Source organism: Haematobia irritans, chromosome 2, assembly GCF_050003625.1.
Source record: "Haematobia irritans isolate KBUSLIRL chromosome 2, ASM5000362v1, whole genome shotgun sequence".
Taxonomy (NCBI): domain Eukaryota; kingdom Metazoa; phylum Arthropoda; class Insecta; order Diptera; family Muscidae; genus Haematobia; species Haematobia irritans.
Window position 1 is genome coordinate 97,669,990 of NC_134398.1, and position 72,089 is coordinate 97,742,078.

Here is a 72,089-nt window from a genome sequence, read left to right on the forward strand (position 1 = left end):
TTTTCATTAAATAAAACCATTAAATTAGTTTCCAAAAAATCCAATTAAAGAAATAATAATATGAATACAACAACTAAATATTCTGGTTAAAAGAAAGTTAAAGAAAACTTACCAATTCACTATTAAATTATAAGCAGAAGAGTAATAAACATTTTTCCAAATTGTGTAGGGGTTATTCTGAAATTAAACATTTGTTTTTTACATTAAAAATATTAAATTGGTTTCAAAAACAATTGATTAAAAAAACACTAAAATAAAGTATTTAAACCCTGTAATATTGATGATAAAATGGTCACAAAAACCTAAATATTCTAGTTTTAAAAAGCCAATTTTTAAAAGAAAACTTACCAATTCTCTATTAAATATACGCTGAAATATAAAAATTTGTCCGAACCCATCTGGGATAGCTTTGAAATTAATTTTTTTACAAGAAAAACATTAAACTGGTTTCCAAAAAAAAAAAATAATTAACTAATTAATTTTGGCTTTCTTTTAATTAATTAAAAATTAATTAAAAGAAAGCCAAATTTTTAAAAGAATACTTACCAATTTACGATTAAACGATAAGCTGAGGTGTAACAAACATTTTTTCAAATTCATCTGAGATTACTCTGAAATTGAATATTTATTTTTTACATGGAATAATATTACATTAGATTTTTGTAAAACAATTTTAATATACATTCCATTTCAGCATTTTTGTTTTAATATTGAACATTCTTAATGACTTTTCTAAGCTTCCGATCACCATCATACATCTCATTACTAAAGTATTAATAACTCACTTAAAAGATTTAATAAGCAAACGCTAAAATATCTCAAAAAAACCAAAATATTCCATAACTTTATATTCCTTTGCTGCATACCTGCTAAAAAGATACAACAGCCCACGCCAACGCCAAATATACAACTGAAGCATGCCAAACAAAACCAAGCAAAATCCAAACATTCCTATAACAACAAAAACACATGTGACTTTATTGAAAACAACACCTCATCCAGACAAATAAACCATCCGCGAATAACAAGCACACAGACAAACCACTGAAAGAACAAAAATAAAATCAATCCCACGCTCAGATATACACAACATACCCAGCACTCACTACCATTTCTCATTATTGCATTGCTCTCAATGCATGCTCTCACTCTCAAACAAAAAATTGTCATTCAACCGTCGAACTGAATGGACGTGTAATAATTACTTATTACTCTCACCGTAATAATTACTTATTACGAATTTCAAGTGTGGCGGGAAGTTAAGCCAGCATGCAGCGAAATTCAAAGTCATCCACTGGGTTGCTAACTTCACGGCTCAGTGGACGGGTATCGACTGAAGTTATAAATTTGGACAATGACCAAGAGTTAGGCCCAATTAGTCGACCTGCAGACGGGTCGACGGGTTGCGATAATTTGACAAGTCGAACCTTACGTAAGGTAACGACATCAAAAGGAGGTAATCCTTCAAAAAAGAAATTTAAGGAACGCAGAAATGCCTTGTTTATTCTAAAGAAATTAGGATCAGTCGACCCAAGCACGTTGTCGACTAAGCAAAGCAATTCCTTAAAACGGGAGGATTCGGAAATGGACAAGCCTCTTTCTGAATCAGAAATAAGCAGATCTTCTTGCGAAGACGAGGGAGATACCAAAGATGCAGACATGGATAGACACCGTATGCGTGAGGAGGTTTCTACTGCCTCAAACCTCCCCAAAGTTGAACCTATGCTTATTGCGAGAGTCACCGAGATCTCTGAAGAGGACATTCTTTATGACGCGATTGAAACGGCTGATGAGAAGGTTGTTGGAAATCTCGATGGTCCTACGGATCCTCCAGATAAATCTTCACCATTGTAAGGCTGCTTGTGCTGCCTTAAAAGTTCTCCTGATGAAAGGAGAAATAGATATAGTTCTTACTCAAGAACCGTATGTTTATAGAAACAAAATATGTGAATTTAGTACTCCGGGGTTCGAACTATTGCAGTATACTGGTAATGGTGTAAATCTAGCCTGTATAATTGCTAAAAACGAGCTTGACTTGTTTCTGTTTCCTTCAATGTGCAATGCAGGTTATTTACAAGCCGCATGAAAAAAAACTAAACTACCAAGGCGACTAATTACAATTGCTCGCAACGTCTACATATGTTATCATGTGTTACGGCGTTGTGATAGTTAATACCACAATAATACCGGAAGTAAATGATTTGATACAAAGTGGTACCAAAATTAAAAGATAACGTGAATCAATTTATTAATACCAAACGGTAATGGCCACATACCGCATTTTTTCTACCAGTGTAGAGATATACTACAATATATAACCAATTCGCATATAAATTCCGACAGTACACTAGAAAAATCAAACAAACTAACAATAAATAATTATGCAAGTCAACATTACAATGGTTTTAATAGAAAGACCTCACCAAAATAATAAGATTGAGACTTGGTCAAATTAATTACGCATGGTCAACTATTGAAAATCACTGATCTACCTTCATGTAATTGCCCACTCATCGATGTTACGAGCCTTCAACACATATTGTATCAATGACACTAGAGCAGCCAGGAATATATTTTTTGATGGAAAAGATCTAATGTTGTTCCTTTCTAACCCATCTAATGATAATAAACGAATCATTATTAATTTCCTCAAAAGTACAAATTTGTAGAGGTATATTTAAAGCAATTTGTATTATTACTAGGGATTTTCTATGTCATGTCCAGTTACAAGCTATTCAATAATATTTCCAGCTAAATACACTTTTGAAATAATATTTCTATAGAAAAGACAATACGTTTAATAATTTATCTTTTTCATTCTCAATAGGGTGATTTTTGAGTGTTAATTACTTTTAACGAGCACTCAATTACACCCAGAGAGAGAAAGCGTAGTAACACAAAATTTTGAAATTTTAACTTTTCATTAAAAAACGATACATACTGTACAATTCTCCCTTTTTTCATTAAAAAATTCCGTTATGCTTCTTTTCTTTTCTTCAGAGTTAATACTTTTTTACTACATTAAATAAAATAAAAAAAAATTAGCGTGACTACCCTTTTATTTAATAGGTGCGATGTGTATTATCTATAAGAACTGCATTTTTTTCATTTTTTTTTAAATTTAGTTTGTAAGAAAAGAATTAAAAATATGTTCTCATTTTTTTTAAATTTAATTAAATTTACTTTGTTTTATTTATGTTTATTAAAAGACTGAATTATACATGTTTTGTTGTGTTTTTATTATTTATTTAAATAGTTTAATAAATGGTTTTATTCCTCATATTTGGGGATTTACGAAATCCATTTTTTTTAAATCCAGCCAACATTTTTCAAAATTCCAGATAATAGGCCATTTGATCTATTTATTATCTACCTAATTATTATCTAATTAAAACTCTCATTACTCGATAATCTTGTAGGTAATCCTATTTAAAAAATTAATAGTCACTTATTAATTGGCATCACTCCGGCTTATATTTACATACGCATATCCTGGGTGGAAAGTACTTCTCCCCAGGCATAGGATAGGTTAGGTGGCAGCCCTAACCTATAATATTCTGGTTCTCTCCTGTTACGATTAAATCTTCGTGGCGTTGTTGTTTCTTCAGTGTTTGAAGTTATCTGCGGCGTAACAGTGTTGTCTTCCACGGACATGTTTTCAAGTTCAGAATTGTTTTCAAGTTCAGAAATTGTTCCATCGTATCTTCCGATTCGAAAACATCGGAATTGCTTTCGTTTTCCAATCTGCTGCGGATTTAGACTAAGGTCTACGTTCACTTTTCCGTCGATAGTTTTTTTCGGATAGTTTTTTTTTTGCTCTGTACCATGCGCTCTGCTTGGCCATTCGTAGCTGGATGGAATGGAGCAGAACGAATATGATGAATCAAGTTATTCTCAATAAAGTTTTTAAACTCTTCGGACGTAAAGGCTGCCCCATTGTCCCATATCAATTCATCAGGAATTCCATGGGTAGCGAATAATTGTCTTAAACATTGGACGATGTCCAACTAACTACTATTACTTCTAACCATTTAGAATAGGAGTCGACCACTAAGAAAAATGTTTTGCTTTGGAAAGGTCTAGCAAAGTCAATATGCAGACGTGACCACGCACGTTTGCTGACTCCCAGTGATGTGTTGTTACTTTAGCTTGTTCGTTGCTGTTGACATGATATACAGCTTTTAACTATACGTTCAATTGCTTCATCAATATTGGGCCAGAACACATAACTACGTGCGATGGCCTTCATCTTAACTATTCCGGGATGTGGTGCATGTAAAGCGCTCAATATTGATTGTTGGAATACACTTGGAATCACTGCACGATTTCCCCACACAATTACTCCCTCATTAGTAGATAACTCATTGCGGCGACAAAAATATGGATAAAGTTCATTGGATTTTTGTATTTTGCTGCGGGCTGATAATTGATTTAGCTGATAATTCCATCAATATAACCTCTGCATCACACGACAAAACTAATGGTGGTTCGTGGCTGTAATGAATTAGTATATCATCCGAAGTTATAATCTGTTTTAATGTGTTGAAGGCACACGCGTGACTTCTATTCCAAGTAAAATGTACATTTTTGTCTAGCAGTCGGTGTAGAGGCTCATCAATAGTCGGTTTGTGTTGTAAAAAAGCATGATACAAATTTAAAAGTCCTAAGAATGATTGTAGCTGCTTTTTATCATTAGGAACAGGGGCATTTTTAATTGCCTTTACTTTTTCTGCAGATGAAACCTAAAAATTCCACGGATGACACACCAAAATGACATTTACTTTTCTCAAGCGAAGTCCAGCCTTGTCCAAACGAGAAAATACTTCCTCCAATCTGTGACCCAACTCGTTTTTAGATTTTCCCAGTACGACGATATCGTCGAAGTATGGGAGAACGCCTTCAAGATTTTGCACAATGTTTTCTATACAGCTTTGATAATAACCAGGAGCTGAAGCTATGCCAAACTATTTACTTTAAATGCACCTTTATGGGTTATTAGAGTTTGCAGTAACGCGGACTGATCATCGTCGACAAGATAAGCCTGTGCTAAGTCGATTTTCGCAAAAATTGAACCACCTTCAATTGACGCCAATAGTGTTGAGGCGGCTGGAATTTGAATCGAATGTGGTTTAATAGCCTTATTTAATGTGGATTTGTAGTCTCCACATATTCGGATTGATCCATCTTTCTTTACTACGGGCACGATTGGAGTAACCCATTCGGAATATTGGACTGGCTCCAATATACCCTGAGTACATAAACGATTTAATTCCAATGCTTTGATCGCAAACGGAATTTGACGTGGAGGCAGCCGCACAGTTGAAACTGATGAATCTACGTTTAAAGATTCTGGTAGTCCTGTATAACATCCAAGTTCTGATGAAAACAGGTGATTATATTTATTTACAATTGTTCTGATACAATCACCACTTCCAACGGAATATACTCCAGTTAATTGTATACCCAAAGCATCAAACCAATTACCTCCTATGAGGTTAGTGTCTCTCACATTTGCGATAATAAGTGGTAAGTTGTCAATTTCACGACTATGGTAGCACACATGGACATCCATGACACCCTTTACTGGAATATGATTATTCTGATAGTCGTTTTAGTCCTCGCATTTTGACAGAAACGGTTTTCTGTTTGGCCAGACATCATTAAATGTTGATTCTGACATATTTGTCACTGGCGAACCAGAGTCTACCTCAATCTTGCATATATGACCGTTAATAATCATGGATGCCTTCTTTTTCCCCTCCCCAAGTGGGATAATGCGGTTCACTGATTCTGCGGGTGAAGCTTCGAAACGTTTAAATTTCCCAGAAGACCTTGACGATGGTTAAACATTAGCTGCGCGACGTACCCGCTGTATATGGCCCTTCCGACCACACTTATAACAGACTGCTTCTCGGAATGGACATTGTCTTCGCGCATGTTTGCTACCACATCCACCACAAACGGTGCTGTCGATACTATTTGAGTGATTGGATCGAGCTAGTTTGACATCATAAATAAATTCTGACTGATTTCTCATTGACATAGCACTGATGGCGGCTGCTTCGCTTGATAATGCACGATCTTTTGAAGAGTTAATTCATTTTCTGCTAACATACTTTTTTGTAAAGCCTCATCCCTCATGACGCAAACAAATCGGTCGCTTGACATGCTAAAGCAGCGCCAAAGTTACAGTCAATGGCAATATAACGCAATGCGGCCATGTAGATGCTGACCGATTCATCTGGTTGCTGATCTCGCTTGTGAAAATGGTAAAACGCAGCAATTTCCGATGTGGGAGGAGATAAATATGACGTGAGAATGTTGTTAATTTCTGCTAAACTCAAAGCACTGACCTGTTTCGGAGATGCCAATGATGTTAAAAGATCGTACATAGCCGATACAGCTAGTGTTAGAAATGCTGCGTTTTTTCTCTCTTCATCCTTAACATCATTGGCAAGCAGACATAAGTTAAATCTTTCTATATAAGTCGTCCATTTAGTTGGCTGCACCAAATCAAATAGTTCTAGATTTCCAACTCCAGCCATTGTTATACGTGACTCGCGTTCACCCGAGGTTATTGATTGATTTGTGTTGACAATTGTCTCCTTTTGTTTAACACTCACCCGCCGATTTGTACTTCTTTTCTTATTATGCTTTCATCTGCCATCAACATACAAAAAAATCCAACGGTTTCTATGTACGATTTTTTTATGTATTTGCCAATGCTCGATGCAACGTTCTCCTACATGACGTCTATGTTTTTCTTTTCGTTAGCACTTATTTTCATTGCTCTGTTGTCTATTGCGTTTGATTGATTTTGCATCCCATTCTCGTCGCCAGTATTAAATATGCAAACGCAATGTTATGAATTCAGTATTCTTTATTGTTTTTGTGTTACAAATTATGAGAGAAGGTTTTTGCCATCAAAGTAAACAGCACTCAATGTGACGATGTTATCCCTTTGACATCTGGTATTCGACTGGCTGCAACATTGAAAAACTAACTAACACGAGTCAATATTTATGCAGCAGACTACGAGGGCGGTTCGGAAACTTCTTAGCCTATCAATGAAAGAGAATAGTTAGTTTTTTTTAAAAATATTTTTATTTTTCAATATAATCTCCTGAAACTTCAATACACTTAGTCTAACGCTTTTCTAGCAATTCTATCCCTTGATTAAAATAGTTTTCGTCAAGGTCTTCCAAATAGTGGTTTACAACTGTAGGTTAGGTTATGTTAGGTGGCAGCCCGATGTATCGGGCTCACTTAAACTATTCAGTCCATTGTGATACCACATTGGTGAACTTCTCTCTTATCACGGAGTGCTGCCCGATTCCATGTTAAGCTCAATGACAAGAACCTCCTTTTTATAGCCGAGTCCGGACGGCGTTCCACATTGCAGTGAAACCACTTAGAGAAGCTTTGAAACCCTCAGAAATGTCACCAGCATTACTGAGGTGGGATAATCCACCGCTGAAAAACTTTTTGGTGTTCGGTCGAAGCAGGAATCGAACCCACGACCTTGGCGGGCATGCTAACCATTGCACCACGGTGGATCCCACAACTGTAATTGCATCTTCATTTGAGGTAAAACGCTTGCCAGCAAAGATTTTTTCAGATTTGGCAACAAGTTAAAGTCACTGGGAGCTAAATCAGGAGAATAATGTGGGTGGTCAAGCAACTCGTACTTTAATTCATTGTGCGCTGGTGCGTTGTCTTGATGAAAAATTATTTTTTGTGTTGTAAGCCAGGATGTTTTTCTCGAATTTGTACATTTAATTGATCCAAAAGGTTGCAATAGTACTCTGAATTTATTGTTTTACCCTTTTGCAGATAGTCAATCAATAAAATACCTTTGAAGTCCCTAAAAACCGTTGCCATAACCTTACCAGCCGATTGAATTGTTTTTGCCTTCTTTGGGACACTTCCTCCAGATTCAGTCCATTGTTTGGATTGTTCTTTTGTCTCTGGAGTATGGTGGTGGATCCATGTCTCACCAACAGTTATGAAACGACGCTTAAAATCCATTTTATTTCGCTTAAAACGTCCAAACAAGCTTGAGAATTGTTCATTCTTATGTGTTTTTGAACGAGTGTTAACAAATGCGGCACCCATCTTGCAGAAAGCTTTTTCATCTGTAGCTCTTCAAAATTAAATTGACTCGATCATTTGAGATGCCCATGATATTAGCAATTTCACGCACTTTGACTACAATTTCTGTTGTTGTTGCTATTTTTGGACGTCCACTACGTGGTTCATATACAATGCTTGTACGACCACGGTTAAATTCAGCAACCCAATTTTTTACTGTTGCATATGAAGGAGCACTTTCACCTAACACATTCACCATATCATTATGAATTTCTTGTCCCGATAAACCTTTTTTATGTAAATATTTAATGACAGCACGCATTTCTAATTTTTCCATTGTAAAAAAATTGCGGATGCGTCTTTTTTGTTTCTATACAAAGGAGTTGCCAGATCGAAACAAAACACGTGTTCATAATAGAGATGGAAATTTCCAAAACACTTACGGCCTTATTCATAAAAAATCATTAACGTGCACTCTAAACCAGTGATAGCTATCACGCTCTTTTTATTATATAAGCCTTATATAAAAATGGGTATTCATTAATCATTTATAACACTATTATAGTTATCATGCGTTTTTACACGCTCACAAAAAATCGCTTCTGTAACATATACTCCCAAACATATTTTGCTTCAAGCATATACATTTTTGGCTATTGCCCAAACATTTATATGTTTGATCTCTTCCAATATATAATATGTTTGAAAGCATATTGGTCTAAACAATATATGTTTGGGTAGTCAATTTCCAAACATTTTGTATTTTTGCATCCAAATTCAATAATGTTGTCTTCCAAAAAACAATATGTTATTATGTGAACATATAATATGTTTGGAAGCATTTTGCACCCAAAAATATTATATGAATAAAAAAAATTCTCCCAAACAATATTGTGCTTAAAATTGTACTTATTTATTTATATATTTACAATCATAATGAATTATGAAAATAAACAGGTAATATAGGTGCTAACAACATAGGTTTTCGACCTGAATGCTCAAAATTTTGTTTCTGCCCAATTGTATATTCCCCGACATCTTTCTCACTTCCACGAGATTTTTTAGTTCTTAGCACCTTTTTCTGTAATACAAACATTGTAGAAGAAATTATTCAATTTTATGATTTTTTTTATTTTAATTTTACCTTTTGCCGGACGGGGATTCGAACAGCGGACCACACAGTTTGTAAGGATTAAAGAAGCAGCTGATCAATTGCCCAAGGAAAAATAAAATGTTAATTTTGTAATAACAAGCACCAACCACCAACTTAATTCAATATCGCTCCCTGTTAAATAGAGCTCCAAGCTACTAAACACATATATGTTTATAGGCTATTTCTAAATTAATATATGTTTGCATTCAAGCATATTATATTTACAAACATTTTATGTCCCAAACATAATATGTTCTAACATATTAACATATATGTCCCAAACATGTTATGCTAGTTTATGAACATTATATGCTTGCACTCAAAAATATTGTGTTTAAAAATTTGTGTTCCAAACATATAATGTTTATAGCCAAACATATGAAAAACAGTCTTTTTCAACCGTGTAGTGATCAGGTAGCAACACATGTCGTTACATCTGGTCATTTTCATCGTAGTAATGAAGATGGAATTATAACCGGTTGATCTTAATAAAAATAAAGTCTCAACATTTTAATGGTTTTGTGGCGAAACTTAATTTTCCAGGCTAAATTAATTTATACAGAATGCATTACTCACAATATACAACCATTTTATAATTAGTCAATATGTTAGTATCAATATTAGTATTAATCGAACCGGATTGTATTCGAATATAAAGTCTATTGTTATTAAAAACACATCACTAATCTAATGGAATTCATCTGTTTAATTTCTCGATCTAATTTTCGACGCATTTTTCATTAAAGTAACAAAAGGAAGTTTAAGATGACGTTAAATTTACATAATATTGGTAGGTATGAATTTTATACGTCTATTTCTGCAGTTCTCTTATTTGGATTAGTATTTTGAAAAATGGCATCAAAATATGGTTTTTATAAGAAAAGATTGCCCATTTTATACCCATTGGCATATAATGATATACAAAATAGCATAAAACAGCGATAAATTAATAGGTATTGCCCAAAAAAAGCATTTTGCAATTTTATACATCCTACAATAAATTTTTACAATTTACCAAAGACTTGTGAAAGGTTTGGTAAGCTATTAATCGTTTATGAATGCTATCTTTCACGAAATAGTTTATCAATCGTTTATAAACGTCAATTAACTTTTTATGAATACGGCTGTTAACTTTTTTCTGTTTATACCGCGCTTTTTGTGCTAGGCTAAGAAGATTCCGAACTGCCCTCGTACAAACATAACAATAAGATTACACACAGAAAGTGTCTCGTAAATTTAAGAAGATTTTTACAATAATTTATTACAAGAATTTTCCAGAATTTTAGTTCATTTTTCGTATCTTCAACGAAAATTAACTACTCGAAAGGGAATTTTACAAATTTAAGTAGCAATCGTTTAGTTCATGGCCTACAAAATACGACGGAAATTTCCTTAAAAAAATTTTTAATTGGTAGTTAAAAATTCGTTTGTCATGTTATAAAACTACTTGTGAAATGTAAAGTACTTTCTGAATAATAAGTGCAATTTACTATAAGATTTTTTTGTATGAGAAAATATTTTTTTTACGAAAAATGAACTTGAAAGTGGGGAGCAATTTCTTACTGCCAATTCCTATAGTTAATAATTGTTGGTAGAAAATTACCCAATGAAATATTTTTAGTTCACATGTAATTAAATTTATAGACATTTTCGTCAAAAATGGTACATAACATTTCATGAAAATTTTGCAAATTTTAAGTTAAACGTTTCATCGTTCATAAACTGGTGTGCCTTTACGAGTATTATTCTTAGAGTAAATTGTCAGCAGATGCGATGAACTAATGCATAGTACAGAGATCTTTATCGGCATAGTGGAATGCGATTAATGTAAAGATGATGTTACTTGAGTTTTGTTGTGTATACATGAGCGTGGGGTTGTATTTTTTTTTGTTCATTTAGTGGTTTGTGTGTGTGTGTTTGTTATTCGCGGATGGTAGGATGGTAGTTGTTGTAGGAATGTTTTGGCTTTGCTTGGTTTTGTTTGGCATGCTTCAGTTGTATAGTTGGCGTGGGCTGTTGCATATTTTAAGCAGGTATGCAACAAGGGAAAAGGGAATATAAAGGCATGGAATATTTTGGATTTTTGAGACATATATTGGTGTTTGTTTATTAAACCTTTTAAATGAAAGTTATTAATAATTCATCGGTAGTTTAGAAAAAAAGTTATTAAGAATATTTAGGAAAATATGTTGAAATTGAAAGTGTATTGCAATTTTTATTATTCTATGTAAAAAATTAATATTCAATTCCAGATGAATTTGGAAAAATGTTGTTATATCTCTGCGTATAGTTTAGTCATAAATTGATATTTTTTAAATATGGCTTTCTTTTAAAAAGAGTATTTTTTATGTATATTATTATTTGTTAATTAATATTTTTGGAAACCAGTTTAATGTTTTTCTTTGTTGTAAAAGCAATATTTAATTTCAGAGCAACTCCAGATGGGTTCGAACAAATTTAAAAAATAGAGAATTGGTAAGTTTTCTTTTAAAAATTGGCTTTCTTTCAACTAGATTATTTACGTTTTTATAACCTTTTTATCATCAAAATTACAGGTTTTAATATCTTATTTTAGTATTTCTTTAATCAAATTTTTTGGAAACCAATGTAATATTTTTAATGTAAAAAACAAATATTTAATTTCAGAAATTTGGAAAAAATTTTAGTACTCCTTTGCTTGTAATTTAATAGTGAATTGGTGGGGATTCTTTAACTTTTTTTTTAACCCTGGACAGTCATCCTTATTTTTTGTACATTAACGTCATCCTTCGTCATTTTGACTACGGCTCATTTCAAAACGCTATAATTTTCATCGTGAGCGAAAAAGTGAACCAAACTTGAATTTATTTTCTTATTCAATTTGGTTTTATTAGTATAAAACAAAAATTCATAAAACGGTCGAATTAGTATAACTTAAATTTACCATTTCCCAATAGACTAAAATGCATTTTAAATCGAAAATGAAATTACTTGTCGTCATTTTGACGAATGATGTATGCATATTATTATTTTTTTCATTAGATTTTTTAGAAACCTATTTAATAATTTTATTTAATGTAAAAAATAAATATTTAATTTCAGAGTAACCCAAATAAATTTGGACAACTTTTTATATTTCCCCTCAGCGTACAATTTAATAGAGAATTGGTAAGTTTTATATTAAAACTTTGGCTTTCTTTCAACTAGAATATTTATTTTATTATATCCTTCACATCGATAACAACACCGTTTTATGAGTATATATAGAATACTTCATTATTTCTCTAATTGTTTCAGGTACAAATTTTATGAGATACGTTTTCCAAAGAAAAGTTGAATTCCTTACACCATTTGATAAAATGCCCCCAAATATGGTATGTTACAAGCTAAAATTAAGAATTAAAAAATATATTTCATTACATGGTGTTAATTTTTAACAATTTTCATTATTGCTTCCATTTTTTTCCAGCAAGATATCTGAAAAATTACCTACGATGAATAAAAAAAGGATAAGTCAAAATGTCCAAACAGCGAGTTCAAATGAACTACTCTCTGTTCCACGTGGTAATAATTTTTACTCACAAAAAAACATTGTAATAAGAACTTTCATCATAAGTTTTTATAATAAAGTACTTTTGCTTAAAGAAAGATTAATTTTAATGTATGAAATTTTTATTATAGCAAAACGGTTTGTTGTTCCTTTAATTATTTAATTTATCTGTACTGTGGAATGATTGATTTAAAAATAGTTTAGTCGCCAACATTTTAAAGAGACTGTTAACCAATTTTTAGTATCGTGTTTCCTAAAAAATAAGCAAGTAAACCAAAATAATACTGACTTTTTAACTTGGTAGGGGTATATAATTCTTATGGTGTTGTAAGAACGAACTAAAATACTATGTTATAGATGAACTAAAATTTAAGAGAATTATAAACTAGACAAGTTGAAAAAATCTTAAGGGCTATATCATGGTCAAAATTATTACTGTTTAGTTCATTTTGCAATGGAAAAGGGTTCACTGTGTTTTCAGTGCACGCAATTTAATTTCACATGTAAAGCCTAGTACTAAGATCACGTTTTCGCACGAAAAACTGTTATACTCCATATAAACAACGTTAGCGCGGAATAAATGCGAAATCTTTTCAAACACACGTTTATACAAAACTGGATTTTTCACACGAAAAAATAGGCAGGTATATTATTTCCCATAAATAAGTTAACATCCCTGGGTCGGAGATATATGAAGATATTCGAACTCGAAACGAACTTAGTACTAAGCATCAAATAGAAATAAATGAAGGTTGTTTAAGTGAGTTGGATTCGTGAATTACGTTATAACATACCCAATAGCCCATTCACACTAGGCTCAAAATCTGCTAAAAGTGGATTTTAAATCCCTTTTTATAAGGCAAATGACAGTTTAAATCTAATTGCAGTTAGAATTTGGAGGTGTAATGTGAATGAGGTATAATAAAGCATTTACTTAAAACAGAATATGGTAATTTCATTAATTTAAAACACAATTATTATGAAATATTTGTGATAAAAATTTCTTAACGGAAAAATCTTCAGAATTACAGTTACATTACATATTCTTTTTGAGATTTTAACATAAGTAAATGCTCAATTATATGAATAATTATAACATACCTAACGGTACCAACATTTATTCTATTTTATTAAGTCAACAACTGCATAAATATTTGAGAATACCAATTCGAAAATTACAGAGAAGTATGTATTATTTTCATTATAACTCACAGCACTGTAATGCAACGTGTAATGACAGCTTTACTCCTGGTAATGCCAATTGTTATGAGATGTGATTACCTAGTTCTTGCTGGGTAGTAACATATAGTAATATGTACATTTTAAAAGATAAGATCTAGCACTGTTATTGTATTTATTAGATTAAGGCCTTTATGTTAGCTTAAAATTTGTAATTATAAGTTAACTAATAACAAATACTTGCCGATGGCAAGGTATATTAAAACTACTTGATATCGTCTTCTAAATTGTAGGTTAGTCCATATATATTAAACACAAAATCCGATTAAAACGTATATAATTCAGTTCTTCATCGGTATATAGGGGAGTCTATAAATAAATACGAACCGAACTGTTGCGTGGTAATTAGAGAGCCAGAAGTGAAATATGGGGCTATATACAATTATGAGCTGCTATGGACCAATTTTTGTTTGATATGGATCAATTTTGGCATGGTTATGAGTGACCATATCTTAACACCACGTACACACAAAAAATTATTACCGAAATTTTATCAATTAAACACTTAATTGAATTTGGAAACGGATTGAATTAATATGTTAATTGATTCAATTAATTATTTAATCAAATTCGAATAAAAGGCGATTAAAAATAATTGATATTTGTTACGTTTCCAATTAAAATAGTAATTTATTCAATTAATTTGTTAATCAATTCGGAAACAATTATCCATTACAAACGTGATTGAAAAATTTTCCATTACCAATCACCCTTGTGATTGATGTTTGGCGCAATAACAAATCATAGCAAAGGGTTGAAGTAAATAAAGTGTGCAACAACAAATGGCCAAGCGGTAAATGTCTGAAAAATATATGGCAGAACGTATTTGGAAATACCTGTGTTTGTGTTTTGTGGTATTGTAAAAATGGAAAACAATCTACGTTTATTGAAGGTAAGCAATTGTGAAATGTGAATACCGTTTTCCATTGGAGCCTATTAATAATAAAAGGACTAACTGCCCGTTCATAGAACCAAAATCGTCTCGAGACGAACGAAGATTCCACGAACAGGCAGTAAAATATTTTTTTATTCATTTCCTTTAGTGAGAATTTTTATACCCACCACCATAGAATGGTGACGGAGGTATAATAAGTTTGTCATTCCGTTTGTAACACATCGAGATATCGATTTCCGACTATATAAAGTATACATATATATTCTTGATCAGGAAGAAATTCTAAGACGATATAACCATGTCCGTCTGTCTGCCTGTCTGTTGTAATCACGCTACAGTCTTCAATAATGCAGCAATCGTGCTGAAATTTTGCACAAACTTTGTCTGCAGGCAGGTCAAGTTTGAAGATGGGCTATATCGGTCCAGGTTTTGATATAGTCCCCATATAAACCGACCTCCCGATTTGGGGTCTTGGACTTATAGAAAGCGTAGTTTTTATCCAATTTGCCTGAAATTAGAAATCTCGAGATATTTTAGTACCATAAAGAGGTGTGCCAAAAATGGTGAGTATCGGTCCATGTTTTGGAATAGCCCCCATATAGACTGATCTCCCGATTTTACTTCTTGGGCTTATATAAACCATAGTTTTTATCCAATTTGACTGGAATTAGAAATCTAGGGGTATTTTAGGACCATAAAGAGGTGTGCTGAAAATGGTGAGTATCGGTCCATGTTTTGGTATAGCCCCCATATAGACCGATCTCCCGATTTTACTTCTTGGGCTTATAGAAGCCGTAGTTTTTATCCAATTTGCCTGAAATTGGAAATCTAGGGGTATTTTCGGAACATACAGAGGTGTGCCAAAAATGTGAGTATCGGTCCATGTTTTGGTATGGTCCCCATATAAACCGACCTCCCGATTTGGGGTCTTGGGCTTCTAGAAGCCGTAGTTTTTATCCAATTTGCCTGAAATTGGAAATCTAGAGGTATTTTCGTGCCATAAAGAGGTGTGTCGAAAACGGTGAGTATCGGTCCATATTTTAGTATATCCCCCATATGAACGATCTCCCGATTTAACTCCTTGGGTTTCTAGAAACCGTACACGCAAAGAAAAAAAACGTTTGGAAAACGTGTAGCGAAAACGTTTTTCTTTTGTTAGAGTTTTTTGAATTGCTTCGAAAATTTTAAACTTTTATCACCAAAAAAATTCGTTTGTTACAAAATTTTTATTTTTTCAATAAAAAAAGTTATTTTTGAAATAACAACACAGTCCATTTCGTTTATATCAAACACTGTTCTTTTCTGACTTTAGGTCTTTAATAAGACACATTTTACAGTTCAAAATTTAATATAGTACAATGTAATGTTGAACATTTTTTCGGAATCTTCCGAATATATCTGGAATATATGTAAAAAAAAACAAAAGCAAAAAAAAAAACTTTGGCCGAAGCAGGGATCGAACCCACGACCCTTGGCATGAGAGTCGGACGTAGCTACCACTGCTCCACGGTGCCAAACTAAATGTTTTTTCCGGTAAATAAACTTTGTTTATTCGGTTCGTGGGCGCCGCAAGCTATGCTATATAAATATAACTTATATGGATATTTATCTATTGATGACCATAACAGGTACATAGCTCAGTGGTTAGTGTGTTGGCTTACAATGTGCATGGTCCGCGGTTCGATTCTCCGTCCAGGCGAAAGGTAAAAAAAATTTTAAAAATTTATAAAATCGTATAATTTCTTCTACATTGTTTGTATTACAGGAAAAGGTGTTAAGAACTAAAAATCCTCGTGGATGTGAGAAAGATGTGAGGGACAATGCAATTAGCAAGAAAATAATGTTTTTTTTTTTTTGAGCTAGTCTTTATGAAATTGTTTTTACATCCTGGAAAAGAATAAACGTTTATCACAAAAAGTATATACTTTTCTTCCAAATACACTTCCTTACAGCGAAAAGCAAATGAGAAACGAACTTTGTTTGTCTAAAATTTCGTTTGGGAGGAAAGAATTATTTTTTTGCGTGTTATTTTTCCGATTTGCCTGAAATTGTAAATATTCTGGCCGAACTTACTGCTGTATATACTTGTTTTTGTTTCTTATTGTAACAGCCCATTTCTGCTATCCGAATTCTAGTCTTCGTTCGCATACAAAACGAAAAACAGCTGAAAACGAAAATCGAAACGAAAGTCAATGCGAACGAAGACGTAACGTAAGCTCTAAAATTGGGTTTCTCTAACTCGATTCGTTCGCATTTTGACGAACTGAAATGTCAAAACCACTCACTTGGTAAAGACTAGAGGTCTGCATCGAATAACTTTTCACTATATGTATGCAATTCGCTGTCGAATATAGTACATACACTATCTTTCTCTCAGAGCGCAAGTACTGAAGTGAAGAGAACACTTGCTTGTCAAATACCACCAAGTACTTATCCGAAACAATATGTGTTCCGAAAAAAAGGAACAATAAAAATGTAAGTACTTGAGCAAAAGTACAACATGGATTCTCTTCACTTCACGTGGTACCAAAAGTATTTCTCAGCTATGTTCGAAGCAAAACTTTCCATTATTATTAATCATAGATATGTATGTATGTCACATATTTCATATATTTATGTATGTCACACACTTACCTTAACGTTTGCCGTTCTTTATATCAATCCGAAAACATATATTATGGAGAGTATTATGTTTTCTTGTATTTCTGAAATTGCACGTGGTACATGGAGTACTCTATGAAGTTTTGTTCTCGCAACATACGTGACGTGATCACTCCGAGTACACTTCAATAAGAGAGAAAGAGGAATATGTGTTTGTTGGTAGTGAAGACATCAGAGTAGCAACAAGAAGTTACTCGTGTCTTTTGGTGTTCATTAAAATGTGTACCAATTGTTTTGCGACTCTCTCAAATAGATGTACTCATTTAGCAAGTACACGTGTACTCTGCATTTACAAATGGAATTGTGCAGACCTCTAGTTAAGACCTTTCGTTTTGTGGAAAAAGGCATTTATAAATAGGAAAAACTTAATAATTGATAAATTGATTAAAGCTTTTATTTGTAAATATGTGATAAAAGTTAATTATATCGATCTAATTTTTCTTTATAACCGCCATGGAGACCGTTTAAGGGAAAGTCTAACACCAGCAAACATTTCGAATGAAGCACTCATTAAAAGGACAACTGAACTGTAATTATTGTAGAAATATGGAAATACAAATCCTTATCTCTCTACGCGGGCTAATTTGTTAAAAACAAATTATTGAGCTAAACCAAATATCAAAAGCGGGAAATGTTTGCCAAATGAACGGCGACGCCAGATTGAATTTTATGGAAAATCATTTTTAAAATGTATGGGCCTTTTTCAGGACATTGAAATAATTGAGATCTGGTAATGCTAGCATTTGACAGTAACGTAAGCCATGCGAACGAACGAAAGGAAGTTAGAGAAACCCAAATCTAGACGAAAGTGAGTGACTACCGTTCGTTCGCAATTGCTTTCGTTCGGTCATCAGAAATAGGCTGTAAGATTGTTGTTTAGTGCATAGCAATTTCGTGGTTTCGAGAGGAAACCGGATCGGATTTATGACCGCGGCAGTGGAATAAATTTAATATTTACAGCATATTTCTGCTATCCGAATTCTCGTCTTCGTTCGCATACAAAACGAAAAACAGCTGATTTTGGTTTCTCTAAGGGGTGTCTAAACGAAAGTCAATGCGAACGAAGACGTAACGTAAGCTCTAAATTTGGGTTTCTCTAACTCGATTCGTTCGCATTTTGTCGAACTGAAATGTAAAAACCACTCACTTGGTAAAGACCTTTCGTTGTGTGTAAATTGTTAGAATAAATGGACACAAAAAATAGCGAAGGTAAAATGTAAGTATAAAAACATATTTTTTAAGTAGATCAACGCTAAATACCAATTTTGTTAACTCATTTAGTGCAAAAAAATCATCGACCCAGCAGCTGCAATGTCTAATCGAGTTTATGGAAAGCAACCACAGCCTCGCAAGGGGTGCTCCAGTCTTTGGTGGCAGCAAAGAATCTGTTGAAGCGAAATGGGAATTTCTTACAGTCCAGCTGAACGCTTTGGGTCCTCCTATGAGAACGATAAGTGAACGATAACTTCTTTGTGAGGACATTTTTGGAAGGGCTTTTAAAGTTATGCCTTTGAACAACTCCCAATTGTTTGCTGGGAAAAAGTGGAAATACTTTTAGTAACTTTATTATAAGTTAATTGTCTAGTTATTTTGATGTCTGGTTTTTTATTAATTTTTATGAAATAAAACATTAATTGAACCTATAAGTACAGTCTTAAATTTTTTGCTAGGGGGCTATAACCACCCCCCCCCCCCCCCTAGGAAAATTGTTTAGCTACGCTAATGGTTGGCCCCATTGAAAATATGCGGACCGTCTCTTTCAGGCACCGGTGTCACCAATGTTTACATCTGCAAGCCTTTTCGCATATATTTCTCAAAATTATCTTAATAAAAAACAAAAATATTTTTTCGAATTAATTTGCTTATACAAAGTTTCTTAATCAACTAAAAGTAATACTTTAATAATTCGAATACAGAAATCAATGAATATTTGATGTGCTTTTTTGTAGCCATTTTATTCTTGTAGTGTGTTATTAAAGATAGGAAATGATTAGAACAAAAGGAGTATTGTACACTGGAAAAAAAGGTCCCGTTCTAAAGATTTTGCCTTTACACTAATGGTATTGGTTTTTCAAATTTAAGTTTTGCGTACTTGATTCTTGGAAACAAAGTTGTTTTTTTTTCGTCATGTGCTATAAGAGCCCCTTAAAGTCATGTTAATGACATCTTAAATTTCCAAATTAGGACTAGAAATTATGCTTTGTTCCAAGTAAAAAAGTCTTTTTTGCTTTGTAGTCAAGATGCAAAAAGTCAACAAATTTAAAGACGTTTTCATTAGTTTTGAGAAATTATTAAGAATTATTAAAGCCAAGTGGACCTTAGTCAAACAAAATTTTCCCAATTTGATTTGAAAAGTTGATCGAATTTTTGACAAGGAAAAAACTTTATATCAGAGAAATGCGTCTCCATGCTAAGTAAAATTTGGATTCGTATGTTACAATATTGAGCAATTTACGCGGTTATATTGCAGTCACTTCATTTTAAAGGTGTAGATTAGAAAAATGTCCATTGGACAATGATTGAATATTCGTTTTATCTTCGAATTCCTTCGTTGTCAAAATATCATTGAAAAAAAATAAGGAGTACATCGTAACGGCGACACATCCAATGGTAAATATATTGAGTATTCCTGACAATGATATTTGGGCCGCTATTGCCGTGTAATACTAGAAATATATAGAGGATATTTATGTTTAACATTGATGTAATATGGGGTACAGTCAGGAACTCACCTTGATCAAAATGAAAACTGTTAACCATGCCAAAAAATGGAGTAAGCTAAGTGTTATGCCACGGTTCTGAAACAAAGAGAAGTGAATTTTTATGTTCTGTATATTTAAAGCTTCAATAACAACATAATTTATTTTTATTTATTTATATATTTCTACACAGCAAGAAATTATTTTGCTTTTAACTGAAAAATAGAGATACTCTCGGGCTCCAATACATTTTAACTAAAAATTCTAATTAACGAGAACTACATTACCAAGATTTCAGTTAGTAAGATTCAAAGTTAAGAAAATATGGCCAAATGAAAATTTTGCGATGTGCTATTCCGAATTTCGGAACATTGGGGATTTCCCAATAATTATAGTGCAGATATCAGTAGTTCAAATAAGATCCATCTTAACTAGGGCTACAATAATTACATTATTTATAAAAAAGTAAGGAAATAAATCTTTAAAAATAGTAATAATTTAGAAAAGTAAAGATGTTTTAAAATTAATATGATATTGTTTAACTAAAGACAAGTGAATGAAAATTAATGCCGATATAATTGAAGTATTCGTTTTTTTTTAATAAAGGGGTAGCTGATGCTTTGTGTATTGTTCGGTAATGTATTCCAAAGACATATTGTACTGATAAACAAATGCCGTTCGGAAACATGACATCTGCCTTAAGGATATTATTTTTACAATAATTTTCTGCAAAAATATCAAAGCTCTTGAATTGAGTAGCGTTTGAAAACTAAATTCATAATGAGAATTCGTTAGATGTGTGACCCGGTGTCACCTATTTAGTCCATACACATAACGAATAATGCTAAATTAAGTCAAATTTTTTCTTACATGTATAGTACGAGTATTGCATTTTAAATAAAATTTACTACACCATGAGATTTATGTACTCCTACCAAGTTAAAAAATATATATTAGGTACACACAAAAAAATTTCACGAAAATTTTTCCAATTCAAATTTCAATTCAGTTTTAAAAAATATTCAATTAAAAATTTAATTGATTCATCAAATTGAATAATTGAAACAAAAATCAATCACAAAAATAATAGTATCACTTAATTTTTTAATTGGATCAATTAACTTTTTAATTGAACTTCAATTAATTGTTTAATTGATACTATCATTTCTGTGATTGAAGACATTTCAATTAAAAATTATTGGATCAATTAATTTCGTGATTGAATCAGAAAAAAATTTTTTTGTGTGTAGTTAAAATAACTATTTTTTGAAAATCCGATATGTATTAATGTTTTTACTGTTTCTTTAAAATTACCAGTAAACTATTTTCAAATACTTTGTTTCACGAAGTAAAGAAATTGCAGAAAGTGTGTAAAGATGTAGAACGTACATCTTTTCATAGAAAGGATGTCGAACGTTGCACTGATATTTTGCTAAATAAATATTTACATAATTTTTCGCAATTTTTCTAGACCGGATATTGCATTTTTTCAACAATATTTTTGCAATTTGTATCATTTTATTAATTTTTACTCTGTTTTTAACCTATTTGAAACCAAAAAAGTTAAAATTATTCATTAAAAATATAAAAAAGATTTTTACTATAATTTATTACAAGCATTTTCCAGTATTTTAGTTTGTTTTGGTGTATATATGTTTTGAACTAAAATTTTTAGCACATTGTTTTTAAGTGCAAGCATATAATGTTGATAAACTAGCATAATATGTTTGCCACATATATGTTAATATGTTAGAACATATTATGTTTGGGACATAAATTTTTTTTAAATATAATATGTGTGTTAGAAATTGCTCATAAACATATATGTGTTTAAAAAGAAAGACCGGGAGAGTATAAAGAAAAGCTAAAGATCAACACAACACAATGAGGCTAAAAGTCCAACATGAAGGAGTACTTAAAACGTAAATGTTCATGATTGCTTGTTGACTTTATTTTTTTGTTCTAAATAAGTATTTGCAGTATAACATTCGAATAAATTTCACCGAAGGAATTCTCTTCGTTAATTATACGAAAAATTCTTCATTAAATATTCTTCATTAAAACAACGAAATTTTCATTCATTTTGTAAATTTTACGAATATACGAAACGTCTACGAAATATTCTATATTACTTTTCTTCGTAAAAAGTTCGTACTTTTAACGAAACTTTCTTCAAATTTCACGAATTTTATGAAGAAGTTTTTAAGAATAGTATAGAAACATTCTGCGTTAAAATTACTTCATACAAAGTACACCGAAAAAAAGTTTACTATTTTTTATGAAAAATTAACTAACCCATAGTAAGGATGACTATGATTTGGCGCCAAAGATTGTTTTCATCTAGATAAGTTCATGATTTCTTATAAATTCATGTATTGCGTCGTATTTTAGTTCATTATTACTATGCTGTGGGAAGAATATACTTAAACTCATTCAAAATATTCCTGCTATCCGGAAAAATGAACATTTTTTTGGGAAAGCTGTATTAAGAAATTGTTTGAAATAAACTGTTTGTTAGTATAATTTTCAAAAAAGTAGAGAAATTGAGGAATCAAAGGTACATCAAGCCTGTATACAACTAAGAAATTTTTCGTACAAAGCAAGTCAATTTTCTATAACCACCAGTATTTTATTTCAAAAAATTATTATTATATTACACAAAACTATGTATATCATATACAATAAAGGAAATATTTTTATTCGTACGTTGGATGCAGTTACTTGTCGGTAGTTAGTAATTGCTTCTTCAAAAGACTAACATTCTATGTTATTAGGACTAAACTAAATAAGTTAAATTTCCCTGTTTTCTATCCATATGAAAGATATATGTGGCATATATTGCTATATTCATTGAATTGTTGTCCAATTTCATCGATTTTGGGTAACTTTTGTTGGGCGGATTTGTCTTATAAGCATCTGAAACTGCAAAGTTATACAAAATATAAGAAAATATTATCAAATTCTATCGTACTTATTGATTTTTAACTTACGGTTTTCAAGAGTATTTCCTAGGGCCAATAAGGAAGGATATCAGCTTAGTTAGCATAAACACTAAGAATATTCCAATATTACAAGGCATGTCTACCTGCAAGTGAAATTAATTATTTTTAATAAATTGAAATTTTGGTTTTATTAAAAACAGACAAAATACAGTTTATAGAAAAACTTACCACACCGAAAAATCCATCCAGTAGGTACATTATTGGAATCATATCCATCGACTAATGGGACATTTTTGAAATTATTCTCAGAATATATTTGAAATAAAAAATATTATAAAATTAGACATAATTTCCACTTGTCATTATAGCATTTAGTATTTAAGGTGGATATTAAGTTCGAGTTTAGTAGCTAAAATTGCAATTTTCATGAAAAGTTTTCTTTAATAATCCATTATAAAAAATAATCTTTATAAAAAACTTGCTTTGGGCTACTCTCCATCAAGTTATATTTAAATTTGACTTATAATTTTTTACTTTTCTTAGTGATTTATTTTTAATTTTAGCGGCTAAACTCGAACTTAGTACTTACCTGTAGCAATTGCTGTAACATAAAAAATATAGATTAAAAAAATGGTTGCAGCTCCAACCTGTGATTCAGATGTAGAATAAATATAGATCATCCTATTACCACTCGTGTTGTATATTTTTTATGTAAATCAATTAAAAATCCGCACTAATTTTAAACTATTAACAGAAATATACAGTTCTTTAATCTGTTATTTGTTTTTGAGTTATTTATTTTTTATCAATAAAAAGCGTTTTTGATTTCTCTAAAATCACATCATTCACTTCTCAGTTTCGAAATAAATGTATTTTCATTAATAAACATCAATACCGCACGTACAATTTTGCAAAATTAAAACCACGTGTGCAGTTCATAAATGCAACAACAGAACTGAATGCAGCAATAAACTCAAAGACACAAATAGTCATGAAGGATACATACCTGCCGTATAAAAACAACTCCACACACACACGATCCCCTTCTGATCTCGCATTGTCTTTAGAATCAAAACAACCAACAAGAGCATAAATGACGCAATAACGAACAATCATACGAGGTATACACAAAATGTCTCTAAAAACTCCCTCACATGATGCAATGATTTCAGTACTCTCTTCTCACTTCATTTTCCAGTAGCACGTTTGTTGATTATTTGGAATTCTATCATAAGTTAAGGTAAAATATATATAATTCCTATAGTTAATAATTGTTGGTAAAAAATTACCCAAATGAAATATTTTTAGTTCACATGTAATTAAATTTATAGACATTTTCGTCAAAAATGGTAGATAACATTTCATGAAAATTTTGCAAATTTTAAGTTAAACGTTTCATCGTTCATAAACTGGTGTGCCTTTACGAATATTATTCTTAGAGTAAATTGTCAGCAGATGCGATGAACTAATGCATAGTACAGAGATCTTTATCGGCATAGTGGAATGCGATTAATGCACAGAAAAAAAGTGTCTCGTAAATTTAAAAAGATTTTTACAATTATTTATTACAAGAATTTTCCAGAATTTTAGTTCATTTTTCGTATCTTCAACGAAAATTAACTACTCGAAAGGAAATTTTACAAATTCTAAGTAGCAATCGTTTAGTTCATGGCCTACAAAATACGATGGAAATTTCCTTAAAAAAATTCCTAACTGGTAGTTAAAAATTCGTTTGTCATGCTATAAAACTACACCCTCACAAAAAATCGCTTCTGTAACATATACTCCCAAACATATTTTGCTTCAAGCATATACATTTTTGGGTATTGCCCAAACATTTATATGTTTGATCTCTACCAATATATAATATGTTTGAAAGCATATTGGTCTAAACAATATATGTTTGGGTAGTCTAAGTTCCAAACATTTTGTATCTTTGTATCCAAATTCAAAAATGTTGTCTTCCAAAAAACAATATGTTATTATGTGACCATATAATATGTTTGGAAGCATTTTGCACCAAAAAATATTATATGCTTAAAAAAAATTCTCCCAAACAATATAGTGCTCAAAATTTTATTTATTTATTTATATATTTACAATCATAATGAATTATGAAAATAAACAGGTAATATAGGTGCTAACAACATAGGTTTTCGACATGAATGCTCAAAATTTTGTTTCTGCCCAATTGTATATTCCCCGACATCTTTCTCACTTCCACGAGATTTTTTAGTTCTTAGCACCTTTTTCTGTAATACAAACATTGTAGAAGAAATTATTCAATTTTATGATTTTTTTTATTTTAATTTTACCTTTTGCCGGACGGGGATTCGAACAGCGGACCACATAGTTTGTAAGGATCAAAGAAGTAGCTGATCAATTGCCCAAGGAAAAATAAAATGTTAATTTTGTAATAACAAGCAACAACCACCAACTTAATTCAATATCGCTCCCTGTTAAATAGCGCTCCAAGCTACCAAACACATATATGTTTATAGGCTATTTCTAAATTAATATATGTTTGCATCCAAGCATATTATATTTACAAAAATTTAATGTCCCAAACATAATATGTTCTAACATATTAACTTGTGTTTAAAAATTTGTGTTCCAAACATATAATGTTTATAGCCAAACATATGAAAAACTGTCTTTTTCATCCGTGTACTTGTGAAATGTAAAGTACTTTCTAAATAATAAGTGCAATTTACTATAAGATTTTTTTGTATGAGAAAATATTTTTTTTACGAAAAATGAACTTGAAAGTGGAGAGCAATTTCTTACTGTTACTGTTCCTATAGTTAATAATTGTTGGTAGAAAATTACCCAATGAAATATTTTCAGTTCACATGTAATTAAATTTATAGACATTTTCGTAAAAAATGGTAGATAACATTTCATGAAGTTTTTGCAAATTTTAAGTTAAACGTTTCATCGTTCATAAACTGGTGTGCCTTTACGAATATTATTCTTAGAGTAAATTGTCAGCAGATGCGATGAACTAATGCATAGTACAGAGATCTTTATCGGCATTGTGGAATGCGATTAATGTAAAGATGATGTTACTTGAGTTTTGTTGTGTATACATGAGCGTGGGGTTGTTTTTTTTGTTCATTTAGTGGTGTGTGTGTGTGTTTGTTATTCGCGGATGGTTTATTTGGCTGGATGAGGTGTTCCCTGCAAACAATTTGAAGTATTTCGGAAGAACTTTCATCTTCGCAAATAATAAATAAATATTTTTCATAAAGTTTTCAGGAACATGTGGGAGTTTATACCACAAGCGAATAACTTTTAATTATTCTTAGTACCTGAGAGACGAATTTTCGCGTAACATTTGCGTGAATATTTGATAGGCGCATGAAAAAGGCGATAAATCTACGAATTTATCAAACGTTGAGACATGCGAAGTTTGGAATATGTTTTGTGAGTGAAGTTTCATGAAACATGAAAGCGAATTTTAGAAGTTTACCAAAAGCGAATAACTTACGATTGCTCTTAACATCTGATTGGCAAATTTTTGCGTAACGTTCGCATTACTGTTTGATATGGACACAAAAAAGACTATAGATTTACGAAATTATCAAACGTAGGCGTAAGCCAATTATAGAAGAAGTTATGTGAGTGAGGTTTCATGAAAAATGAAAGCGAAGTTTAGAAGAAGATTTTCCCGGAATGAAAGATGAAATTTAAAGCTGTCATGATTTGTACATGCGAAGTTTGGAAGAACATATTTGGACATATTCGAAATACTCTACAATAAGTACACAAAAATATTCACCTGAATGCAAAAACGACGAATATTATGTGAAAAATAAAAACAATTATAAAAAGTGGGTACATGCGAAGTTTGGAAGTACTTTGGTAATTGTCTTGTCTTCTCATAACGGTAAACGAAATGTTGTAAAGTGGCTACAGGCGAAGTTTGGAAGAATTTTCGTCATAGTTTATTTTTTTTAATCACGGCAAACAAAAATTCATATCTTCATTTCAGTGCCGGTAGCGAAGTTGAGTAGATTTTTTTGTTTTCTCGTTGCAAAAAGTGAATTGAAATGAAACAATTATCTAGTTAGAGATTCGGTAAGTTTCTATCTTGCATTGTTTTTTTTATCGTATTTTATTATATTGTTATCATTATAAATATTTTTTAAGAAACGTATCCTAATTAGAATAGGAGGATCCGATATGTCTTGTTTTGTGCGCCAAGCCATAAAAAGAGTGCTAATAGACGAGTTAGTGATGCAGTTCACCTGGAGAGGAGAAGAAAAAAGGGTGCATCCAAATTTTTTGCTTCCTTTCTATAATTAGAGGTAAGTTTGGTTTCAGTGTATTTTATTTTTAAATTCTATTTTTTTTTGTTAGAAACAGAAATAGTACATCAAAAATTCAACCATTCGGAGGATGTCAAAACCAAACAAGTGGTTCAGCAACATTTTGCACATGCAAAAGATCGTGTGGAAAAACGGCAGAAAAAATTTAAGATACACATTATTTTTTAACTTTAGTTATTTTTTAAATTTAATTTTTAAGTTTGTTTACGTAATGAATTTTGTATACTAGTTTAACATAAAATTATTTAATACATTAAACTGTATGCATGTAATCTTATATTTACTTAATTATTTGAATAAAATATTTATGTATTGAATATCAAACAAAAAACGAAACAAACAAAATCGTTTTTAAACTTCAGGCATGCGAATCTTTTGAACTTCTTTTAATACGTTTTAATTGGGTATTTGAAGAATAGAATTCGAATTACAGACGAATGTTCAGGCAGATTTGTGGAAGAAACTTCCATATACATCTTTCAAACTTCCAGCAAGCGAATTAAGTTAGCTTATTTAAAAAGATTCGCTTCCCGCTGTAAGGATAAGAAGAATGCAAGATGAACGTTGATACGAACGATTGTACGCTTGGGCAGAATTCTCGGAGAATCTTTTATGAAAGTCCATACAGTTTATTTAAACTTCTTACAAGCGAATGATATATTATTATACGGGGGATTCGAATTCGAATGTATGATGAACGTTCACCGCGAACAAAACGTTGCTCGTGGCGAATTGAGGAAGATTCTTCAGTGAAAGAACATGTTTGCAGGGTTGTTTTCAATAAAGGCACATGTGTTTTAGTTGTTGTAGGAATGTTTTGGCTTTGCTTGGTTTTGTTTGGCATGCTTCAGTTGTATAGTTGGCGTTGGCGTGGGCTGTTGCATCTTTTAAGCAGGTATGCAACAAGGGAAATGGGAATATAAAGGCATGGAATATTTTGGATTTTTGAGACATATATTGGTGTTTGTTTATTAAACCTTTTAAATGAAAGTTATTAATAATTCATCGGTAGTTTAGAAAAACAGTTATTAAGAATATTTAGGAAAATATGTTGAAATTGAAAGTGTATTGAAACTTTTATTATTCTATGTAAAAAAATTAATATTCAATTCCAGATGAAACCAATTTAATGTTTTTCTTTGTTGTAAACGCAATATTTAATTTCAGAGCAACTTCAGATGGATTCGAACCAATTTAAAAAATAAAGAATTGGTAAGTTTTCTTTTAAAAATTGGCTTTATTTCAACTAGAATATTTACGTTTTTGTGACCTTTTTATCATCAAAATTATAGGTTTTTAATGCCTTATTTTAGTATTTCTTTAATCAAATTTTTTGGAAACCAATGTAATATTTGTAATGTAAGAACAAATATTTAATTTCAGAATAACCCCTTAAAAATTTGGACAAATTTTTAGTACTCCTTTGCCTGTAATTTAATAGTGAATTGGTAAGGATTCTTTAACTTTCTTTTAACCCTGGACAGTCAACCTTATTTTTTGTACATTAGGTTAGGTTAGGTTAGGTTAAAGAGGCAGCCCGATTAAGATTCAGGCTCACTTAGACTATTCAGTCCATTGTGATACCACATTAACTAAATCTATATATTCTTTATTCCCCGGGGTCTGCGTGCACCACGGCTCACTGTTGGGGATTAGAGTCTCAAACTTTTTGTCAAAAAGTGGACTCGCCAAAGTGTAATCCACTACGTTAGGCACATCTGGCATTATTTTGAGGACCGAACTGTGACCGTAACCTTTTTCCGACCACAGCTATAGCTCGCGCAACCGCACAGCCGTCGTTGCAGCTGACTGTTTGGCCAAAATGTCTAAAGGCAATAGATGCAGCATGACATTAAGGGAATTTGTTCCTGTCTTGCTGAATGCGCCTGAAATACACAAACACGCCATACGCTGAACTTTATCTAAACAAGTCGGTTTCTGAAGTGCCGACCACCAGACTACAACACCATATAGCATTATAGGTCTAACCACTGCCGTGTATAGCCAATGCACAATTTTTGGTTTTAGTCCCCACTTTTTTCCTATTGCCTTTTTGCACGAGTACAAAGCTACCGTGGCTTTTCTCGCCCTTTCTTCAATATTAAGCTTAAAGTTCAGCTTCCTGTCCAAAATAACGCCAAGGTATTTTGCACACTCACCAAAGGGAATTTCAATACCCCCTAAGGAAATAGGCCTAACCGTGGGAGTTTTGCGATCTTTGCAGTACATGACTAATTCTGTCTTTGCAGGATTTACCCCAAGACCATTGTCTTTCGCCCATTTCTCAGTCATCCGGAGGGCCTCTGAATAATATCTCTGATTGTGGATGGGAATTTTCCCCTGACTGCCAGAGCCACATCATCTGCGTATGCCACCACTTTTATCCTTTCTTTTTCTAGAGTAACCAGAAGGTTATTTATAGCAACATTCCAAAGAAGAGGTGATAGAACTCCTTCTTGGGGAGTGCCTCTGTTCACATACCTTTAAATGTTTGCTTGTCCTAGTGTGGCTGAAATACGTCTCTTCATTAACAGTTCGTCTAACAGCCTGAGTATACACGGATCAACATTCAGAGTTGTCAGTCCATTTAATATCGAGCTCGGATGGACATTATCGAACGCCCCTTCAATGTCTAGAAACGCCACGATTGTGTATTCTTTGACAGATAGTGAGCTTTCAATAAAGCTGACTAGTTCATGAAGTGCGGTCTCAGTAGACCTGCCCTTCGAGTATGCATGCTGTCGTTTCGAGAACAAACTTGAATCGATGCTAGTTCTAAGATAAATATCTATCATCCTCTCCAGAGTCTTAAGTAGGAATGAGGATAAGCTTGGTCGGAAATCCTTCGCCCTCGAGTGAGAGGCTTTTCCCGCTTTAGGTATGAAAAGGACTTTTGTTTCCCTCCACTTTCCTGGGATATATGATAAGTTGATACATCCTTTATATATCGCCGACAACCAGGGGATAATTTTGTCAGTTACTGCTTGTAACTCCGTCGGAGTAATTCCATCAGATCCGGGGGATTTGAATGGTCCAAAGCTATTTCGCGCCCATCTTATTCTAGTTTCCGATACAATTTCCTCGACAGGAAACGACCGCTGAGCAACTGTGGCACCGCCAGTACATGGTTCAACCGTCCGATTTCCAGGAAAATGTGTGTCCAATAGTACCTCCAGCGTCTCCTCACTGGACGTTGTCCAATTGCCCTCCGATGTTTTAATGAAACCTGGAGCGGAGTTGGTGGATGCTAGAACCTTCCGTAGTCTGGAAGCCTCGGACGTATTCTCAATACTGCTGCCGTAATCATTCCAAGAGTTATGCTGAGCATTTCTCAGTTCTCGCTTGTATCCTCTCAGATTCTTCTTGTAAGCGTCCCAGTCGTCAGGGGCTCTGGTGGACTTTGCCTTGTTAAAGAGCTTCCTGCAGGATTTCCTCATATTACTTAACTCCGTAGACCACCATGGTGGTCGATCATTCCCCCTTGGCTTCCCTCTAGGGCATGCAGCTTTCAGTGAGTTGTTGCACATTTCTCATATATGTCTCTGTTATTTCCGGTATCATCATATTGAACGATTCCCTATACCTATTCCAGTCAACTTTCCTAACATTTGGCGGAAATATGGTCTTGGTGATGTGAACATCAAATTTGAAACTGATGTAGCGATGATCTGAGAAGCTGTGTTCACTTAAAACCTGCCACTCAGATATCATTTCATTCAGTTCTTGCGAGGCCAAGGTGATGTCCAAAACCTCTTGCCTGTTTTTAGTGACAAAGGTTGGGGCATCTCCCTTGTTGCAAACTACCAGATTAGTACGCAAAATAAACTCTATTAGCGACTCTCCCCTTGCATTCGTATCACTACTTCCCCATATACAATGATGTGCATTCGCATCGCATCCCATAATGAGTTTCGTCTTTGTTTTCAGTGACTCCTCCACTAAGGTCTTAACGGCACATGGAGGCATCTCCCTGTCATGTCCCATATAGACCGAAGATTCCCAATATTTGCATTTGGCTATTTCTAAACTGGCAACGACAATGTCTGTATTGCACATTGAAGGAAACAGAAATAAGTTGAGCTCGTTTTAGCAATTATACAGGCTCGATTTACATCATTACCAGTATACTGCAATAGTTTGAACCCCGGAGTACTTAATTCACATATTTTGTTTCTATAAACATATGGTTCTTGAATAAGAACTATATCTATGTCCCCTTTCATCAGGAGAACTTTTAAGGCAGCACATGCAGCCTTACAATGATGAAGATTTATCTGGAGGATCCGTATCACCATCGAGATTTTCAACAACCGTCACATCAGCCGCTTCAATAGAGTCATCAAGAATGTCCTCTTCAGAGATCTCGGTGACTCTCGCAGTAACCATAGGTTCAACTTTGGTGAGTTCTGAGGTAATAGAAACCTCCTCTCGCATAGGGTGTCTATCCATCCATGTCTTCATCTTTGGTATCTCCCTCGACTTCGCAAGAGGATCCGCTTACTTCTGATTCAGACAGAGGCTTGTCCATTTCTGAATCCTTTAGCTGATCGTTTTTATACACCTTCATTTGAATATAATAAAAGCCATAACATACACGGCCCTGGGACTTTGCTAGATGTGGCAAAGACTGAGTGTTCAATATAAACACTGTATGCCGTCTTGGTCCATCCACTTCATCCAAACGGCCAACCTTCCAATCAGCTGTTGGAAGATCTGGATTGCATCGTTTCAGTCTATTTAAAATAGATTCAGGGTCAGAAGGGTTTGCAGGTATCCACGCATGTGCTCTAGGTCTAGCCGGTATGTCTTTCTTCTCGACTAACTCTAGAGCAGCTCCTTCCCAAACTTCACCAATTAGTATCAGAGCAGCTTTAAAACATTCTAAAGACCTCTGGCCCTCAAATGCGACTAGCTTAAATCGTCCTTGATACCAACCAGCCTCTTGGTGTCGAGGATCTGGACCGGGAAACTTTTTCCAGCACCTGTGAGTAGACGACAAACAAAGCATTCTCAATTTCCCCCAATTTTTGCTTTGGAACCATACCGTCCAATGCTCCTTTATTAATGATAGCCATCGCAAGGCTGTCTTTAGCAACTGAGGCAAACGATCTTTGATCCCTTTTGGAGGATGGCAGCTCATCCAGTGATCGTTCCCTTTTTCCAGCCTCAAGAATTCCTTAAGCCCATTTTAAGGAATCGTTTTGTTTAGCCGACAGCGTGCTTGGGTCGACTGATCCTAATTTCTTTAGGATAAACAAAGCATTTCTGCGTTCCTTGAATCTCTTTCGTGAGGGATTACCTCCTTTTGATGTCGTTACCTTAGAAAAAGTACGACTTGTCAAAGTGTCGCCACCTGTCGACCCGTCTACAGGTCGACTAATTGGGCCTAACTCTTGGTCATTGCCCAAATTTATAACTCCAGTCGATACCCGTCCACTGGGCCCTGAAGTTAGCAACCCAGTGGATGACTTTGAATTTCGCTGCATGGTGGCTTAACATCCCACCGCACTTGAAATTCTTAGTAGGTACCTATTACGATGAGTTTATCCGCTATTAAAAAAACACGTCCGTTCCGTTCGACGGTTGATCATATTCATTTGTACATTAACGTCATCCTTCGTCATTTTGACTACGGCTAATTTCAAGACGTTATAATTTTCATCGTGAGCGAAAAAATGAACCAAACTTGAATTTATTTTCTTATTCAATTAGATTTTAAGTAGTATAAAACAAAAATTCATAAAACGGTCGAATTAGTATAACTTAAATTTACCATTTCGCAATAGACTTAAATCGAAAATGAAATTACGTGTCGTCATTTTGATGAATGATGACTGTCTAGGGTTATCAAGAATATTTGGTTTTTTTATGCATATTATTATTTTTTTCATTAGATTTTTTAAAGCCTATTTAATAATTTTATTTAATGTAAAAAATAAATATTTAATTTCAGAGTAACCCAAATAAATTTTACAACTTTTTATATTTCCCCGCAGCGTACAATTTAATAGAGAATTGGTAAGTTTTATATTAAAACTTTGGCTTTCTTTCAACTAGAATATTTATTTTATTATATCCTTCACATCGATAACAACACAGTTTTATGAGTTTATATAGAATACTTCATTATATCTCTAATTGTTTCAGGTACAAATTTTATGAGATACGTTTTCCAAAGAAAAGTTGAATTCCTTACACCATTTGATAAAATGCCCCCAAATATGGTAAGTGAAAAAATTACCTACGATGAATAAAAAAAGGATAAGTCAAAATGTCCAAACAGTGAGTTCAAATTAACTACTCTTTGTTCCACGTGGTCATAATTTTTATTCACAAAAAACATGGTATTAAGAACTTTCATCATAAGTTTTTATAAAAAGAACTTTTGCTTAACCCTTTCGACCCTAAAGTTGCCTGTGGGCAACTTTTTGTGTTTTGAGACTCACTGTCAGCGTTGTTTTTGTTCATAAAACTGTAACGGTATCGAAAGCTACAAGTGTTTTCTTCAAGTTAAATGAAAAATCAGCTAATTTGGTTGTCAATTAGCAAAAAATTTTTCATTAATACGAACGTACCTCAAGAAAAAAATATTTGCGAATTTAAAAAGAGGTTTTTATACATGTGACTTTTTTCAAAAATTACAAGTAAAATGTTGAAAGTTTTTATTAAATCTATTGTAGTACATGTCAAATAAAATATTTCTGGAAGTCAAATCTTAGAATTGCAAAAAAACAACAGATGGGAAATTTTTAAAATTGAAAAGTTGCCTGTGGGCAACTTAGGGCAATTGTGGTAGTAAAATTACATATTTTTGAACATAAGACCTAGAGAAAAAAGGTTTGAAAAACAATGATTTTGAAAAAATTTCGAACTTCAATTGGGATACTGGGACATCCCAAATGCGGCGATGATGTGGAAAACATATCTGCAGTGCAGTGGGGAATTTGGAAGGAATCGTAAAAAGGGAGGAAGCCACTTCTTGGCAACATACTAGTGGACTAGCACGTATATTGACGCTTTATAATACTTTGGTTTTTTACACCGCCAGTTAAATTGACATGGATTAAAAAAAAACAAAACAAAACATTGTCGTGAGTCACGCGTGATTCACGCGAAGCCGTGAATGAAATTTAAACGAAATCTCGTGAATGAAATTTAAACGAAACCTCGTGAATGTGCGTGAACGGGATTAAAGAAAAATGTGTGGCGCGTGAGCGTGAGTAAAAATCAAATTGTGTTCGTTATTGTGAGTGAGTAAACTTTCTCCGAAATCACGCTCCCGATAAAAATTTACTTTCACGATGCAACCCACGCTCACGATCCAACTCACGCTCAAGATAAAATTCACGTTAACAAAAAAATTCATATTCACGATAAAATTCGCACTCACGGTAAAACAGACACAAAAAGTCACAATCACGAACAAATTCACGTTCACGATTAAATTCAAGCTCACCGATTTTAATCACCTTTACATATTTAATCACGCTTAAGATTTCAATAGCGTGAGACACGAGAAATTTCGTTAATTACCAGAATTTTATTGAGCCACGAAAATTGTCGTGTTCCGAAAATATTCGTGACTTACGAGATTTGTCGTGAATTACGAAAATTGTCGTGAATCGTGCGAAAGCGTGAGACATAAACATTGTTCATGTGTGAGCGTGGCGAGTATGACTTTTCTTTTCGTGACCGTGAATTCCTACCCACATGGCATGCGTGAGTACAAATATTTCTTCGCGAATGTGTTTGAGCGTGATTGAAATTCCACTCACGCGCCCATCTAAGTATATATTTACTGTAAAATAACAAAAAACTTAACAAAAATCCAATAAAACGTAATACGTCTATCATTACAAAACAAAATAGTCTGTAGTCACAATTGCCCAAAGTTGCCCACAGGCAACATTCTCTACCGCCTAAACGAATGGGCGTGGCGACCCGAAATTTTGGCTAGACGCTTCTTAAATGACTTCAACATGATTAAAAGTAAAAAAGCGATACCTATAAAAATTCGGGGTCGAAAGGGCTAAAGAAAGTTTAATTTTAATGTATGAAAATTTTCATAATAGTAAAACGGTTTGTTGTTCCTTTAATTATTTAATTTCTCTGTACTGTGGAATGATTGATTTAAAAATAGTTTAGTTGTCGACATTTTAAAGAGACTGTTAACCAATTTTTATTTTCGGGTTTCCCCCAAAATAAGCAAGTAAACCAAAATAATACTGACTTTTTAACTTGGTAGGGGTATATAAATCTTATGGTGTTGTAAAAATGAACTAAAATACAATGTTATAGATGAACTAAAATTTAAGAGAATTATAAACTAGACAAGTTGAAAAAAATCTTAAGGGCTAAATCATGGTCAATATTACTACAGTTTAGTTCATTATACCCTTCACCACTACTGTGGTACAGGGTATAATAAGTTTGTGCATTTGTATGTAACGCCAAGAAGGAAAAGTCTGAGACCCATCGTTTAGTATACCGATCGTCTTAGAATTAAATTCTGAGTCGATTTAGCGATGTCCGTCTGTCTGTCTGTCTGTCCGTCTGTCTGTCTGTCTGTTGATGTATTTTTGTGTGCAAAGTACAGCTCGCAGTTTTAGTCCGATTGTCCTAAAATTTGGTACAGGGTCGTGTTTCGGCTCAAAGACGATCCCTATTGATTTTGGAAAAAATCGGTTCAGATTTAGATATAGCTGCCATATATATTTTTCACCGATCTGGTCATAATTGGCGTGTATATCAACCGATCTTCCTCAAATTCCGTACATCCGAATATTTTATGAGTCTCGAAAAACTTGCAAAATATCAGCCAAATCGGTTCAGATTTAAATATAGCTCCCATATATAGCTTTCGGCCGATTTACACTCATTTGCCCACAGAGGCCAATTTTTTACTCCGATTTAGTTGAAATTTTGCACAGGGAGTAGAATTAGCATTGTAGCTATGCGTGTTAAATTTGGTTGAAATCGGTTCAGATTTAGATATAGCTCCCATATATAGCTTTCGCCCGATTTACACTCATATGACCACAGAGGCCAATTTTTTGCTCCGATTTAGTTGAAATTTTGCACAGGGAGTAGAATTAGCATTGTAGCTATGCGTGTTAAATTTGGTTGAAATCGGTTCAGATTTAGATATATCTCCCATATATATATTTCGCCCGATTTACACTCATATGACCGTAGAGGCCAATTTTTAACTCCGATTTAGTTGAAATTTTGCACAGGGAGTAGAATTAGCATTGTAGCTATGCGTGCCAAATTTGGTTGAAATCGGTTCAGATTTAGATATATCTCCCATATATAGCTTTCGCCCGATTTACACTCATATGACCGTAGAGGCCAATTTTTAACTCCGATTTAGTTGAAATTTTACACAGGGAGTAGAATTAACATTGTAGCTATGCGTGCCAAATTTGGTTGAAATCGGTTCAGATTTAGATATAGCTCCCATATATATGTTTTTCTGATTTCGACAAAAATGGTCAAAATACCAACATTTTCCTTGTAAAATCGCCACTGCTTAGTCGAAAAGTTGTAAAAATGACTCTAATTTTCCTAAACTTCTAATGCATATATATCGAGCGATAAATCATAAATAAACTTTTGCGAAGTTTTCTTAAAATTGCTCCAGATTTAAATGTTTCCCATATTTTTTTACTAACATTGTGTTCCACCCTAGTGCATTAGCCGACTTAAATTTTGAGCCTATAGATTTTGTAGAAGTCTATCAAATTCTGTCCAGATCGAGTGATATTTAAATGTATGTATTTGGGACAAACCTTTATATATAGCCCCAACACATTTGACGGATGTGATATGGTATCGAAAATTTAGATCTACAAAGTGGTGCAGGGTATAATATAGTCGGCCCCGCCCGACTTTAGACTTTCCTTACTGGTTTTGCAATAGAAAAGGGTTCACTGTCAGTGTAGTAAATTGTCCACATTTCGTAGCAAGATTTTTATATTGCCATGTATTTATACCCTTCACCACTACTGTGGTACAGGGTATAATAAGTTTGTGCATTTGTATGTAACGCCAAGAAGGAAAAGTCTGAGACCCATCGTTTAGTATACCGATCGTCTTAGAATTAAATTCTGAGTCGATTTAGCGATGTCCGTCTGTCTGTCTGTCTGTCTGTCTGTCTGTCTGTCCGTCTGTCTGTCTGTCTGTTGATGTATTTTTGTGTGCAAAGTACAGCTCGCAGTTTTAGTCCGATTGTCCTAAAATTTGGTACAGGGTCGTGTTTCGGCTCAAAGACGATCCCTATTGATTTTGGAAAAAATCGGTTCAGATTTAGATATAGCTGCCATATATATTTTTCACCGATCTGGTCATAATTGGCGTGTATATCAACCGATCTTCCTCAAATTCCGTACATCCGAATATTTTATGAGTCTCGAAAAACTTGCAAAATATCAGCCAAATCGGTTCAGATTTAAATATAGCTCCCATATATAGCTTTCGGCCGATTTACACTCATTTGCCCACAGAGGCCAATTTTTTACTCCGATTTAGTTGAAATTTTGCACAGGGAGTAGAATTAGCATTGTAGCTATGCGTGTTAAATTTGGTTGAAATCGGTTCAGATTTAGATATAGCTCCCATATATAGCTTTCGCCCGATTTACACTCATATGACCACAGAGGCCAATTTTTTGCTCCGATTTAGTTGAAATTTTGCACAGGGAGTAGAATTAGCATTGTAGCTATGCGTGTTAAATTTGGTTGAAATCGGTTCAGATTTAGATATATCTCCCATATATATATTTCGCCCGATTTACACTCATATGACCGTAGAGGCCAATTTTTAACTCCGATTTAGTTGAAATTTTGCACAGGGAGTAGAATTAGCATTGTAGCTATGCGTGCCAAATTTGGTTGAAATCGGTTCAGATTTAGATATATCTCCCATATATAGCTTTCGCCCGATTTACACTCATATGACCGTAGAGGCCAATTTTTAACTCCGATTTAGTTGAAATTTTACACAGGGAGTAGAATTAACATTGTAGCTATGCGTGCCAAATTTGGTTGAAATCGGTTCAGATTTAGATATAGCTCCCATATATATGTTTTTCTGATTTCGACAAAAATGGTCAAAATACCAACATTTTCCTTGTAAAATCGCCACAGCTTAGTCGAAAAGTTGTAAAAATGACTCTAATTTTCCTAAACTTCTAATGCATATATATCGAGCGATAAATCATAAATAAACTTTTGCGAAGTTTTCTTAAAATTGCTCCAGATTTAAATGTTTCCCATATTTTTTTACTAACATTGTGTTCCACCCTAGTGCATTAGCCGACTTAAATTTTGAGCCTATAGATTTTGTAGAAGTCTATCAAATTCTGTCCAGATCGAGTGATATTTAAATGTATGTATTTGGGACAAACCTTTATATATAGCCCCAACACATTTGACGGATGTGATATGGTATCGAAAATTTAGATCTACAAAGTGGTGCAGGGTATAATATAGTCGGCCCCGCCCGACTTTAGACTTTCCTTACTGGTTTTATAATAGAATCAACGATGCATTAACTACTGTGTTGGAAATTTATTTAAGGAAAAATCCTCGCCACTTCGTTGTTAGTGAACTAAAAAACATTTACTGAATTTTTATAAGTTTTCCTTTAGCTAAGTTAATTTTCGTTGTGGTTACGAAAAATGAACTATATTACAGTAAATTTGTTTAACTATGTGGAAGTTACAATGGTCTTTAAATTTACAAAACACTTTTTTCTGTGTGCGAAACATTTTCTTTGAAATTACGAAGAAGTTTCATTGAAGTTGTAAAATTTCCGTTCGCGAAATAAAATTGTGTTTGCTTGAGTGTATTCCTTTATTCAATTTTTTAATGAATGCTTATGCTATTTCTCAATTGGGTGAGCATGCTGTGAATAAAAGTAAAGCAACCAAAAAAAAAATGTCAACCAAAGTCATTCAAAAACTTAAGATGTAAAGTAGTGATGATATTTTTCTATACTATTACTATAAGCAAATGCACTTTGGACTATATTTTTTTTCTAAAAGTTCGAAAAAGTTCGATTTTTCACAAAAAGTACGAAAGTTTTTCATAAAAAGTAGATAATTGCTTCATTAAAAGTACGTAACAATTTCATAAAAAGTATGAACAAATTTCTTAAAAAGTACGAAACAATTTTATAAAAAGAACAAACTTGTTTCATAAAAAGTACGAAGGAGTTTCTTACAAACTAATAAAAATTGGAAAGAACTTTTCTTCGTAAAGAGACCGAAATATTTCGTACTTTTAATGAAAAGTTTCTTTGGTTGTAAAACAATGGCAAATATCGTACCTTTAACGAAATTTGTCTCTTGTTCTTTTTATTCTTTCGGTGTATAAACAATTTTTATATTTGTAATCTAACATTATAGCATTTTGCTGCAAGAAAAAAATGGATTGGAACCTTAAAAATACATATGCCAAAGTAGAAAAATTATATGTTTGAACAATACAAACAATAGAATTTGTGAAAATTTTGTTAATATTACGTTAAACGTTTCATCGTTCTTAAAATGATATTCCTCTACGAATATTTTTTAGAATAATTTGTCGACAGATGCGATTATCTGTTGCAAAGTACAGAGATCGTTCTTAGCAAAGTAGAATGTGATGGTGTGACTTGAATTCTGTTTGAGAGTGAGAGTAATGTAAAACTATAGTTTTACATTCTTGGGACTGGTCCCAAACCGGTCGTTTCACCTGTCCTTTATAGCCGGTACAGATCCTTTAACTGGTTAAGTGACCGGTGAAATTAACATGTGGTTGTCATAGGAAGGGTCAATTGACCCCCACATAGATACATACAAACCAATCCTTCAACCGGTTGTTTTCATCCCATCAATTAACCAGTTCAAATAGACATGTTAGAGAGACAGTTCGAAAAAAAAAAACAAATTTTTCCACCAATTTTACTTCTTATTTCTATCAATGTTGTTTTTTACTTTTATTTGTCTTGTTATCTAATTTTTACAATTTGAAAAACTTTTTCACTCCGACCAGGTTTTGAACCTGGGTTTACTGGCAGCATAACAGAACGCCTTAACGCATTCAGCCACAAACGCCATTCAGCACATAGCGTGATATTGGTAGAAAATGAAAAAATGTAGGGAAAATATAACTGAAAAAAAAATCTAAAAATAGAACTGTCCCTGTTATAGATGCAAAAGGGACAGAAATGTGTTAATTAACCCTGTGATAGAGACATTTGAACCGGTTAGGGGGATGGGTTCATTGTGGTCTAGAGACAAATGCATGAAGGGCCTACCAATTGGCTAAATACAACCAGTCCCAGTCCAATTGCTTGGAAAAAGGGGTCAATTGGCACCGAAAAAACTGAAGGGTAAGAAATGGTAGCGAGTGCTATGTATGTGAGCGTGCTCAGCAAAAGCACTTACGAGTACAAGTAAGTCTGCCCAAAATTAGGTAACAACTAGTTGTTACCGGGAGATCGGTCTATATAGGGGCTATACCAAAACATGGGCCGATACTCACATTTTTTAGCACACCTCTTTATGCTCCGAAAATACCTCAAGATTTCCAATTTCAGGCAAATTGGATAAAAACTGGGTTTTGTATAAGCCCAATATAATATGTTTTTGAAATGTAATGTGTTGCTGTTTCCAGAAGAAATGGCAAGTTGAAACCATATATAAATATATATATATATATATATATATATATATATATATATTTATATATGAGCACATAGCGTGATATTGGTAGAAAATGAAAAAATGTAGGGAAAATATAACTGAAAAAAAAATCTAAAAATAGAACTGTCCCTGTTATAGATGCAAAAGGGACAGAAATGTGTTAATTAACCCTGTGATAGAGACATTTGAACCGGTTAGGGGGATGGGTTCATTGTGGTCTAGAGACAAATGCATGAAGGGCCTACCAATTGGCTAAATACAACCAGTCCCAGTCCAATTGCTTGGAAAAAGGGGTCAATTGGCACCGAAAAAACTGAAGGGTAAGAAATGGTAGCGAGTGCTATGTATGTGAGCGTGCTCAGCAAAAGCACTTACGAGTACAAGTAAGTCTGCCCAAAATTAGGTAACAACTAGTTGTTACCGGGAGATCGGTCTATATAGGGGCTATACCAAAACATGGGCCGATACTCACATTTTTTAGCACACCTCTTTATGCTCCGAAAATACCTCAAGATTTCCAATTTCAGGCAAATTGGATAAAAACTGGGTTTTGTATAAGCCCAATATAATATGTTTTTGAAATCTAATGTGTTGCTGTTTCCAGAAGAAATGGCAAGTTGAAACCATATATAAATATATATATATATATATATATATATATATATATATATATATATATATATATATATATATATATATATATATATATATATATATATATATATATATATATATATATATATATATATATATATATATATATATATATATATATATATATATATATATATATATATATATATATATATAAGCGGAGTATATCAAGATAAGATATATAAGCGTATTATTTCATCGTAATAAGTACTTATTACGAATTTCACGTGTGGTGGAAAATCAAACCACCATGCAGGGAAATTCTAAGTCATCCAATTAGTCGACCTGTAGACGGGTCGGCAGGTGGCGACACTCTGACAAGTCGAACTTTTTCTAAGGTAACGGCATCAAAGGGAGGTAATCCCTCACGAAACAGATTCAAAGAGCGCAGAAATGCTTTGTTTATCCTAAAGAAATTCGGATCTGTCAACCCAAGCATGTTGTCGGCTAAGCAAAGCGATTCCTTAAAATGGGCTCAAGTAATTCTTGAAGCTGGAAAAAGGGAACGATCACCGGATGAACTGCCATCCTCTAAACGCGATCAAAGATCGTTTGTCTCAGTTGCAACATACAGCCTTGTGATGGCTATCATTAATAAAGGGAAATTGAGAACGCGATGTCTGGTGCCTACTCAGAGGTGCGAAAAAAGTTTCCCGGACCAAGTCCTCGACGGCAAGATGCTGGATGGTATCAAGGGCGATATAAGTTAATAGCATTTGCGGACTAGATGTCTATGGATTGCTTTAAAGCTGCTTTGATGCTAATTGGTGAAGTTTGGGAAGGAGCCGCTTTGGAGTTAGTCGATAAAAAAGACATACCGGCTAAACCTAGAGTACATGCATGGATACCTGCAAACCCTCCTGATCCTGAGTCGATACTAAACAGACTAAAGGAATGTAACCTAGATCTTCCAACCGCCGATTGGAAGGTTGGTCGTTTGGATGAGGTGGATGCACCAAGACGACATGCGGTTTTTGTATTGAACATTGAGTCGCTGCCACATCTAGCCCATACCCAAGGACGTTTAAGTTATGACTTTCATGACATCCATATTAAGGGGATACAAAAGTGATCAGCCAAAGGATTCCGAAACGGACAAGCCTCCGGTAGATTCAGAAGAAGAAAAATTTTGCGAAGCCAAAGAAGACATTGACGAACATCGTATGCGGGAAGTCCCTACAGGCTCAAACCTCACCAAAGTTGAACCGCGGATTGTTGCAAGAGTCACCGAGATCTGTGAAGAGAAAGCCCTTGATTACTCAATTGAAGCGGATGGTTCTACTGTTCCTCCAGATAAATTTTCACCATTGTAAGGCCGCTTGCGCTGCCTTAAAAGTTCTGATGAAAGGAGACATATATATAGTTCTTATTCAAGAACCATACATATATAAGAACAAGATCTGTGAATTAAGCACTCCGGGTTTCAAACTTTTGCATAATACCGGTAAAGATAAAAATCGAGCATGTATAATTGCTAAGAACGAACTAAACTTGTTTCTGCTTCCTTCATTGAACAATGCAGACACTGTCGTAGCCAGTCTAGAGATATACAAATGCAAATACTGGGTATCTTCGGTCTACATGGGACATGATAGGGAGATGCCTCCATGTGCCGTAAAGACCCTAGTTGAGGAGTCACTGAAAAAAAAGACAAAACTCATTATGGGATGCGATGCATCCCACTAATGCAAGGGGAGAGTCGCTAATAGAGTTTATTTTACGTACTAACCTGGTAGTTTGCAATAAGGGAGATGCACCAACCTTCGTCACCAAACACAGACAAGAGGATTTGGGCGTCACATTGGTCTCTCCGGAACTGAATGATAAGATATCTGAGTGGCAAGTTTTGAGGGGACATAGCTTCTCAGATAACCGCTACATTAGTTACAGTTTGGCTGTTCGAGACCATATTTCCGCCTAATGTTAGGAAAGCTGATTGGAATAAGTATGGGGAATCGTTCAATATGATGATACCGGAAATACCAGAGGCACATATGAGCACTGTGCAACATATCGAGCACGCATTGGAGCGTATTACTAAGGCCTTCAACATCTCACTGAAAGCTGCATGCCCTAGAGTGAAGCCAAGGGGGAAAATCGACCACCATGGTGGTCGATGGAGTTAAGTAATATGAGGAAATCGTGCAGGAAGCTCTTTAACAAAGCAAAGTCCACCAGAGCTCCTGAGGATTGGGACGCTTACAAGGAGAATCTGACAGGATACAAGCGAGAACTGAGAAAGGCTCAGCATAACTCTTGGAATGTTTACTGCAGCAGTATTGAGAATACGTCCGAGGCTTCCAGACTACGGAAGGTACTAGCATCCACTAACTCCGCTCCAAGTTTCATTAAAACATCGGAGGGCAATTGGACAACGTCCAGTGAGGAGACCCTGGAGGTACTGTTTGACACACATTTTCCTGGAAATCAGACGGTTGAAACATGTTCTGGCGGTGCCACAGTGGCTCAGCGGTAATTTCCTATCGAGGAAATTGTATCGGAATCTAGAATAAATGGTCGTTAAACAGCTTTGGGCCATTCAAATCGCCGGACCTGATGGAATTACTCCGGCGGAGTTACAAGCAGTGACTGACAGAATTATCCCTTGGTTGACGGTGATATATAAAGGATGTATAAACTTAGCATATATTCCAGAAAAGTGGAACGAAACAAAAGTCGTTTTCATACCTAAAGCAGGAAAAGCCTCTCACTCGAGTGCGAAGGATTTCCAACCAATCAGCTTATCCTTATTCCTATTAAGATTCTGGAGAGGATGATAGACATTTATCTTAGAACTAGCGTCGATTCAAGTTTGCTCTCATGCAAACTTCACAGTATGCATACTCGAAGGGCAGGCCTACTGCGACCGCACTTCATGAACTAGTCAGCTTTATTGAAAGCTCACTATCTGTCAAAGAATACACAATCGTGGCGTTTCTAGACATCGAAGGGGCGTTCAATAATCTCCATCCGAGCTCGATATTAAATGGACTGACAACTCCGAATGTTGATCCATGTATACTCAGGCTGTTAGACGAACTGTTAATGAAGAGACGTATTTCAGCCACACTAGGACAAGCAAACATACAAAGGTATGTGAACAGAGGCATTCCCCAAGGAGCAGTTCTATCACCTCTTCTTTGGAATGTTGCTATAAACAACCTTCTGGTTTCCCTAGTAAAAGAAAGGATAGAAGTGGTGGCATACGCAGACGATGTGGCTCTAGCAGTCAGGGGAAATGGGCGAAAGAGAATGGTCTTTGAGTAAATCTTGCAAAGTCAAAATTAGTGATGTACTGCAAAGATCGTAAAACTCCCACATCCTTAAGGGGTATTGAAACGCCCTTTGGTGGGTATGCAAAATACCTTGGCGTTATTCTGGACAGGAAGCTTAACTTTAGGCTTAATATTGAAGAAAGGGCGAGAAAAGCCACGGTAGCTTTGTACTCGTGCAAAAAGGCAATAAGAAACCAGTAAGGAAAGTCTAAAGTCGGGCGGGGCCGACTATATTATACCCTGCACCACTTTGTAGATCTAAATTTTCGATACCATATCACATCCGTCAAATGTGTTTGGGCTATATATAAAGGTTTGTCCCAAATACATACATTTAAATATCACTCGATCTGGACAGAATTTGATAGACTTCTACAAAATCTATAGGCTCAAAATTTAAGTCGGCTAATGCACTAGGGTGGAACACAATGTTAGTAAAAAACCAGTAAGGAAAGTCTAAAGTCGGGCGGGGCCGACTATATTATACCCTGCACCACTTTGTAGATCTAAATTTTCGATACCATATCACATCCGTCAAATGTGTTGGGGCTATATATAAAGGTTTGTCCCAAATACATACATTTAAATATCACTCGATCTGGACAGAATTTGATAGACTTCTACAAAATCTATAGGCTCAAAATTTAAGTCGGCTAATGCACTAGGGTGGAACACAATGTTAGTAAAAAACCAGTAAGGAAAGTCTAAAGTCGGGCGGGGCCGACTATATTATACCCTGCACCACTTTGTAGATCTAAATTTTCGATACCATATCACATCCGTCAAATGTGTTGGGGCTATATATAAAGGTTTGTCCCAAATACATACATTTAAATATCACTCGATCTGGACAGAATTTGATAGACTTCTACAAAATCTATAGGCTCAAAATTTAAGTCGGCTAATGCACTAGGGTGGAACACAATGTTAGTAAAAAAATATGGGAAACATTTAAATCTGGAGCAATTTTAAGAAAACTTCGCAAAAGTTTATTTATGATTTATCGCTCGATATATATGCATTAGAAGTTTAGGAAAATTAGAGTCATTTTTACAACTTTTCGACTAAGCAGTGGCGATTTTACAAGGAAAATGTTGGTATTTTGACCATTTTTGTCGAAATCAGAAAAACATATATATGGGAGCTATATCTAAATCTGAACCGATTTCAACCAAATTTGGCACGCATAGCTACAATGTTAATTCTACTCCCTGTGTAAAATTTCAACTAAATCGGAGTTAAAAATTGGCCTCTACGGTCATATGAGTGTAAATCGGGCGAAAGCTATATATGGGAGATATATCTAAATCTGAACCGATTTCAACCAAATTTGGCACGCATAGCTACAATGCTAATTCTACTCCCTGTGCAAAATTTCAACTAAATCGGAGTAAAAAATTGGCCTCTGTGGGCAAATGAGTGTAAATCGGCCGAAAGCTATATATGGGAGCTATATTTAAATCTGAACCGATTTGGCTGATATTTTGCAAGTTTTTCGAGACTCATAAAATATTCGGATGTACGGAATTTGAGGAAGATCGGTTGATATACACGCCAATTATGACCAGATCGGTGAAAAATATATATGGCAGCTATATCTAAATCTGAACCGATTTTTTCCAAAATCAATAGGGATCGTCTTTGAGCCGAAACACGACCCTGTACCAAATTTTAGGACAATCGGACTAAAACTGCGAGCTGTACTTTGCACACAAAAATACATCAACAGACAGACAGACAGACGGACAGACAGACAGACAGACAGACAGACGGACATCGCTAAATCGACTCAGAATTTAATTCTAAGACGATCGGTATACTAAACGATGGGTCTCAGACTTTTCCTTCTTGGCGTTACATACAAATGCACAAACTTATTATACCCTGTACCACAGTAGTGGTGAAGGGTATAAATATGGGAAACATTTAAATCTGGAGCAATTTTAAGAAAACTTCGCAAAAGTTTATTTATGATTTATCGCTCGATATATATGCATTAGAAGTTTAGGAAAATTAGAGTCATTTTTACAACTTTTCGACTAAGCAGTGGCGATTTTACAAGGAAAATGTTGGTATTTTGACCATTTTTGTCGAAATCAGAAAAACATATATATGGGAGCTATATCTAAATCTGAACCGATTTCAACCAAATTTGGCACGCATAGCTACAATGTTAATTCTACTCCCTGTGTAAAATTTCAACTAAATCGGAGTTAAAAATTGGCCTCTACGGTCATATGAGTGTAAATCGGGCGAAAGCTATATATGGGAGATATATCTAAATCTGAACCGATTTCAACCAAATTTGGCACGCATAGCTACAATGCTAATTCTACTCCCTGTGCAAAATTTCAACTAAATCGGAGTTAAAAATTGGCCTCTACGGTCATATGAGTGTAAATCGGGCGAAATATATATATGGGAGATATATCTAAATCTGAACCGATTTCAACCAAATTTAACACGCATAGCTACAATGCTAATTCTACTCCCTGTGCAAAATTTCAACTAAATCGGAGCAAAAAATTGGCCTCTGTGGTCATATGAGTGTAAATCGGGCGAAAGCTATATATGGGAGCTATATCTAAATCTGAACCGATTTCAACCAAATTTAACACGCATAGCTACAATGCTAATTCTACTCCCTGTGCAAAATTTCAACTAAATCGGAGTAAAAAATTGGCCTCTGTGGGCAAATGAGTGTAAATCGGCCGAAAGCTATATATGGGAGCTATATTTAAATCTGAACCGATTTGGCTGATATTTTGCAAGTTTTTCGAGACTCATAAAGTATTCGGATGTACGGAATTTGAGGAAGATCGGTTGATATACACGCCAATTATGACCAGATCGGTGAAAAATATATATGGCAGCTATATCTAAATCTGAACCGATTTTTTCCAAAATCAATAGGGATCGTCTTTGAGCCGAAACACGACCCTGTACCAAATTTTAGGACAATCGGACTAAAACTGCGAGCTGTACTTTGCACACAAAAATACATCAACAGACAGACAGACGGACAGACAGACAGACAGACAGACAGACAGACAGACGGACATCGCTAAATCGACTCAGAATTTAATTCTAAGACGATCGGTATACTAAACGATGGGTCTCAGACTTTTCCTTCTTGGCGTTACATACAAATGCACAAACTTATTATACCCTGTACCACAGTAGTGGTGAAGGGTATAAATATGGGAAACATTTAAATCTGGAGCAATTTTAAGAAAACTTCGCAAAAGTTTATTTATGATTTATCGCTCGATATATATGCATTAGAAGTTTAGGAAAATTAGAGTCATTTTTACAACTTTTCGACTAAGCAGTGGCGATTTTACAAGGAAAATGTTGGTATTTTGACCATTTTTGTCGAAATCAGAAAAACATATATATGGGAGCTATATCTAAATCTGAACCGATTTCAACCAAATTTGGCACGCATAGCTACAATGTTAATTCTACTCCCTGTGTAAAATTTCAACTAAATCGGAGTTAAAAATTGGCCTCTACGGTCATATGAGTGTAAATCGGGCGAAAGCTATATATGGGAGATATATCTAAATCTGAACCGATTTCAACCAAATTTGGCACGCATAGCTACAATGCTAATTCTACTCCCTGTGCAAAATTTCAACTAAATCGGAGTTAAAAATTGGCCTCTACGGTCATATGAGTGTAAATCGGGCGAAATATATATATGGGAGATATATCTAAATCTGAACCGATTTCAACCAAATTTAACACGCATAGCTACAATGCTAATTCTACTCCCTGTGCAAAATTTCAACTAAATCGGAGCAAAAAATTGGCCTCTGTGGTCATATGAGTGTAAATCGGGCGAAAGCTATATATGGGAGCTATATCTAAATCTGAACCGATTTCAACCAAATTTAACACGCATAGCTACAATGCTAATTCTACTCCCTGTGCAAAATTTCAACTAAATCGGAGTAAAAAATTGGCCTCTGTGGGCAAATGAGTGTAAATCGGCCGAAAGCTATATATGGGAGCTATATTTAAATCTGAACCGATTTGGCTGATATTTTGCAAGTTTTTCGAGACTCATAAAATATTCGGATGTACGGAATTTGAGGAAGATCGGTTGATATACACGCCAATTATGACCAGATCGGTGAAAAATATATATGGCAGCTATATCTAAATCTGAACCGATTTTTTCCAAAATCAATAGGGATCGTCTTTGAGCCGAAACACGACCCTGTACCAAATTTTAGGACAATCGGACTAAAACTGCGAGCTGTACTTTGCACACAAAAATACATCAACAGACAGACAGACAGACGGACAGACAGACAGACAGACAGACAGACAGACGGACATCGCTAAATCGACTCAGAATTTAATTCTAAGACGATCGGTATACTAAACGATGGGTCTCAGACTTTTCCTTCTTGGCGTTACATACAAATGCACAAACTTATTATACCCTGTACCACAGTAGTGGTGAAGGGTATAAATATGGGAAACATTTAAATCTGGAGCAATTTTAAGAAAACTTCGCAAAAGTTTATTTATGATTTATCGCTCGATATATATGCATTAGAAGTTTAGGAAAATTAGAGTCATTTTTACAACTTTTCGACTAAGCAGTGGCGATTTTACAAGGAAAATGTTGGTATTTTGACCATTTTTGTCGAAATCAGAAAAACATATATATGGGAGCTATATCTAAATCTGAACCGATTTCAACCAAATTTGGCACGCATAGCTACAATGTTAATTCTACTCCCTGTGTAAAATTTCAACTAAATCGGAGTTAAAAATTGGCCTCTACGGTCATATGAGTGTAAATCGGGCGAAAGCTATATATGGGAGATATATCTAAATCTGAACCGATTTCAACCAAATTTGGCACGCATAGCTACAATGCTAATTCTACTCCCTGTGCAAAATTTCAACTAAATCGGAGTTAAAAATTGGCCTCTACGGTCATATGAGTGTAAATCGGGCGAAATATATATATGGGAGATATATCTAAATCTGAACCGATTTCAACCAAATTTAACACGCATAGCTACAATGCTAATTCTACTCCCTGTGCAAAATTTCAACTAAATCGGAGCAAAAAATTGGCCTCTGTGGTCATATGAGTGTAAATCGGGCGAAAGCTATATATGGGAGCTATATCTAAATCTGAACCGATTTCAACCAAATTTAACACGCATAGCTACAATGCTAATTCTACTCCCTGTGCAAAATTTCAACTAAATCGGAGTAAAAAATTGGCCTCTGTGGGCAAATGAGTGTAAATCGGCCGAAAGCTATATATGGGAGCTATATTTAAATCTGAACCGATTTGGCTGATATTTTGCAAGTTTTTCGAGACTCATAAAATATTCGGATGTACGGAATTTGAGGAAGATCGGTTGATATACACGCCAATTATGACCAGATCGGTGAAAAATATATATGGCAGCTATATCTAAATCTGAACCGATTTTTTCCAAAATCAATAGGGATCGTCTTTGAGCCGAAACACGACCCTGTACCAAATTTTAGGACAATCGGACTAAAACTGCGAGCTGTACTTTGCACACAAAAATACATCAACAGACAGACAGACAGACGGACAGACAGACAGACAGACAGACGGACATCGCTAAATCGACTCAGAATTTAATTCTAAGACGATCGGTATACTAAACGATGGGTCTCAGACTTTTCCTTCTTGGCGTTACATACAAATGCACAAACTTATTATACCCTGTACCACAGTAGTGGTGAAGGGTATAAAAAGTGGGGACTAAAACCGAAAATATTGCATTGGCTATACACGGCATTGGTTAGACCTATAATGCTATATGGTGTTTAGGTCTGGTGGCCGGCACTTCAGCAACCGTGCTGAGGCGTGGTGTACACAGACCCCGGGGAATAAAAGATATATAGATCTCTACACTGATGGCTCTAAATTGGATGGACAAGTGGGTTTTGGGTTTTCTAAAGATCTGGAACTTCGAATAGTAGTGTTTTTCAGGCTGAAATATTAGCAATATGAGAGGTGGATAATTGGCTGAGAAGTAATGTTCCAAAAATTGTTGCATTAATATATACTCAGACAGTCAACTGGCGATAAAATCCTTCGACTCCTTAACTCGAAAACGGCCATCGACTGCCGCAAATCTCTCAACGAGATGGCTGAGCAGTACAATATTCACCTAATATGGGTGCCTGGTCATAGGAAGCAGATTAGTTAGCAAGGCTAGCAATTACCTTACATATTCCAGGGTAACTAGAATCTGTTGGTATGTCTCTGGATACCTGCAAGCTCTTACTGCGTGAGAAGGGTGTCATGATGGCAAATTTTCGATGGGAGAATTGCAAGGGTTGTAACGACACGAAGCAAATATGGCCCCATTTAACGTTGAACCGCACACTAGATATGCTAGATCACTCCTGGTATCTGCTATAACAATCCGCTGCCCGATAGGCGAATTTGCAAAAACTATTGGTGCGAAGTATAATGACTACTGTATGAGCTGTCATGATGCGGAGGAAAAAGAATAATTAACCACCTCTTTTGTGAGTGTCCTGCATTTTGTGTAAGGCGTAAGCGAATTTTAGGGGCATATAGCTTTAGATTACTGGCGGACCTGGAAAACTTTAACTTAAGCAGTCTTTTAATGTTTTTGGAACGGGCTGCCACTTTAACCTAACCTAACTCTACAGTAAAAAAAATACCGTTTACTAAATTAAATTATGTGCCATAAAAAAATCAGTGAAAGTGTTTAGCAATCAATGGTATCTCCCTCTACTCACGGAAATTTCACGTCTTTTTGTCTTCTTGTTGTATATGCTCCGAGCAGCATCTGATAACACGAAGTAATGAGAAATTAAACCAATGTATCAAATGGAGCCGACGAGAACCTTCAACATTTCTATTTATGTTTCTTAAATCATAAGGTCTATACTTTCGGTGTGTCAACACGGTTTTATGAAAGGGAAGTCGACGTCGACGAATCTTTTGGAGTTTACCTCATATATACATGATACATTCTCAAGGCGTAATCAGGTTGATTTTATCTATACTGACTTCAACAAGGCCTTTGATAAGGTTAGTCATCGTCTATTGTTGTATAAGTTATCTGCGCTAGGGTTTCCTCCAGCTTTACTATGCTGGATTTCATCTTACTTGTCTGACAGGGTTCAATGCGTTATGTTTAAGGGTCAACCATCTCGTAAGATATCGGTTACATCTGGGGTTCCTCAGTAAGCCATATAGGACTAGTACTGTTCGCTCTTTATCTTGACGATCTGTCATCGGTCATCCATCACTCAAATATTAAATCAAATTATTTTCGTCGATTAGCACGACAGTTGATTCTTGGCGATTACAGGGCGATTTGGATGAGGTTGTTCGCTGGTGTAGCATTAATGGAATGTATCTCAACTTTGGCAAATGCAAGAAGATGACCTTCTTTCGGTCCAATGCTTTATTGGCGGAATATTGACAACGTTCAATTGGAGGACGTTCAACTATTTAATGATTTAGGTGTGTTATTTGATCGCAGACTGAAGTTCGATTTTCATGTTGAGTCAGTTGTCTCCAGGGCTATGTCCACACTGGGTTTCATTAAGAGATGGTCGAAGGAATTTAATGATCCTTACCTGTCGAAACGTCTCTACATTTCATTTGTCCGTCCGATCCTGGAATATGCGTCTGTCGTTTGATCTCCCAGTTATCAATGTTATGTTGATAGAGTAGAATCCGTTCAGAAGAGATTTCTACTTTTTGCGTTACGTGGTTTAAGTTGGCCTGATCCTTTGGATCTCCCGCCTTATGTCAATCGCTTAAAGTTGATAAATTTACCGACTCTGGAGGGAAGACGTTTAGTGGTTGATGTGATATTTATTAGTAGACTCTTGAAAGGTGAAATTAACTCACAACAATTGATTAGTAAACTTGACATTAAAGTTCCTTCACGTGTTACGCGACAATATTTTCCATTGAAAGTACCCGTCTGTAGAAATAATTACGAGGAACACAGTTCCTTTTACCGACTCTGTAAACATTATAATGAATTTAGCAACGTATTTGATTTATCTGATCCGATACATACTGTTAAACGGGTTTTGATTCACGTCGCCCAGCATCGAAAACCACTTTAAGCTTTGCCATGGAACTTCGTTATTGAAAATTGGCTGTCTCGAGAATTGTTCCAGTAAACTTCTCTCCTGTTCTGATAGTATCACTGTTCCTGCCTTCCAAGTTGTTCCTGCTAACCTAACTCATCTGTCAGCAAATTGTTCCTGCCTCTACCGTTCCATGTGTCTCTTCTATTTACTGTTTCCTGATTGTCGTCTCACCGGTTACCTGTAATCTGATCACTTCAATTGTTCCTGTCACCGGCTTACATTTTTTTGTTCCTGCTTGTGACTATTCCGTTATTATGTCAACGTACACCAGTTTTTTTTCCTTCTCAACTTCTTTTTTTCTGGTTGTAATAGTCACATTTTAAAGAAGTTGAATCTATCTATTTTGTTCATAAAACCCATCCTTACTTATTTTTTTTCTGGCCCGTATTTTTTAAACTTTAACGTAATTATAAACTTATTGTATTATTGAATTTATCTTGAATTTGGCTTACCATAGCTGAATAAATAAATAAATAAACAGGAGAAAACTTCGTTACGGAGGAAAGAATTATTTTTTTGTGTGCATCAAGATTATAAAAAAACTAGTAGATACAGCAGCAAGTTCGGCAGGGCCGAATCTTAAATACCCATACCACCATAAATCAAATATTATAGTTTCATTTGAAATTTCAGGGGGGGTTTGATGACATATATTCTCCGAAGCAGAACAGTTCAACCAATACACTTCTCGAAGATAAATTTAAAGATTTTACCTATAAAGACTAAATCAGAATCTGGATTTTGTTTGAGTTTTCGAGGAATCATTAACATCTCTTCTATGTGTGCAAAAAACTGATGAAATAACGCTTTTATTTGATTAAATCTGTAGACTTTCACCCCCATTATTTAAATGATTACGAGAAGTAAAATCTGGAAATTTTACATTCAGTGCGCCTTCTATACCCTCAAGAAGTGAAATCGGTCTATATGGAGGCCTTACCAAATGGACCGATAAAAACTAAATCCGATACACATTTTTGTGAGTCTAAAATACCATTATATTTAAAATTTTAGACAAATCGGATAAAATTACGGTTTCTAGAAACCCAAGGAGTGTTTATGGGGGCTATACTAAAACATGGTCCGATACTCACAGTTTTCGGCGCACCTCTTTATAGTCCTAATATACCACTAGAGTTCTAATTGGATAAAACCTACGGATTGTAGAAGCCCAAGAAATAAAATCTGGAGATCGGTCTATATGGTGGGTATATCAAAACATGGACCGATCCTCACCAGTTTCAGTACACCTTTTTAAATTCCTAAAATACCTCTAAATTTCTAATTTCAGGCAAATTGGATAAAAACTACGGTTTCTATATGGGGTATATACCAAAACTGACCAATACACGCCATTTTCGGCACACGTATTTTCGGCGCTATAATACCTCTAGATTTCCAATTTCAGACAAATTGAATAAAAACTACGGATTCTAAGAGCCCAAGAAAAAAAAATCGGGAGATCGGTCTATAAGGGGCTATACCAAAGCATGGACAGATTCACACCATTTTCGGCACACCTATTTTTGGTCCTAAGCCCCTTCCCCAGAGGTCTTCCTACGCCTATGCCAAAACCATTAGTGTAAAGATAAAATCTTTTTAATCCGGTAAGCTTTTTTCAGTGTACGTATAATTTTATTAATCATTCCAACTGTTTTCATTTAAAATTTGTGAGTCGAATTAAAATCTTCCTGATTTTCTACAAGTGCCTTGAAAAGCATTAAAACTGAATATCGCCGAAAAATTTATATTAATTTCTAATGGGTTTATTAGCGTATGCTTCATGTGCTTACTGTGTAATTGAATTTTCTACATCTCGTTCGTTATCTGCCGTTTGTTAGGTTGTAATGTACGTGGTAGAATAACTGTTTGTTTTATGGATAAGTATCTGTTATCATCAAGATATGTTCAACGTATATGAATGAAGATTAATGTGATGGCTAAATATTCTCTTAACTTACCTTTGTTGGAATTTTGTCCATGAAAATTGTCGTTGAAAATGACACGAATCCTATATTGGCACAAAGAAGGTGGGCAGATATAAGAAATGGCATAAGCCACACAATGACGTCTTCATCGAAGTCCCACAAATTACCATACGACAAGAATGCCGATCCTGCTAGAAGACTGAAAACTGAACCCAAAGATGTTACGAACAAAAGAACCTGCAATAAACAATGGGGAGACTAAATAAACGTCAATACGAACGAGTGATAAACGTACTCTACGATTGGTTGAGCCGCTAATACACAGTGCTATAATTGTTCCCATCAAATAAATCCCTGCCAGAATTATGATGCATACATCTGACGACAGTTTCATAGAGTCCAAGGACGTCAAAATTAGTGTGCTATAATGAAGGATTACAAATATGCCACTAAGTTGTGCTCCCACGACTAAGGCCAACGTTCCAATTGAAGATCGAATCGCCTGTGTGGTTGACGATCTTGCCTGGATCATTTGTGCCTTGTCGCTCACGATGTGCTTTATGTGCGCTATCTCCTCCAAGAATTCGGGATTATTACGGTCATCTATACTACGAATACCACGGAACCACCTCATCGACTTCTCGAAGCTTGCCATATTACCCTTTTTCAGGAAGTAGTAAGGACTCTCTTGTACAAATGGAAATGCCACCGAAAAGGCGAGGGATGTTAAAATACCCACAATGGGAATATATTCATATCTTAGAAATAATCCAAATACAAATCCAATGAAAATGCCTATAGCACGCCAACACTCCAGTGATATGGTAAGAGATGATTTCGCACTTGTTGTCTGAGAAATTTCCCAAATGTAAATGGGCATAACAGTCAATGCTGCTCCAGCTGCAATGCCGGCGAAGATTCGGGAAGAGTAAATATGAAGGATGTCATATGCAAAGTGGACGCAGAACCACCCAGCCTAGAATGTATAGAGCTAACAACTTCCAACTTTCAAAAATCACAAAACGGAATTACCATTTGCAATAGACCACTAAGGAGCATAACCGATTTTGGTCCAATTTTAGTGGATATAAACCCAAGAACCAATGAACCCACCGCCGCCGACACGAATAGACTTCCTGCGACCCATGCTGATTCTGCCGGTGTAATAGCACGTCTCAGTGGTGTACTTATATCCGATTCGTAGAGACGGGTATGTGAAGGTGTTATGCCAAAAATAAGTCCGAAGTTTAAATTCAGGAGATTACCTTAAAGGGAAAGCAAAACTGAGATGGAAGTAAAACCGTATCGCATTATCTTATTAGCGGTTTTGAGTCAAATTACCCACAAGCACCGCCAATTTCTGCACGGTATACCCCTGCACTTTACTTGGTAGACACATTGCGCTAATGCTTCAAAATACTAAATGCGAATAATGTATAAAGATACATGAGTTTTTATGTCTCCAGATCGCGTTAATCATCAAAACCTCCACGATTTTCCTCACGCACGCTATGTCAATGCAATGTTATCCAGTGGGTGACTGATAAGATTTGTATATTACGACATGTTTGAGCGATTCTGAGGGCACAAGAAAATATGTTTGCTAAAACACAGTGAAAAGCAAAAGTTTTCATTGCTTTATCGCTACCGGTATGAACCTCTCACGAAATTTTCAGTAGCAAAAATCTAGTTAGGTCTCCAATCAAAAATAGTTTGTTCACCCTCAAAAAATCGCTTCTGTAACACATGCTCCAAACACATTTTGCTTCAAGCGTATATATTTTCAGGAGTGGTCCAAACAAAATATTGTTTGTATTGTTCAAACATATATATATATATATATATATATATATATATATATATATATATATATATATATATATATATATATATATATATATATATATATATATTAATTCTTCGATCTCTTTCTACAGTAATGCGATTCCATTTTCGGCAACTCATCTTGCCATTTTTGAAGAAATCCTCGTCTTTCCTTATTGCGTTTGCCATTGTCGGAATATATTTTAGATTGTATGGAAGAATTTGAGTGCCTCTCTGGACTGATTATCGTGCCGTGTTTTTCACCAGAGCGAATCCAATTTCGAAGCATTTTTTCTTTCAATCCTAATGTTGAAAGAAACATTGGCCGGCACACTTGCAATCGGTTAGAATTCTGTCTTAAGAAAAATGATTTGGATTGCGTCCGTGTTGAATTTTCTGACAAAATTTGTTTTTTTCAGCTCCAGAGCTTTTGCTCCCACGACATCTCCCAAAACGATTTAAAAATTTCTTTTCGCGTAGACTCCCTTAACTTCGAACAATGCCTTAAAGCACTTCTTTCGCAAAAATTTGATGTGCAAGTTGCACCTTGCTGTCTTGGAGGCTTTTGGCAGAAACGATAGTCTGATATTCCAGAATATTCTTTACTTTTCATCCGATTAATTTTATTAACATTTTGCTTCCATTCTGATTGCCTCGGAACAATTCCTCTAATGCGTTCCACAACATTTGATTTGTCTGCAGAATTTTCGGTGACAAGATCCATAGTTTTTTCTATGTATTATTTTTTCACTATTTATTTAACCGCAATAACCGCTCACAGCCATACATAACACAAAAGCATTAAGAACAAAATAGGAAAATCTATGTCTGCTATGTGTTTTTGCAGTAATAAATGAGTTAAACTTCTACTGAAGACTGTCATACACAATCGAATTACTTGGGTTGCGGTAACTTTTGCTGATGACAAGGTATCTTAAAACTTCCTAATACCGTAATTTATACCACGTAGTCCATACGTGGTATATTAAACTTAAAATGGCCGATTAAATACGTATATAATTAAGTTTGACAAAATTTTCTATAGAAATACAATTTTTACAAAATTTTCAAAAGATTTAAAATTTTGAAAACATTCTCTATAGAATTAAAATTTTGACAACATTTTCTACAGAAATAAAATTTTGCCAAAATTTTCTATAGAAATAAAATTTGACAAAATTTTCTATAGGAATAAAATTTCGACAAAATTTTCTATAGAAATAAAATTTTGACAAAATTTTATTTCTATAGAAATAAAATTTTTCTAGATTATTTTTGCTCGAGTGGCAAGCATGATTATGAACATAAGCGTAGGAAGGCCTCTGGGGAGGGGACTTAGACCCCCCCAGAAAAAATTTAGCCCCCCCAGAATTTGAAAACCTATTTACGATTTTACATTTTTATAAAAATTAAAAATTAAAGTATATACAACCACACAAAGTTCCGCTAAAGACTTTCATGCACAATCGAATTACTTGGGTTGTGGTAGCAGTTGCCGATGGCAATGTTTGAAGTCTGATATTTATGAAATAGAGCTGTGATTGAACTTATGGTTTAGTTGAATAACCAACAGCCTGTTTCTGTATGTCGAACGAGTTCAATCGATCGACTGAAATGCATAGAAACAGCTGTTTTTTGGTTACAAATTCAGCTGTTTGTTTCCATTTTAGTCGATCGGCAGAGCTCATTCGACATACAGAAACAGGCTGTAAAGCTCCTTTATTATATTGTTTAGTCTGGTTTAGTCATCTTAATTAAAAAATAGTAATTGGTATTAAAACTATTCTTTCATAAATTAATATCTTAATAATGCTGCAAAAAAACGTCGCCAAAAAAGAAGTGAAAATGTTCCTTTTGGGTCCGGAAGTGGTGCAAAATTGGTGGAGAAGCGATGAATGTTATAGAAACTCGTCATAGAACGAATGTCCACCGTTTCAACAGCCGTTGCAATAAATTTGCATCACTTCTTACGGTGTGATCCGAATTCAGAGTTTTGAATGTGAATTAAAAAATTGTGTGATATTTTCCCAAATAAATAATTTTTATTTATTCGTTTTTTATTTGATTTTTGGTCGACCTTTTGTTAGAATTATATAAATATTTATAAAGACCTCGAGCTTCAAGAAACATTAATTTATAGTAATTTTTATATTTGTTTATGATTTTTAATGCATTCTAACGCTTGTTTGAATATTTTCAAAAATTATCGATTTTTCTATAATGGATTTAGCATTTTTGTGGCAAAATTTGAATAATTTTTACCTTTTTATTTATTCTTACTCTTTTTTTAAACTATTTGAACTACTTTAAGTTGCTTTATTATATATTATTTTGATGTCTATTTTTTATTCTTTTTGAAGCTAGGGGGGCTATAGCCCCCCCTAGGAAAATTGTCTAGCTACGCTAATGATTATGAACCGATATGGACCAATTTTTGTGTGATTGGGGATCGGCTATATATAACTATAGACCGATATGGACCAATTTTGGCATGGTTATTAGCGGCCATATATTAATACCACGTTGCAAATTTCAACCTGATCGGATGAAATTTGCTTCTCTTAGAGGATCCGCAAACCAAATCTGGGAATCGGTTTATATGGGGGCTATATATAATTATGGACCGATATGGACCAATTTTTGCATGGTTGTTAGAGACCATATACTAACACCACGTACCAAATTTCAACCGGATCGGATGAATTTTGCTCCTCTAAGAGGCTCCGGAGTTCAAATCTGGGGATCGGTTTATATGGGGGCTATATATAATTATGGACCGATTTGGACCAATTTTTGCATGGTTGTTAGAGACTATATATTAATACCATGCACCAAATTTCAGCCGTATCGGATGAAATTTGCTTCTCTTTGAGCGCAAGCCAAATCTGGGGTTCGGTTTATATGGGGGCTATATATAATTATGGACCGATGTGGACCAATATTTGTATGGCTGTTAGAGACAATATATTAACACCATGTACCAAATTTCAGCCGGATCGGATGAAATTTGTTTCTCTTAGAGCAATCGCAAGCCAAATTTGGGGGTCCGTTTATATGGGGGCTATATATAATTATGGACCGATGTGGACCAATTTTTGCATGGTTGTTAGAGACCATATACTAACACCATGTACCAAATTTCAGCCGGATAGGATGAAATTTGCTTCTCTTAGAGCAATCGCAAGCCAAATTTGGGGGCCGTTTATATGGGGGCTATACGTAAAAGTGGACCGATATGGACCAATTTTTGCATGGTTGTTAGAGACCATATACTGACACCGTGTACCAAATTTCAGCCTGATCGGAAGAAATTTGCTTTTTTGAGAGCAATCGCCAGCCAAATTTGGGGGCCGTTTATATGGGGGCTATACGTAAAAGTTTACCGATATGGACCAATTTTTGCATGGTTGTTAGAGACCATATACTAACACCATGTACCGGATCGGATGAAATTTGCTTCTCTTAGAGCAATCGTAAGCCAAATTTGGGGGTCCGTTTATATGGGGGCTACACGTAAAAGGGGACCGATATGGCCCATTTTCAATACCATCCGACCTACATCAATAACAACTACTGGTGCCAAGTTTCAAGTCGATAGATTGTTTCGTTCGGAAGTTAGCGTGATTTCAACAGACGGACGGACGGACATGCTCAGGTCGACCCAGAATTTCACCACGACCAATAATATATATACTTTATGGGGTCTTAGAGCAATATTTCGATGTGTTACAAACGGAATGACAATGTTAATATACCCCCATCCTATGGTGGAGGGTATAAAAAAGAATCATTATTTTACAAATACGCACCGTTAATAGCATTACAAAACAGGCTGAAATATTAGCAAACTATATGTTATGCAAGTTCAGTGCATCGGCCGTTGAAATGGTGGACATCCATCCTATGACAAGCCCATGTTAAATACATCGCTTCTGCGCCAATTTCACACCACTTCTGGATCGAAAAATAACATTTTCAATACTTTTTGGGACACTTTTTTGCTGGGTTTGGAAGATGGCCATAAAATCTTAGTCTGTCCTGTTTATTTTACAAAAAATTGCGGATGTAATTAAGTGAAAGATATTTTGAAGGGTCTCGCAATTACCACACAAATTTTTTGATTATTTGAAATGTCGTATTGTTTGTGAATTAATTTTGCAATTGCTGACTGAGGCTTTTACAATTCCTAAGGTCAATTTTGACGTTTTGTAGGCAAAACTACACTGAAAAAAAAACAGTGAACCAGGAAGAAAACTTTCGGTTTATTTTAGAAAATTTTAACTAAACAGTTACAAACGCGGACCCCACGCCGGTATCACAAAAATAAGTAAATGTTTTTCGACAAATTCAAGAAAATTGACTAAACATATTTATTTTTTTTCACTTGTTAAAACAATTTTGTAGTTTGAAGGAAAAAATTGGTATTCAAAATTGCAAGAATGTCTTTAGTACCATAAGTTCAAGATGATCGCAATTGTAGTAAAATTTACAAATTTAAAGAAATAATAAACTATTTTGTGCGAAGTACGAATTTAGAAAAATTTTTACGCTTAATTTTATCGCGTTTTTTAGTTCATTCAACTGACGTACGCATTTGCATTAAGAAAAATAAAGTTAAATTGGCTTTAGTGAAATATAGTGTTCACTTAATTTTGAATGTAGGGAATGTTGAAGTCGATCATACTCAGTTCACACTCAAGAAAATATTGTTTTGAGGCCAATGATTTCATGTTCTTCAAATACGAATCCAATTTTTTTAGACCCATTTCTTTGATATAAAGTTTTTTCCCTGCCTAAAAGTCGATCGACTTTTCAAAAAAGTCGATTTGTACTTATAGTTAAAATTGGATATCCTGACATGAAAGAAAATTTTGTTTTACTTGGTTTTAATAGTTCTGAAAAATTCTACAAAATTAATAAAATTGTGTTTAATATTGTTGGCATTTTGTATCTTGACTTCCCTGAAACAAATTTCTTTGTAAACGGAACGACAAATTTCATTCAAAGTACGAAAGATTTCGTTCTTTTCACGAAAAAAAGTTCTTCAATTTTTTTGTAGTTTGTATGAAACAACTTCGTACATTTTTAACTGAATTAACATATTGGCGAGAACCCGATAATTTTTGATAATCATTACAAATTTGTACTGGAAGACATCCGTGTACTTCAACAAACCAGAAAGAAATCACATTTAATTTTTGTAACTTGTAAGTTGGTACTGGAAGGCGTTCTTATTTCAAAAGAAAATTTTGTCAAAATTTTATTTCTATAGAACATTTTATCAACATTTTATTTCTATAGAAAGTTTTGTCAAAATTTTATTTCTATAGAAAAGTTTGTCAAAATTTTATTTCTATAGAAAAGTTTGCCAAAATTTTATTTTTTTATTTCTGTCGAAAATTTTGTCAATATTTTATTTCTGTAGAAAACTTTGTCAAAATTTTATTTCTATAGAAAATTTTATCAAAATTTTATTTTTATCGAAAATTTTGTCAATATTTTATTTCTATTAAAAATTTGTTCAACATTTGTCAATTTTTTTGTCAAAATTTTAATTCTATAGAAAATGTTTTCAAAATTTTATTTCTGTCAAATTTAATCAAACCAACTTACAATTAAGAAGACGGTGTTAAGAAGTTTTAAGATACCTTGCTATTGGCAAGTGTTTTTGCAACCCACGTAATTCGTAAAAGTTCCTGAAAGAGTAGAATTGATATCGACGCAGCACCTAAAAAAATAATTCTCACCTCCAAATTAAATTTTAGATGAACAAAAATCTATATATAAAAAATTCTATAGAAATAAATTTTTGCAAAATTTACTATAGAAATAAAATTTTGACAAAACTTTCTATAGTAATAAAATTTGTACAACATTTTCTATAGAAATAAAATTTTGACAAAACTTTCTATAGTAATAAAATTTGTACAACATTTTCTATAGAAATAAAATTTTGACAAACTTTCCTATAGAAATAAAATGTTGACAAAACTTTCTATAGTAATAAAATTTTGACAAAATTTTCTATAGAAATAAAATTTTGAGAAAATTTTCTATAGAAATAAAATTTTGACAAAACTTTCTATAGAAATAACATGTTGATAAAATTTCCTAGAAATATAATTTTGACAAAATTTTTTATAGAAATAAAATTTTGACAAAACTTTCTATTGTAATAAAATTTTGACAAAATTATCTATAGAAATAAAATTTTGGCAAAACATTTTATAGAAATATTATTTTTTACAACATTTCTATAGAAATAAAGTTTTGGTAGATTATTTTTGGCGATATAGACCAATTTTTGTGTGATTGGCCATCGACTATATATAACTAAAGACCGGTATGGACCAATTGTTGCATGGCTGTTAGCGGCCATATACTAACGCCATGTACCAAATTTCAACCGAATCGAATGAATTTTGCTCCTCCAAGAGGTTCCGGAGATCAAATCTGGGGATTGGTTTATATGGGGGCTATATATAGTTATGAACCGATATAGAGCAATCTTTGCATGGTTGTTAGAGACCATATACTAACACGAATCGAATGAATTTTGCTCCTCGATATCATGTTTCGTTCGGAAGTTAGCGTGATTTGAACCAACGGACGGACATGCTTAAATCGACTCAACATTTCACCACGCCCCAGAATATATAAACTTTATGGGGTTTTAGAGCAATATTTCGATGTATTACAAACGGAGTGACAAAGTTAATATAACCCCATCCTATGGTGGAGGGAATAAAAATGTTCTCACTTCCACGAGGTTTATTTAGTTCTTAGCACCTATTTCTGTAATACAAACTATAAAAAAAAAACTGTTTATTAAATATTTTTCGCTTGGACGGAGATTCGAACCGCGGACCATAAAGTTGGTTACCAAACCCACTACCCACTGAGCTAAGCAGCTATTATTCCCATCGCCGTTCAATTAGTACAATAACTATCAATGTCCAAACAACACATACAGTCAATCAGTTCTACTTCCAGACGAGATTACTGGCCACGCACACAGCCGAAGACAATCCTCGTTAGAGGAATTAAAAAACAAAAAAACCAAAAAGAAACGTTGCCTAATTTCATTTATAAACAAAGTACAGCGCGCTTAAAAGTTGCCAATTTTATGTACTCAAGCGGGTAAATTTTCAAAGTAAAACATTGGCCTCGTGGTCTACACTCACAAAAAGTGAACTCTCTATTTCACTAAAGCCACTTTAACATTATTTTAGTTCATGGAATTATTATGTTTGGAGAAAGTTTCCTTTACTCTAATAAGTTTTTGCGTACGTCAGTTAAACTAACTAAAAATGGGAAAAAAATTATACATAAACTAAGCATAAAGATATACTAAATTCGTATTTCTAACAAACTAGTTCATTATTTCTTTAAATTTGTAACTTTTACTAAACTTCGTATGTCAATAAACACATTCTTGCAATTTTGAACTCCGATTTTTTCCTTCAAATTACAAAATTTTCTTGAACAAATGAAAAAAATTAATTATGTCTAATAAATTTTCTTGAATTTGTCGAAAATTATTTACTTATTTTTGTGATATCGGCGTGATGCCAGCGATTGTAATATTGTTTAGTTAAAATTTTCTACAAATATTCAACATTTTCTAAAATTAACCAAAAGTTTTCTTCCTGGAGGGTTCATTGTTTTTTCGGTATATGAATCTAATTTGAGAGAAAGGTATAAAACTTTGGGTTTTGTGCAGGACTGCCAATAAAATTTCAAGAAAAATCGTCACTATTTTCCGAATAAATTGTCATAATCGTCATTTCTATTTTAAAAATTGTCAAAAAATCTGCAATGTAAATAATATTAAAACCAAACTAAATTTTTGGTTAACAACATAAGTGTTTATTTCATATAAAAAACAGAAAATTAACATATGTTACTATGCATTCCAACAACAAAAGAATAATGAATTCAGCTTTGTAAAAACAAAAATAAAAAAAACAAATATTTTTGTGATTTTTATTTAAATATAACAATAAAGATCTTTAGTATATACGTATCGGGCAACCAATTTCCAAAATTTGATCATAAAACTCTTATTGATTGACTCTCTAATAAGGAGGTACAATTTTCTATAGAAATCAAATTAACAAAATCTTCTATAAAAATCAAATATTGACGAAATTTTCTATAGAAATGAAATTTTGCAAACATTTTTTAGCAATAAAATAATAAAGAATTTACAATAAAAAAATTGACAAAAATGTTCTATATACATAAATTTTTGCAAGAATGTTCTATAGAAATAAAAATGTGCAAAAATTTTCTACAGATATAAAGTTTTGACAAAATTTTCTATAGAAATAAAATTTTTGACAACATTTTCTATAGAAATAAAATTTTTAAGAAATTTTCTATAGAAATTAAATTTTGACATATTATATAGAAAAAAAATTTTGAAAAAAAATAAAATTTTGACGAAATTTTCTATAGAAATAAAATTTTGACAACTTTTTCTTTAGAAATAAAATGTTAACAAAATTTTCTATAAATTCAATATAAAACATTTCTTTCGAATAAAGCAACATTTGTTTATATCTTAACCACAAGAATTTGATCAACAACTTCAAAAAAAAATTTTTTTAATTTGGTAAAATTTCCTTCATATTTTGGTGGTTTATTTTTGGGGCGAGTGGCAACAGTGATACTAATACTGTAGATTTAAAATGAGGTATAGCTCCTATATGTATGAAAATGCTAGCAAAAACTCTTTTTTTGCTGGCTCTGAACTTTTTCTATTCAAATTTTTGAACGGAACTAATATCGTCATTTTTGGGCAAAAATCGGAAAATCAAATATTGAAATTTTGCGTCCTTCTGTTGAAGTTGTAGATCTTTGAAGTAAGGCAAATGGTCCTTAAAATAAAGAAAAACATTTTTAATTAAAGAAATCGTCTTTAACTCAACTGACATATTGAATTTCTAAAATTAAAATAAAAATGCTTCAAATATAGGCTAAGACTTATTTTAAGGATTTGCATCTTTGGTTTAAAGCTTTTTTAGCATTAAGAAAACAGTTTTTGCTTGGCATAATTTGGATTTTGAAACTGGAATTTGTTTGTACATGAATACCTTTATTAATATATCGCAAACAGAGAATAAAAAGTCGATGAAGGAGATATGTATCCAATTTTAATTTTATCGATCCTAGATTTATAGCCAGGGAGGTCCGTAAAAATTGTCTTCACTTTAAAGAAGCCGCATCTTTGGCTCGGAATCAATACCAAAATCCTTAAAGGAAGGTCAAAATCTTTGGATCTAAGTAAACTTTTTTTGAGTGTACTAATTTCGGTTTTTGTGCAAAATTTGAAGTAAATCAAGGCCAGAGTTTTAGGCTTTAGGAGCCGAGCGAACTATAACTTTGAATACAAAATTGTGTGAGCAAACAGACGGATATAGCAAGATCGGCTCAGACGCCGGCCTTGAGCAATATTTTCAATCTTGTTTCTTTCTGGGTGTACTAACTTATAATACTGTGTTGCACAATGCTGTAAAGGTTGTAATAATTTACTCCGGAATGAAGCTTTATACAAACGAAATTTCCTATATTTATGAAGTATTTTCTTTATTTAATTTTATTACTTTTAAAGAAATTATCTTTCCATATTTTTTTCTTTTCTTTCTGCATATAAATTGGATTTGGTATCCGTCGCACAAAATCTTCCAAAATATACCCCCATGTTCCATTATTCGGAATAAAAAATAAAAGTTAATAAAAAACTTCTATTTTAAAGGATTTTAAAAATAATTCTTCCCCCAAACGAAATTTTAGTTTGGATATACCAATTGAGAAAATCTGTATGCTTCATTTTTGTATAATTTTCCCTCTTTTTAACGTACATAACAATTTATTAAAGTCGAGAAAACTTTCTCAAAACTTAACAATTCCATGAACTAAATGTCATATGAACTTAGTGTCATATAGGTTCACACTTTTTTGAGTATACATTTTCATACCAAAAATTTATAAAATTTAATGAAAAATGCTGCCGCAGTTACCAAAATTAAACCAGTAAGGAAAGTCTAAAGTCGGGCGGGGCCGACTATATTATACCCTGCACCACTTTGTAGATCTAAATTTTCGATACCATATCACATCCGTCAAATGTGTTGGGGCTATATATAAAGGTTTGTCCCAAATACATACATTTAAATATCACTCGATCTGGACAGAATTTGATAGACTTCTACAAAATCTATAGGCTCAAAATTTAAGTCGGCTAATGCACTAGGGTGGAACACAATGTTAGTAAAAAAATATGGGAAACATTTAAATCTGGAGCAATTTTAAGAAAACTTCGCAAAAGTTTATTTATGATTTATCGCTCGATATATATGCATTAGAAGTTTAGGAAAATTAGAGTCATTTTTACAACTTTTCGACTAAGCAGTGGCGATTTTACAAGGAAAATGTTGGTATTTTGACCATTTTTGTCGAAATCAGAAAAACATATATATGGGAGCTATATCTAAATCTGAACCGATTTCAACCAAATTTGGCACGCATAGCTACAATGTTAATTCTACTCCCTGTGTAAAATTTCAACTAAATCGGAGTTAAAAATTGGCCTCTACGGTCATATGAGTGTAAATCGGGCGAAAGCTATATATGGGAGATATATCTAAATCTGAACCGATTTCAACCAAATTTGGCACGCATAGCTACAATGCTAATTCTACTCCCTGTGCAAAATTTCAACTAAATCGGAGTAAAAAATTGGCCTCTGTGGGCAAATGAGTGTAAATCGGCCGAAAGCTATATATGGGAGCTATATTTAAATCTGAACCGATTTGGCTGATATTTTGCAAGTTTTTCGAGACTCATAAAATATTCGGATGTACGGAATTTGAGGAAGATCGGTTGATATACACGCCAATTATGACCAGATCGGTGAAAAATATATATGGCAGCTATATCTAAATCTGAACCGATTTTTTCCAAAATCAATAGGGATCGTCTTTGAGCCGAAACACGACCCTGTACCAAATTTTAGGACAATCGGACTAAAACTGCGAGCTGTACTTTGCACACAAAAATACATCAACAGACAGACAGACAGACGGACAGACAGACAGACAGACAGACAGACAGACGGACATCGCTAAATCGACTCAGAATTTAATTCTAAGACGATCGGTATACTAAACGATGGGTCTCAGACTTTTCCTTCTTGGCGTTACATACAAATGCACAAACTTATTATACCCTGTACCACAGTAGTGGTGAAGGGTATAAATATGGGAAACATTTAAATCTGGAGCAATTTTAAGAAAACTTCGCAAAAGTTTATTTATGATTTATCGCTCGATATATATGCATTAGAAGTTTAGGAAAATTAGAGTCATTTTTACAACTTTTCGACTAAGCAGTGGCGATTTTACAAGGAAAATGTTGGTATTTTGACCATTTTTGTCGAAATCAGAAAAACATATATATGGGAGCTATATCTAAATCTGAACCGATTTCAACCAAATTTGGCACGCATAGCTACAATGTTAATTCTACTCCCTGTGTAAAATTTCAACTAAATCGGAGTTAAAAATTGGCCTCTACGGTCATATGAGTGTAAATCGGGCGAAAGCTATATATGGGAGATATATCTAAATCTGAACCGATTTCAACCAAATTTGGCACGCATAGCTACAATGCTAATTCTACTCCCTGTGCAAAATTTCAACTAAATCGGAGTTAAAAATTGGCCTCTACGGTCATATGAGTGTAAATCGGGCGAAATATATATATGGGAGATATATCTAAATCTGAACCGATTTCAACCAAATTTAACACGCATAGCTACAATGCTAATTCTACTCCCTGTGCAAAATTTCAACTAAATCGGAGCAAAAAATTGGCCTCTGTGGTCATATGAGTGTAAATCGGGCGAAAGCTATATATGGGAGCTATATCTAAATCTGAACCGATTTCAACCAAATTTAACACGCATAGCTACAATGCTAATTCTACTCCCTGTGCAAAATTTCAACTAAATCGGAGTAAAAAATTGGCCTCTGTGGACAAATGAGTGTAAATCGGCCGAAAGCTATATATGGGAGCTATATTTAAATCTGAACCGATTTGGCTGATATTTTGCAAGTTTTTCGAGACTCATAAAGTATTCGGATGTACGGAATTTGAGGAAGATCGGTTGATATACACGCCAATTATGACCAGATCGGTGAAAAATATATATGGCAGCTATATCTAAATCTGAACCGATTTTTTCCAAAATCAATAGGGATCGTCTTTGAGCCGAAACACGACCCTGTACCAAATTTTAGGACAATCGGACTAAAACTGCGAGCTGTACTTTGCACACAAAAATACATCAACAGACAGACAGACGGACAGACAGACAGACAGACAGACAGACAGACAGACAGACGGACATCGCTAAATCGACTCAGAATTTAATTCTAAGACGATCGGTATACTAAACGATGGGTCTCAGACTTTTCCTTCTTGGCGTTACATACAAATGCACAAACTTATTATACCCTGTACCACAGTAGTGGTGAAGGGTATAAAAAACAACGGAACAATTTTAACAAGTCGATATCTCAACATTAGAGATTTTATATAACAATGTTTCTTTTTAAATTTAATAAAAAATGCAGCAATTTCTACTAAAAATTTCCAAAGTACCCATTTTCCTACAAACAACATTTTATTCAAATTGATTTGATATTTTTCTGAAAGAATGTAATTGATATTGATGCTACACGCAAAAACTAATTCATTCCTCCCAAAGGAAATTTAAGCAAACAAAAATCATTTCCGATTTTGTTTTTGCTATAAGAAAGTTTGATTAGAAGAACACACTGAAAAAAAGTAAGGAAAGTCTAAAGTCGGGCGGGGCCGACTATATTATACCCTGCACCACTTTGTACATCTAAATTTTCGATACCATATCACATCCGTCAAATGTGTTGGGGGCTATATATAAAGGTTTGTCCCAAATACATACATTTAAATATCACTCGGTCTGGACAGAATTTGATAGACTTCTACAAAATCTATAGACTCAAATTTAAGTCGGCTAATGCACTAGGGTGGAACACGATGTTAGTAAAAAATATGGGAAACATTTAAATCTGAAGCAATTTTAAGGAAACTTTGCAAAAGTTTATTTATGATTTATCGCTCGATAAATATGTATAAGAAGCTTAGGAAAATTAGAGTCATTTTTTACAACTTTTCGACTAAGCAGTGGCGATTTTACAAGGAAAATATTGGTATTTTGACCATTTTTGTCGAAATCAGAAAAAACATATATATGGGAGCTATATCTAAATCTGAACCGATTTCAATAAAATTTGGCACACTTGACTACACTACACTGAAAAAAATTATTGTCGTGAGGTCAAAGATTTCATGTCTTTAAAATACGAATGCAAATTTAGCTTAGCATAGAAGACGCATTTCTCCAATATAAAGTTTTTTTCTTTGTCCAAAAGTCGATAAACTTTTCAATGAAGTCGTATTGTCCTTATAATTAAGTGATTTCACTTAAAAATGGGTATCATAACATGAAAGAAAAAATGTTTGGGTTAAGGTCAACTTGACTTTAATAGTTCAGAAAAATTCTTTAAATTTAATGAAATTTTCTTTAAATTTGTTGTCTTTTTGCATCTTGATTACAAAGCAAAAAATCGTTCAAATATAGGACATGTTTTTCAACACTTTATTTTAAAGACGTTTCTTACTTGAAACATAACATAATTTCTACTGGAAGTCGAGACTTAATATGGAAAATAAAGTTGTCGTTAACACGTTTTTAAAGAACTTTGATATAATATGAAGAAAAGAAGTTGAAAAGCGAAAATTTAAAATTTGATTCCTAGAAGCAAGTACACAAATCCCATATTGGAAAGAGAATTGTGTCTTAAAAGTATCCTTACTTTTATTCTCCGCTTCTTTGGCTCGGAATCAATACCAAAATTTTTAAAGTAAAAACAAAATCTTTGGAACCGGGTATGCTTTTTTTCAGTGTACTAATTGTACTCTTAGTGCAAAATTTCAACCAAATTGGGGTAAAACTCTGGCTTCTGGGACCGTATTAGTCCATATCGGGCGAAAGGTATATATGGGAGCTATATCTAAATCTGAACCGATTTCTTCTAAAATCAATAGGGTTCTATTCTGAGCCAAAACACGTACTTGTGCCAAATTTGAAGTCGAATGGACTAAAACTGGGACCTAGACTTTTATTACAAAAATGTGTTCACGGACAGACGGACATCGCTATATCGACTCAAGAGCCCACCCTGAGCATATTTGCCAAAGACACCATGTGTCTATCTCGTCTCCTTCTGGGTGTTGCAAACATATGCACTAACTTATAATACCCTGTTCCACAGTGTGGCGCAGGGTATAATAGGTTGGCTGATAAGTCCCCGGTCTAACAAAGAAAAACAATTTTTTTTTGCCAAAATTCGTTTTTATTATTCACCGTAGTTTCCTTCAAGAGCAACACAACGATTATAACGACCTTCCAATTTTTTGATACCATTTTGGTAGTACTCCTTCGGTTTTGCCTCAAAATAGGCCTCAGTTTCGGCGATCACCTCTTCATTGCAGCCAAATTTTTTCCCTGCGAGCATCCTTTTGAGGTCTGAGAACACGAAAAAGTCGCTGGGGGCCAGATCTGGGTGGGGAAGCAATTCGAAGCCCAATTCATGAATTTTTGCCATCGTTCTCAATGACTTGGCACGGTGCGTTGTCTTGGTGGAACAACACTTTTTTCTTCTTCATATGGTGCCGTTTTGCCGCGATTTCGACATTCAAACGCTCCAATAACGCCATATAATAGTCACTGTTGATGGTTTTTCCCTTCTCAAAAAACAGAGGCAATTACTTTGCCAGCGGACTTTTGAGTCTTTCCACGCTTCGGAGACAATTCACCGGTCGCTGTCCACTCAGCCGACTGTCGATTGGACTCAGGAGTGTAGTGATGGAGCCATGTTTCATCCATTGTCACATACCGACGGGAAA

General features: G+C 34.1%; 1 protein-coding gene across 1 annotated transcript; it reads right to left on the reverse strand.

The window, feature by feature from the left end:
* Positions 1-19,497: 19,497 nt before the first annotated feature.
* Positions 19,498-56,761, reverse strand: LOC142225848 (facilitated trehalose transporter Tret1). Its single transcript, XM_075295670.1, has 6 exons — positions 56,589-56,761; positions 56,280-56,512; positions 55,543-56,223; positions 55,281-55,484; positions 20,301-20,366; positions 19,498-20,234 (listed from the first exon to the last, which is right to left on the reverse strand). Exons 1-6 carry the CDS (start codon positions 56,644-56,646, stop codon positions 20,049-20,051), a joined length of 1,428 nt encoding a protein of 475 aa, XP_075151785.1. The 5' UTR covers positions 56,647-56,761; the 3' UTR covers positions 19,498-20,048.
* Positions 56,762-72,089: the final 15,328 nt, after the last annotated feature.

What these genes read in the sequence shown, in the direction of transcription:
- LOC142225848 (XM_075295670.1), bottom strand. Translation starts at nt 56,646, where the DNA reads ATGTGTCTACCAAGTAAAGTGCAGGGGTATACCGTGCAGAAATTGGCG. An exon ending in GAAATTGGCGGTGCTTGTGG is followed by an intron (nt 56,513 to 56,588) that starts GTAATTTGACTC and finishes TTTCCCTTTAAG; the next exon opens with GTAATCTCCTGAATTTAAAC. An exon ending in TTAGTGGTCTATTGCAAATG is followed by an intron (nt 56,224 to 56,279) that starts GTAATTCCGTTT and finishes TATACATTCTAG; the next exon opens with GCTGGGTGGTTCTGCGTCCA.